Source organism: Hevea brasiliensis, chromosome 5, assembly GCF_030052815.1.
Source record: "Hevea brasiliensis isolate MT/VB/25A 57/8 chromosome 5, ASM3005281v1, whole genome shotgun sequence".
NCBI lineage: Eukaryota > Viridiplantae > Streptophyta > Magnoliopsida > Malpighiales > Euphorbiaceae > Hevea > Hevea brasiliensis.
This window is the reverse complement of record NC_079497.1, coordinates 12,307,620-12,379,708: the sequence shown is the minus strand read 5'-3', so window position 1 is coordinate 12,379,708 and position 72,089 is coordinate 12,307,620. Positions and strand designations below refer to the sequence as shown.

Genomic DNA, 72,089 nt, shown 5'->3' with positions numbered 1-72,089 from the left:
TAATTCTCAAATTAATTGTCAATCATAGAAAATGTCTCTTCTAATAAAATACCTAGAGGAATAGATATTTATCGTATATCAACTAGTACTAATACTCATAGGATTAGAAAACCCAAAATAAAAAACAATACTAATCAAATACTAATTAGGAATACTAAACCAATGCTGAGTAGGAATATTAAATAAACTCAAACTTCCTAGATAAAATAAAATACTACTTCGTAATTAAATTTCTTAAATAATAGAAATAAAAAATTCCCAATTTTACAGTGGAAAATTAATTAACATAATTGTTAAATTGAGTCTTCTTAGGCAACATCAACTTGAGAAGAGAAAAAGTAGATAGAAGGAATGGGCATGACAATATGATCAAAAGAATATAATATCATCAACACTCCCATCTACTTAATGTCTACATAAAAAAAAGATGAAAAATGAAATAAATGCTTTCCTAGACACTTGAGAATATAAATTTACACTTTTTCTACTCCCTCAAAATAATAAAATTGTTACAAAAGTTGAAGGTTCTAGGAAATCTAGCTGATAAAGTTTCTCAACTGGGATCAAATTTTCTGCACTAAAAAATAGGACATTTAAAGGAAGAGGAGAGCTAAGCCATTAAATGAAAGAAGAAGAAAAGGAATTTTCAAAGTCTTTTTATTAGTTTGCTGCTTCTCTATGATACCCAATTAAGATATTATATGTACATAAATATCCAACCCCATATATGAAGGCATCCTCTTTCCAAAACACATGAATCAAATCTTCACCACTAGCTAGCCCTATCACATGGAGTGCAACTTCTTCTTGCATAAATTGTGACAAAAAATGAACATCACAAAAGGCCAATCAGCTGACCACTTTAAAATATATATATATATATATATATATATATATATATATATATATATATATATATATATATATATATTCTTTTATGTTATGCTCAAATAATTATCATATCAAAGTCTATATCATAATAAGTCTGTCTCCAAAACATAATGAGTTTATATCACATTAGGATTTAAGAACCCAAATTCAATCATAATTAGGAATATAAAGCTAATTAAACTTCCTAAATATAATAAAATACTAAACCTACATATTGCTGAAAGAGTATATGGAAAATAATTAATGCCTTCAAACAGCAAATAAATTGTTAATTGACTTGATAACCATTGGCAAAAAATAAAAATGACAAAGCAAAGGTGATGATAGATCTTTCTATAGGTAATCTCATAGACTAGGGTAAATTATACAAAATCAAATGCATATCAAAATATTTACATACATAGAAGTGCAAAATGTCACCTCACATTTGGAAGCTTTTGTGCTTCTGCAGCATATGCTAAACTTAATTTCCCTTCATCACCATGCTGCAATAGTAAAAGAACGCAAATGTGAAATCCTAATTTTTTTTATACTAAATAATTTAGGCCTTGCATATTTATCAGATATTGTGGACACTCACCACCTGTGTAATCCTATAAAACTTTCAAATGAAACAGTTTATGATCCTGTCCATCTAGCCAAATTATCTACATCCTTAGACTACACCAGTGGTAGATTATGCCAACATTTGTTAATCGGAGTAAAAGATATTAGTGACTTACTTTATCAGTTAAGTCTACTGCCACAGTGTCACCATATCGTTGGTGAAGATCATGGAAATGGCGCTCCACAATTTTTGACTGAAGGAGAATAACCACATACATAGGCATAAATCGATAAATCTTGCAACAATTCAAGAGAAAACATATGCACTATGCTTTGGGATAGACACATACTGTTTGCTCATGATTAATAATTCTAAGACATGGTTTATAGCTCAAATCAACAATCTGTTCCCAAAGAAGAGGAATTGAACCTCGAACCTGAAAATTAGAAAAAGTACCTATTACACATCGAACAAAATCTGTGTTCCCTAATAATTTATAGGATGAAATGTAATAGTGGAAAAAAAGTGATAAGATGCAGTCAAAGAACAACAGATTTAGGGGATTATTTTCATTTAATTCTTAATTATAAAATTCATATTTTTCTTGTAAATTTTCTATTTTGAAAGTTTAGAATTCAGTACTTTTTTTTTTTTACACCTTATTCTATTTTGCACTGGTATACAGTTTTCTAAGTTTGGAATTCTAAACCCTAATAGGAGTGAAACTAGTTATTAAGGTTATAAATACCTATTTAACTAGTTGCGTTCTTAGGTTTTTTATAATGGAATTTAAACTACTTTCTTTGGAAGGCCTGTGTGCCCAGCTTCCTCTTTCCCCTTCTCTCTCTCTCTCTCTCTCTCTCTCTCTCTCTCTCTCTCTTTTCTTTTTCCTCTGCTATTGCTTATTCTTTTTCCTCTGCTGCTAAACTACCCCAGGTGATATTCAAAGCCACCAAATAGCAACAAATTCTTTTCTTTTGTCACTCTAATTAGCTCTAATTCAGTTTCCTCACCCTAAGCTCTTCTTCTTCTATAACTCTAAACAACAAAACTCATCAACTAATTGTGATTTTCCCACCTTAGGCATTTGTGGGCTAGTTCCTTAACCTGCTTTACATCAGATCACATGAAGAATAACCATACTCCAATCAGGGTTTGAACAAATGAGATCGCAAGTAATTTTAATCATTTCTTAACCTGAATCCAAATTCTATTGTATATAATAGAAATTTGGATAAAAATGGACTGACTGGGTTTACCTGAATGCCATAGAAATTTAATTATAAAACAAATGTGGCATGTCAAAAGAAAAATATTCATGTATCTTCATCCTTTATATTCACGAAATCATCTTTATTTATTTATTTAATTATTTATATATTTTTTTGCATAAAATAACTTGTCTCAGGAAAATTTTGAGAAAATAACTTATTTTCAATTGTTTGGTTGCAATATTGAAAATCAGTAAGAAATTATTTTCTAGCATTTGGAATACATTAAAAAACATTAATTGTTTTCAATCTATAAGAAATCTATATTTTTCTATTTATTGTTGAATATGAGAAAAAAAATAGTAAATTGTGGTTGTTCCAGGAGATCAGTGATGGTCAAGGATGAATTATTTTAGTCTGTAGATTAATGGATATAAGTTTATATGGTTTTCTCACATCTTCCTTCCTTTTTTAATGATAATGAGTTTGTCAAAGTTTGGAAAATTTTCCCCTTTTAAAAAAATAAAGTCATTTTCCTCGAAGATGATTCAATTTTCCCTTTGACCGAGAAAGCATTTTCTATTGATTAATTTTCCCAAGTGTCCCAAACACTGGAAAATTTCTGTCAAACATATGGAACCTTAGAAACAATGCATTTTGCAGGCTGATAAATCAACAAGCTTGTGATTTGTCAAGCATTCACCACCACAATCATATAAATTACTGTCTCTATAAATGTATTGATTCCATAATTTTGAGACAAAAGAAGTCAAATTCAGATCTTTAACTTCAAGAATGGACAGAATATATACCTGCAATAATGAGCACTTGAAACCTTCAAGCTCCAGCAATTGCTCAGTTTCAATAAAATTAGCAGTATCTCCTTCAAGGTTAGCTCCTCTTCTCCACATTCTTGTTCCTAGGCCACCATATTAACATATTTTGAACATTTATTGAACTGCTCACATATAGCCACATGAATAACTCAGAATCATAAACCCTATAAAATGGTACCTAGCCGTCGAGTACACCTTCTTGAAAGTAATGTAATAGTTGCAGTTTTATCTTTCAGATTTAGCTGTGCAGCTCCAAAACTTGAATCTTGGTTAAATGAAAACAGAAGAAAGAAACAATGGAATATAATCAATGTGATTCAGTGTTCTTACTTCCCTTAATGAATGTAATAAATGTCCAAAGAGAAACATAGTAAAAGTAAAAGGAGAACAGACAGGGTTAAATAATTAGAATAAGATATCAAAGATTTTAGGATATTTCCTTGCATCAAAGGAATGATGAACTCATCAAGCTGCAAAAAAAAAATAATAATAATAATCGCATCAGAAAAAGGAAAATGTTTTTGACAATCCTATTTGAAGATTTGACCAGGATATGCTTGCTTATTTTAGGGAAAACTGTCCTCTTATCTTTTCCTTCTGTGCAAACAAGAAAAGTATTTCCAAGGTATTTGCATGAGTTTTTTTTTTCCCTTAAATAAATAGAATATCTAACCTTACACTCAATTAACTCCTCCAAAAGATTTTTGTTCCAAACAAATCTAGGGTCAGCCTGAAATGCAGAAAAGTGGGAGGTCAACATTCAAAACAAGAATGAGTAACTTCAGATCATTGCCATAGAAGATGAATAAAAAATAAATTATCAAATGAATTTCCCATTGTTTCCTTCCCTGGACAAGAAGCCCAAGTAAGAATGAGCCAGTAACGAAGCAAGAGCAAAAAGAATTTAGCTCAAGCAGAAAAGTTTACTAGAGAAAATAGACATAAAAGTTGATTCATCAAATCCATATTTCACAAATATAGGCCAGATTTTCCTGTATTCTTTATTGAACAAAAAGCATGTCTTCTACAAGTGTGCAAAATAAAAACAACATTACTTAATATAACATTTATAAACTAATAATCAATTCAAAGAGAAAATTAGTTTCTTCATATATTGACTTGGCATAAACTACCATGAATCTTCCAAGACTAACACAAATTAAGCAAGTCATATCTGTTGAAAACTACAACGATTGCTACACCAGAAAGCTTTTGGCTATATTAAGCACAACAATCAAATATAAAAATTTTAAAAATTACACTTGTTAATTGTCTCATGCACCAGATATCATCTTCAGGTAATTATTTCTCAATAAAATTATTATAAAATTATTATGGGAACTAACCTGCTTCCAAATTGGTTTAGCCATCCATCCTTCTGCCAATTTACACCTTCTCTGTAAACTGAGGATCATGAAATGCATGTTTATAAACATAAGACTGGACATGACAGATTCAAATCTGAATACAATCACTGAAAATTTCCACAGAACACGACGAAGACAATATAATTAAAGAGCATGCTGCAGCTTGTATTAAAAGATGGAGGAAAGAATAGTGTACTTCAATGTTATATCTGTTTCATATGAATAATACAAGCCAGGAGTTGATTCCACTGTTTTCAACAAATTCAAGAAGAAAGCTTCATCTCTTTTCTGCCAAAAAAAAATATTAGGCAAAAATCATAAACCTGAAATCTCAGAAGCTGCTCATATGAACCTTTTTATAGATGAAAGAGAAGTAAAAGCCTACTTCTTGAGGGGTTGAAAATCTCAATGCCTCATTGCAGGATAGGAACTTCATAGACATTATCCTAAAAACCGGAGAACCAAGAAAGGCTCCAACTTCCTTCCGAGAAGTTATTACAAGTACGTAAGTACCTGCATCAATATATGAGGAATTTGATGCAAACATGAAAAGAGCTTACAAATTCACAAGTACTTAATGGAAAATTTTACTGTCCATTGATTTAATCACGTGCATAACCATCAATATATAAGAAGGTCATGTCCTCCACCAAAAAACAACATTCATTTACCTGAAGTTGCGCGATTGATTTTTAATTCAAGACGAGAAATTACCTGCAATCAGCCTAATTGTTCCAGCCACCCCATAGATCTTCGAGGTTTTGGACGGAGTTCCAGAAACACTGTCATCTGGTACAATAAACGAAACAAATAAGGTTTTTATCCTACATACCAAAAAGGGTAGGACAAAAATGGTCCTGATTTCTATTTTGGATTCTATGCATGACACTTGAAGATGAAGCCGCATAATGAAATGAACATCTGTCTTCTCAACAAATTCATCGTTTAGCTTCAATTCGACAATCTCTAAACAGAGGTCAAGACTCAAAACTCGAAAACTACACTTCAACTAAGCCAAGTAATCGCATCATTAAGCTCGCACGAACCAATCCCAGAATTCCAAAGCTCTTGCGATTTGAAGGAAAAATTGCATGAGGTAACAAAGACTCTTACCAGTGAGGGACTCAATATTGCCATCACGACGATCAATCGAGAAGCCTCGATTGGGATAGTCGACGGATTTGATCACGTACTTGTCCTGAAATTCTTGCAACTCCAAAAGGTCATAAAGCTTAAACCTACACGAAGAAGATGATGATGGTGAAGAAAAGCTGCTTTCCATAATCAGAGAAACGATGGGATGGGAATCCGATCAATGATTGTTTGACGAATTGAAGAATGACAAAATGGCGTGAAGAAATGAAGAAGGATCATGGGAAATGAAGATTGGTCAAGTTGTAACAGCTTTTCCGTTCAACGGATAGTCAGTTTGATCCTTTTCGAAGGTAAATGACATTGTTAACCCTAAACACTATTTATGATCATCGTTGTTATTGGTTTTCAGGCTGCATTTAATATGAGTTGGATTTTTTTTATTGGACGTAAGCTTAGTTTCGTGTGTATAGAAAATATTTTATATGAAAATTATTTTTGGAATAAGGTTTAAATTCGTTCTAGGATGTTTAATTTAATTTATTTTTATTTTTTAATTTAATTTAATTCATAAATTTTAATTTATACTTAAATTAGTTTAATTAATAAAAATATTATTTTTTAATATTAAAATATAATATAAAAATAATTTATTTAATATTTTAATTATACAAATTATATAATATAAAATTAATATTTTAATATCATTTTTAAAATATTTAATTATTTTGTTTAAATAATATTTAAAAATGGCTTTTGTTAATATTAAAATACTATTTTTATATTGTATAATTAGTTAATTAATTAATTTATATATCAAATAATTTATTTAAATAAATTATCTAATATTTAATTATTTTTTAATATTAAAATATTATTTTTCTATTGTATAATTAATTAAATAAAAATATTATTTTTATTATTCAATATTATTAATTGGAATAGTAATAATTTTTAAATTTAATTAATTATATGAAAATATAAAAATATTAGTTTAATTAATAATATTGAATAATAAAAATAATATTTTTATTTGTATTAATTAATTATACAATATAAAAATAATATTTTAATATTAAAAAAATAATTAAATAATTGCACTTTTTTGTTAATTGGACTAATTTGAGCATAAATCAAAACTTATAGATTAAATTAGATCAAAAGTTAAAAATGGGCTATAGATTAAATTAGATCAAAAGTTAAAAATGGGCTAAATTGAATCTCTTCAACAAGTACAGGAGACAATTTAAACCTTATTCCAATTATTTTTCATAAAATATTTTTATATTTTGTTTTATATGATGTAATATTAAAATAATAATATGTGTTTATTATATATATGTATAAAGGATAAATTTTAATAGTTGTCCTTCAATTTTAGGGGTTATAATATAATAGTTTCTGAATTTAAAAATATAATATAAAATTTATTAAATTTTAAAATTTTGCATATTAAAGTCTTTTTGACTTTTAATAATCTATTTATAAGTAACATATTAATGTAAACAATTCAAAATGATAATAATATCAACGATTGCTATTATTTTTTAAAAGACAAAGTTCTTCTAATCAACTGTTATACATCTAATGTCTCATTATCTCATACAGGTATTATTGTTTTTTGTTAATTTATAAAGAAAATTATAACTGATTTTATCATTATAACATAAAGAAAAGAGAATTATTTATGTCACTTTTACTCTAAATTACATAAATCGGCTATTAAAGATGTTATTGTGTAAAATTTTAAAGTTTAAGAGATTTTATATTATATTTTTAAGTTTGTCACTATCACATAAAAGATAAAAAATTATTCACATTACTGTTACTCTGAATTATATAAATCAACTATTGAGGATTGAAGGACATAAAATTCAAAAACAACTGTTAAAGTTTATTCTATGTATAAATGTATTTATATTTTAATAAGATTATTAAAAAATGACTTATTTTTTTTAAAAAAATTCTATTGACTTTTTTTAAGTACCCAATTAATAGAAAATGTAAAAAATATTTTTTAATAAAATATATTTTTTTATAAAATTTAAAGTAATTATTTTTTACAGCACAAACAAAACTCTCATCTTTTCTAAGCATGTGATAAAATGTGATTTTACTGAAAATTTAAACTTATTATGCTAATTTACATGTTAATTCAAATATTCTAATTTTGACAATTTAGGTCAAAATTTTGAAATTTACTGTGATATTATCAAGCTGATTAAATTGATTGGAATAATAATAGTTTATTTATTAAAAATGCAATTCTCTCACTCCTTCGTATTATTTTCCTCTCCTTACTCATTATCTATCGCATGGAAAGTCACCTTTGAAAGCTCAAGAGATATTGAATTTAGATTTTTCACCTATTATCACAAATTAACAGTTAATTTAATAATATATATATATATATATAATGTCCCATCACGAATATATCGAAAAACCTTAATGAAATCCAATAAAATTGTTTGTTGGCTGGAAGTTATAAAGATGAGAAGTTGAACACATGTCAATTGGATGATTTGATACTTGAAACCTCCAAACACGTGGTTCTCATTTTTCAGGCTAAATTTCACTCACCATTCCTTAATTTTGAGAATGATTTTATTAATGTCTCTCAATTTTATTTTATATTACAAAAATTCTTCAACTTTAATTTAACACAATTCCAAGTTCCTCAAAACACTTTTCAATAAAACCTCTAACTAGAAGCCTATGTGAACATGCTTAGATGGAATAAAAACGATAAAAAAAAAAAGAATTCTCTCTGCCAAACGACATTTTAATAATAAAAGAAATAATATTTCTTTCTCTCTCCTACGCCTCTCTTCTCTCTCCACCGCTAGAAGTCGATGCCTTTCTCGCTATCTCTCCCATGCCTCTCTTCCTCCCTATTCAGCTCCCACTCATCAAACTCTTCATAAGCAGATCCACTCTTATACCTCATTCATCTTCAAATCCATAAATAAGAAAAATAATAAAATCATACCTACACACCACGCCCAAACATGCCACCAGCAACTCCATTGCCATCAATAAAAACAAAATCTTCAACAAATGGAGAGAAACTATTAGGGATTCCTCACTCAATCCTCACCGTTGAATTCTTTTGTTTCATGCACAAAAATATGATGGCTAGACATTTTCATGTCCCCATGGTCACCACATCCACGATGGTCTCTTTTGACCATACATTGCTCCACAGAATGTTTGATTGTTAAATTTGGTATTTTTTTTTCTTTTTTTGTGTGATAATTTTGGAGAATTGATTTTTTATCATTAGGAATTGATGTGCAATAATTTTGGAGAATTAGAGTTTCATTGTTAGGAATTAATGTTTGGTAATTTTGGATTGGCGAAGAGAGAGAAAATATGGTAGGAGAGAGAGGTAGAGGACAAAGAGGGAAAGAAAGATTTTTTTTTTATTTATTATGCTAAAGCCATGTGTAACATCCTCACTTTAGCTAGTCCGTACAGTCTACTGTACCCGTGACCAATGTCGGTCCGGACAGCTAGAACGTCCGAAAAAATATTTAAACTAAAGTGAGGAATCATAATTAACTCAAATATTAATAAGAAAAATTTAGGAAAAATTTTAGAAATAAAATACAACCAAGTTAAATGAGCCGGTGCCCTAGCGATGGGTAACCTAGTGAGAAGTTACGGTTCTCGCAACTAGGAGCCCTAGACCAGGGAGAAAAATTATAAAATAATTTTTAGAACTCCAGAGAAGGGTCATTGAAGTTTCTATGGTATTAGAATGCCAAGAAAATGCTTAGAAAAATTTTTCAATCGGTACAGACAATTTTAGTCTGTTAAGCCAAACGGAGGGCATTTTGGTCATTTCGCTTTCAGAGGTGATTTTTGGCCGACTTGTCCAGTTAAGTAAATAATTATTATGACACAAAATATGAATAAATATTACTAAAAATTGAATTGAAATTTGGTAGAAAAGAAAAGAAAGAAAAAAAGTTAAATTGGGAATTATAATGTCATGCTTATGTAATTAAGAGTTTCCACCTAATCACCACTTAACAAATGACTTAAGAGATAAAAGGGACACAAAATAAGATAAAAACAAAGAAGAAAATTCCAGCAACCGTTTTTTTTCCAAACCAACGGGAATATTAGAGAAAGAGAAAGAGAAAGAGAAAGAGAAGAGAAACTCCATGGAAGCTTAGGAAAGCTTGAAATCACCCACTAAATTACCTTAAAATTCAACTTTGTCTTCACAAAAAATTATTCATACATCATGGGCAAGCTAAAGACAGTAAAAGGAAATAGAAAGGAGGAGCTTTGATAAGCTTGAAAGTTACTTCATTAAAGGTTAGTGACTAAACTCACTCATTCTCTTTTGATTCATGTTAAAGGAGTGGAGTGGAATGTAAATTTGCATGAAAATTAAAAATATACCATGTGTAAACTTTTCTTAAAATTCCAGCAGCCTTGGGCTTGGTAGGGTTTTGAAGATTTTCTTGAATTAAAATGGTACCCTAGCTGCCCTTAACACTAACCTATTGTTTAGGATGATGAAATGCAAGTTAAATGCATAATTTGAGATGTTAGGGTTAGGGTTAGGGTACAAAATGGAGACTTTGATCATATAATGATGAAAGTAAGTTTTAATGGTCAATTAGTGACTATTTGGTTATGTGTAAACAAGAAATGAGGTGGTTTGATTAGTGAAAATTGCAGTTAGTTTTGCTGCCTTGGTGACCTGCAGAATTGGACATGAGTCCAGCAGGTTTGGGCAGCAATAACTTGAATTATAGAGTCCAATTGGTGCAAAGCCAATTGGACATGAAACTAGACACATAATGGCATAACTTTGGTGAGGAAACTATGCCCAGAAATCCAAACTAAGTTGACCAAAAGTTTTCCCTAATCCGGGTGACCTGCAGTCTGCCTGGGCAAAATGACCAAATGAACAATATTTGGTCATTTGGCCACAACTCAGTGTAGAAATGTCCAATTGACCTGAAATTTTATCAGCAATAAGCTGAGATATAGACCAACAACTTTCATGAAGAAACCTAATCCAAATTATGACCAGAACATATTCAAAAAGTGAGTTACAGTCACTATTCCTAACACTGTAGATTTGGTTAGTCTAGAAATTCTGGAAAATTTTCAATCCGGCCAGTTGTGGTTTTTGAGCCATAACTTGAGCCACAAAACTCCAAATGGAGTGATTCAAAAAAGAAAATGCAACTAGACAAAATAAGAAATAACTTTCATGTTGATCATTTTGCCAAATTCTCACTGCAAAAATGATCAATAGAATAGTAAAAACAAAGCATGAAAACTGAAAATTCTGCCCAATTAACATTAAGCTTAGAAATGGTATTGGCAACCAATACCAACAAATTTTGAATGCAAAATGTGGTATGTTGAGAGTATTAAAACCAATGTACCTATTGTCTATGCAAAAGTCAACATTTTAGTTGACTATTGAAATGAATAGTAACATTCAAATTTGAAATTCAAAAATTGTGAAATTTAAAAGTGTAATATGCCCTAGTATACCTAACATGATTGGTTTGGATAGCTTAGCATGCCAATAGGGTTATGTTAGCAGTACTGCATATGGCTTCATGTCATTCTATGTTTTATGGCTTCCCATGCCATTCTGTGACATAATAGCCTTTGGCTATGTTATTTGAGTTTATATATTTGGGTTTTAACCCTGATAATTATTATAGCTTATTAGCTGTTCTGTTGCACACCGGGATACACAATGTGACCGATGGTGTGATCGTCCGAGGTATTTAGTACCCAGTACCAGTTTACCTGTTTATCCAATCCAGTCAACTAGTATGGTTTACTCGGGCAATGATAATAAACCTTACCAAATTTTAATTGAATAATACTACAAATAATATCAGAAATTAAATCTACTAAAAAATGTAAACATACATTCTGCATACTTATTTTTATTATATTTTATTTTATTTTATATTGTCACCACTAAGCAGAATTGCTTAGCACATCGCTTTTGCCACGCGCAGGTACTGGTGACCTAGCTGGTGAGCCCCGCAGACATCAGACCGGATGAGCCTTCAGATTTGCATCCTGAGTCTCGAGTCACCTCACACCTGCAGTGCATATGATAGGACATAGGATTTTGGGAGCATTTTGTATTTTGGCATTTTTGTATTAATTTGGATTGTAACTATAAACTCTTGTAATTATGTATTAATGTAAACATATGAAATTTCATATTATTGAAATTTTCTACATAATGTATGTTGATAAATGAAATGTTGAGAAATATTTATGAATATGCTTCAAGTGATGAAGCGAACAGAAAAGTTTTAAAAATAGTATTGTGATTTGAGATTGAGATTTTGAGATTGACTTGAAATGTGTATAATGGAGTTTGGATTTGAAAATTATATTGGAAGTGTTTTTAAACAGGTTCAGAAGAACTGTTTTTCCAATTTACAACCGGCACTCTGCCGGATTTTCTATAAAATTTACGAAAAAATTCAGATTTATCAAAAATTGAAAATAAATGAATTAAAAGGGATAAATTGTAATAGAAACATAAATTGGTGCTCCAGCACACTGAGTGGCTTAACTTGCTCGGCTACACTGTAAACGAGTAAAGGGTGTCACACCATGGTTCTTGTGTATATGCGGTAGTCGTCTTCTTCTTCTTGACAAAATTTCAAGCATTTCATCTTAATTTGAATGCTCTTTAAATTAGAAAAGCTCAGCTTTTACTAAGAAGCATTCAATCAAGAGATAGTATTATGAAGAAGCATTTGCTCTTTAAGATTCATATTTTTTCAAGCTAAAATGATTGAATTTTTGGATTTCTTTAGGTGTTAAATGTATTATGCTTATAATTTTTTGAAGTTTTTTTTTTGTGTTTTGATGAATTGGTTTGTGGAATTGTAATATAGGGCAATTTTTTGTTAATCAGTTTCAAATTATGATTTTTTTCTAAATTGTTAATAAATTTTAAGTTGAGGTTTTTTAGTATTTTGATAAACTTATTTGTGAATTGCGGTTTTGTTTCCTTGTTGATTTTGGTTCATCAAAGAGAGAGAGAGAGATGATAGGGAGAGGAACGAGAATGTTCATGGCAAAGAGAAAATTTTTTTATTGTTAAAATGTTAATGTAACGTGTTCATGTAAACTTCTAGTTGAAGATTTAATCAGAAAGTGGCCTGAAGGACTTTAATTATATTAAATTGAAGTTGAAGGATTTTTGTGATATAATTTGAAATTAAGGGATATTAATGAAATAACCCTCAAAATTGATGGATGGTAGGTAAAATTTAAGCCATTTGTTATGCACACCAATATTGCTTAATCAAATCTCCAACAATGGGGGAGTAGTTGTGACCATAGCGAGAGAGAAGAACACTGGTGACTATAGCGGAAGGGGACTAATTAAGAGAAAATGAGGATCTACTTTTAAGAATAAAAGGGGGTAGAAAAAGAAAATTAAATTAATTTTTTAAATTCATGTAATAAAAAATTATATAAATAAAGAAAAAGGTTTCCATTTTGAATAAATTTAAAATTTTAGGAGAACATTAATTATTTTCCATATATAAATTCAACCATACGCAATGGTAAATCAAATTGAATTATATAGTGAAAATTTTATATATAAAAATACAATTTCATAATTATAGATATTTATAAACATATAAATTTAATTAAATATGTTTTAGTCAATTCATAAGTTTTTCTATTATCCATATTTTAATTTTATATTTTAAATAATAATCATAGTTATGATATGCATAATAATATTTATATTTTAAATATTTATAGCAATATTAATATTTTCTCATGAGTGATAGGAACTACTTATAATTTTATGTATATATTAAATTTGACAAAATGTTTTTCTTTCTTATTACTCTCAAAATAATTTTCAATAAAAATTAAACATTTTCCTATTTAAATTGAAAACTATTACTAATATACTATAAATAAATTCTCAAAAATTATAAAAGAATTTCTCTTACCTAGCAAAATTTTCAATATATAATTTTAAATATCATATCATATTTTATAACTGTGATCTTTCTTTTTTTTTATAAATTTTTATTTTTCTTTATATACTATTTAATTTTTTTTAATTAGTAATCATGGTGTTGGTTTAAATTGAAAATTTTATTAAAATTAAAATTATGTAATTTTTACTTCTGGTTAGGTGTTCCTCATTAAATATTATTTAAATCATATAGTTGGTCAAATCATTTAGAAACTATATATTATTTGATTTACATTTTCAATGTATAATGCTAATTTAAATTTTGTAGAACTTATATAACTTATTTAGGAAAATAATTATTTTTATCATATTATAATAAAACTATTTGTTTATAATTAAAATTTTAATGATTTGTTACTTCAGTTAATAGCAGTTCAAAATTTTAATTTTAATTAATATTTATATTTATTTTTTGCCTGTCCACAAGTTCATCCCTTAACTTGATTCTAAAGAATCTAATGTTGGGTAATTTTTATTCAATTAAAAAATATTATTATCTTCTCTCTATATTCTCTCTCTATTATATCTCTTATAATACTATCTTTTCTAATTTGAGTATCGGAGAGTCTTTATCAAAAATACCCCGGTGGACCTTTAACTATTTTTTTTTTTTTTGGTAAGTCTTTGTAATTGAGACTATAGAAATAAGACTATTAGTGAAGCAACAAATTCAAGCTTCATCACTCACTTTTCAAATGATTTTAGAGCATTTTATTTTCTTTATCTAGAGGGAATCTCTTTTTTCCTTTCTTTAAGATTTTTTTTTTCTATAAACCCTAAACACTTGATTGAAGATCATCAATGACAAATCAGCCTGTAGATTCAACATAGGATTCTTCGAGTCTGTATTTTCTTTATTTAAAAGAAAATCCAACTTTATTCTAGTTTCTTCAATTCTCAATGACTCTAAAGCTCTGTTTGGTATTGAGTTTTAGAGTCTGAAATTGATTTTCTGAATAAAAATACTATTTTAGATACTATTAAAAAAAGTAATTTGAAAAAAATTATTTTATTATTTTAGTGTTCTTATGATTAAAACTGATCAAATTTAATTTTTAATTATTTTTTAACACTCTCTAATTAGTATATTTAACAAAGTAATTTTCTCAATAACAGTTTCAACAGCAATACTAAACAGGCCCTAAGTTTAGTCATGAGCACGAGCAAGGAGAATGGCTTTGGTTTAAAAAATAAGATCAAATTTTTTTAAATAAAATTAAATTTATAATAATCACACTCTAATAATTATCAAAATTATTATAATATATTGCTTTCCCAATATTTTATCTTATAATTTTTTTTAATCTTTTACCATGTACTTTGGGGTATTTTTCACGGTCTCCGTTTAGTATGGGATCTCAGCTTTAAACAAGTAATGGTGGAGTTTGATAGCACGGCAGCTTATCAAGCCATTCAAGGTTCTTTGGCTTCTTTGAACAATCATGGCTCTATTTTAGATTCTCTTGGAAGCTTGATTTCCGTCATGTTTATAGAGAGGCCAATGCTTGTGCGGATTTTGGCTCATGGTTGGCTTATCTCGCCTCTCTAGTCCTCTGTCTGGTCTTCCTTCTCTTCTTCAAGGGGATTGTTTGGGTATTTCATTTTCTCGTCTTGCGTCTGTTTAGATTGCTTCTTCCCTCTTGTACTTGAAAAAAAAAAAAGTTTATAATTTTATACTCTCTCTGTAATGGTTGAATTACTATTATTAATATGTAATAAATTATATAATATAATTTTTAATTTTTTTAATTATATATATATATTAAAAATATATAATATATTTAAAATTTTATAAAAAAAAATATAAGTGTAAATTAATGTTTGATTTGATTTAATTTTATATTTTATTTTATTTTATTTTTTAAAAAAAAAATTTAAAATTAAATTAAAATAATAAAATAAGTTTAATATAATTATGATAAGTTCAATATAATTCTTCAATTCGTTTCAAGGCTTCCAACCAATAATAGGACACAACTACTTCCTTTTAGTAATAAATCACAAATATTTTTTAATTTATTAAATTAAATCTAATTCTATTCACGTCAAAAAGGTTCACTATGAAAATAAAATACGCTCAATAAATTTTTTTTTTTATTTATAAAAATTAAACACACAACATTATTTAAATGATACAGAAATTATCACTAGTACCAACCCTATTGCTAGGGCCACCCTACTTCTTTGATCATTACAGTGATCGTTACTCCCTACCTTCATTCCTCGATTATCACTTTTTTTTGTCACCTTCTTAACTTGGAATATGTTTCGTTAGATATTATTAAATGCAATACAATATAATCAAATAAAAAATATATAAAATTAAAATTTTATTTCATTATATTACAATGCTTTTCGGTAAGTATCATGTTACAGCAAACAAACAACAAATCCCATTATACCAAACATACTTCGAATGCACTATTGATGTGAGACTTGAATTGTTAACAACTTCACTTCATGGATTCCACCAAGTTAATAATTCAGCTATCCTATCGAGTTCACACTAAAATCTATGAAATTTGCAAGAAACAAAAAATACCTTCCTATTATGGTCTAGTTTCAAGATTAGGAATGACAAATAAAAAGGTTCCCTCCCTAACCCATATATATAACAATATGAAAGATGTCGTCATGCATAATAAACACACGGCATTTTCTCCTCATATTTAGGACTCAATTTGAAGAAGGCTTACAATGTGCAAGACTAAGATCCAATACAAGCACATGATGAAAATATTATGAACTCCATTTTTCTTAATTTTCTCGTCACCCTATTTTGCTCTGCTACACCCAGTCAGAAGGTTTGGGTACGAAAAAATCAAGAACCTACTTTTTCAACAAACCAGCAAGCTCACCCTTTTCATCCATGGAAGTTAAGATATCACATCCTCCTATCAACTCCCCATTGACAAAAATTTGTGGGAACGTAGGCCAGTTGCTATACTTCTTCAATGTCTCCCTCAATCCATAATTATATTCTTCATCCAGCACGTCTACGCTTTCATAATCTATTCCTTGGCTTTCAAGAATGCCGATTACCCTTTGAGAGAATCCACACAATGGGGCACTTCGTGATCCCTTGATAAAGGCCACCACCCTGTTCTCCTTGACTAATTTCCCAATAAGCTCCTCCAGTGGAACTGTTAGCTGGACGTGACGGCCAGGTGTAAGTCGGAGATCAGGCTTCTTCTTTGGTGGTTGCCTGATCCACGTAGCATTCCCTGATTGATTGCCTGGTGGAACCTTTCCAGTGGTTTTTATATGTTCTTCCATCCATGATTTCCAAGCTTGAGTAAGTGACTCTCTATCAGGTTCATCTACTACCCCAAACTACAAGACAAATTTCAAGTTGTCATTAACAAATGAACAACATGCAAGTAAATCTGACAGGATTAAATGGAAGATGGATGGCAACTGGCTATCTCACAATCAAGTTTTACATCATAAGATGACAAGCTTAAACATTAAACTTAGCAGATAGCATTCACCCAAGCTCCTGCAAGAGAATCACATAATGATTGATTCCCCATTGGCCTAACAAATAAACCTGACTCGATGTTAAAAAAAAAAAAAAAAAAAAAAAACTGACTCTAATTTATGATGTATCCACTCCCACCATCTCCAATTTTAGTAGTCTAGCAAGCTTTTTTTATTGGGAGAGAATAAAGTTAAATGGGTCGAAATACATTATGGGATAGCAAAGGAATCATAACTCTCCCAGTGAAAATTTCCAATGCTAGAAGCGAAGTATCCAATTGTAAAAGCTGGTGTGATTTTCATTATGTATCACAATTACAAAAGATAAAACCTAAAATTCCCTACAAATTCAGTGCTCATAAGTAATGTCCAACTCAAGCTTGTTAAGCTAATCAAAACAGGGCGTTCAAAGGGGGATTTATGCTAATCAACAATAACATAATTCTTCCCTACTTGGGCTGCTATTTTATTCTCCCTTATTATTTGGATTTGGCAACCCAATAATCGGTGTTCTCTTATCTTTCAATCATATCTGTCAATCATCGAAGCTGGAAACCGATGTCGCTCCATTATCATATTAACATCAATAACTCAACTAAGCTTTTATTAGCTGTATTTTTGTTGTAATAATCGCAAGAGTCCATTGATATGACAGAAGTTTCATATTTCTAATCCTAATCACCAGAGGACCTAAGACAAATTATTAAAAAAATAATAATAATAAGCTACCTTAACGAAGGAGCAAAGGTCCGGCACCGACTTCAGGTGAGAGAAAACGCTAGCCCCAATGTTCCGGGAGATGCCAATGAATTGAAGATCATCGTTCTTATCATAAACGGCGTAAACACCCGATTTTGACGGCAATTTTTTAGAGAACTCATCAGCTGTTAAAGGTACCGCTACTAAATCCGTCTCGGCGAGGTTCTTGACGGCTGCAGCGATAATTAGGGAACAAGGTCTAATTGGGTTGTAGAGTTTTAAAGAAATGGAAGGAAAGGGGATGGAGGGCTTAGAGAGTGAATGGAATGAGAGGTTGGGGGTACTTTGAGGAGTATGCGAAGATAGTAAACGAGGAGAAAGAGAAGCTTGCACTGGAGAGAGGCTGACGGCGGCCATGGAAATGAATGAGAACTGAGAAGGCGAACCTGAGACTTTACTTGAGAACAGAGGTCACAGCAGACATGAACGGCGATGATATTTTGGTTAAAAAAAATAAAAAATATATATAAGTGGGCTTGGTTTGGTTTGACAACCTGGCCCAACTAGCTAGGGAAGAGGGCATTAGTGTGCTCCATCGAAATAAGGGTCTAGGCTTTTTACTGGTTATTTAAAAAAAAAAAAAAATTGAGTGCGAAGTATAAAATTTGAGGGATTTTAAGTAGACTACGGTTATTTTTAGGGGTGATAATTTTAAATACAATTTATAAATATAATGCAAATATAATATGAAAATATAAGATTTGAATTAAGTTTATTTATATTCATGTCGATTCATTTATGATACGGGTATAATCGTATCATATTACAGGTTAATCTGCTAACCTGATTTGACATGTTTATAACATGCAGTGATGGAGGTAAAAATTCTTTTGAGATGGTCTAATTAAAATATGTAATTTATAAAAATAACATATATGAAATAGATATAAGTTGATAAGAGAATTTTTAATAAGAAGTTAATAAGATATTATAAGTAAATTATAATTGTTATTATTTATTTTTTATTAATTGAAATCTAATTAATCATAATAACTTTTTTATCAATACTTACAAATATATATTTTTCAATGTAATTCATCAAACAATCATGTAGTAATTCATCTCCTATTCTATTGTGAAGTGAATTTTCATGTAACTAATAAGATTAATGATCAATTTTACTTTGACAATTCAATTTTATAATTAACAACATAAACATATAATTTTAACATCAATTTTATTTTTTATATTAAAATATAAATATAAGGAATATATAGTTAATCTCCTATCACATGCTTTGGTGCACAAATATAAACTTTATTTTTATTTTCTTAAAAAAAGAGACTTTATTTTCATAATTATACTTTTATTTGATTATAATTATAACATATGTTATACTTTTTCTCCTCATTAAAAAAATATATAATTAATGATGCAATTATAATGACAAGCAGTCAAGAATCTTATCCTCCTAAAAGGATAAGAACCTTTTTTTTTCTCCTTATAGATGATTATAGACAAAATAAGTAAAAAATAAAATAACCTATGATTAACTCTAGGCCAGAAAATAGGATGTTTAGTCCATTAACCATACATTAGTAGTGGAAAATAATAAGTATTAGCTTATCAAAGTCTAGGACAAAAAAAAAAATAATACTTTCATCTTAATTTAGTACAATTACTAATATACCCCTCAAAATAAAGAAATTCCAGAGGGGCTCAGTGCCCCCCTTAGCCCTGATGTGGCTCCGCCTATGATGACAAGGTTAATATTCCTGTCATGTGTTGACTCGTAACCCACTAACCTATTTGACTCACTATAACCCATGAACCTACTTATATAACGTATTAAATGGGTTAAATCGTGTCAAACCATTTTAAGTGGGTCATTTCGTGTTAAATGGATTGTATCATATTGAATACACCTAATACAATTTAATATTAATCGTGTCGTGTTATGTAACTCATATAATAGAAGGATCATATTCATATTTAAATTTTTGATACGATTTATTAATCGTGTCGTATTCGTATCGATCTTAATCGTGTTCGTGTCGCGTGTTGACACGACACGAATATGACTTGTCAACTTGAATTATCATCTCTTGTTATTTTATAGATTCTACGTAGATTATAGTTATTTATTTAAAAATAAAAAATTCAGGTACAAATGTCAAGAATAACCATAGTCATCATCTTGGCACATATATATTAGTAATCAATGTATGTGTAGATGTGCGTATATATTAACGAAGGATAATGGATAGGGGTGTATTTAGGTCGGATTAAAGAGTATATATTCAACCGAACCGATACTATCAGTTTACATTTTCTTCAAACCAATACCGAACTTTCAAAGGAATACACCGAGAGAAATCAGTTTTATCGGTTGAATGTTGGTTTCGGTGTGGGTTTTGGTGACCAGGAGGCAGGAGCAATCCTCTCGGTTGCTACTCTCTGATTATGATAACCCATTGTTAGTCTTGATACGAGCAAGCCTTTCATTACGCTTCTTTCACTGCCATTGGAAAGCGTCCTAAAATGACATTTTCTTATGCTTATGAAATAAAAAGAGAAGAAGAAAGCTTGTAATCCATGGCGTAAACAACTCCAAAAAACTTCAAAACACTTTTATTTTTATTCTTCTTCTCGAGAATAGAGTTGACAGCCTTTATTAATAGAGTTAACAAGCTTATCTTTGACAAAGAAGTGACAGGTTTACATACATGTATATATATATATACACATATGGGTTGAATCGGTTTTTTATGGTTTAAAAATGGAGTAAATTTTACCAATGGTATTTAAACTCAAGACAATGTAATAATATGTTACGTAAACTTTAATTTATAATACAAAATTGCCTTAATATTAATTTGAGTAATATAAAATTTCATCTTACCCATAATAATAAGCTTCCAAATTACAAAGTTGAGATGGCATTATTTAAAAAAATAAAATAAAATTACTTTTATACCCTCAAATAAAATTAACCCTATTTTTCATTCTCTCCTTCCACGTCACGCTAACCCTATTTTTCATTCTCTCTCCTTCATTGTCACGCTCTTTCTCTTTGTTTCCTCTGTCTCTCTCACCCAACCTCTCTCTTCTTCTATGAATTGCAACCTGAAGTAATGATGTCGTTGGTCTCTTCATCCATTCCTACTACTACTCCACTTAATTATACTCGAAAGAATATAAGTTTCATTATCTGGAATTTGTTGCAAGATCATTTTCTTAGGAATTTACAATGCTAAATTCATTTATGGGTTATGTTGATCATATTGTAAAATTAATTTTCTTTTTGAGTTACTTCTAAAGATTAGAAAATCTAGTTTATTCACCTTCAAATCCTTGAATTAAGTTCCTCTCTTCCTTGTCTTTTGTCTTTTATTTTACTTTTTTCAATGTTTCCATGATTTTTTTTATCAGTCTTCTTGATTCTCTTTCTTATATATTTCTTTTAAATATTTCTTTCTTCAGCTTCAAGTCCTGGAATTTACTCTTCCACTTTTTTACTAATATTATTACTTTTAAATTCACTTTCAATTGTCTAAATTTTTTTACTTTTCTTTGAGTTTTTGATTCAATCCTCACCTTTTTTATTTACTAGTGATTTTTTAAATGATTTTATTTTTGGGTTATTGTCTTAATTGGGTTCTGTCATGGAACTCATTGAGACCAATACACATTGAAATCAACTTTCATTCCCAAATTAAAACCAGGATAAAAAATTAAAACAAATATTATGGATATCCCAATAATTGAAATTACTTACAATTTTTAAAACAAAATAAAAAAAAAGAACTTATGAATCAATCCATTGTCGATTATCTGTGCATGAGAATGAAAGTTGATTTTGATATGTATTGGGCTAACTGAATTGTTTTCGGATAGAAGCATAAGGAGAAAAAGAGGAGTTGGGTGGGAGAGAGGGAGGAAAAAATAAGGAAGCAAAAAGAAGCACAAAGAGAAGATAAAAAAAAAGGTAGGGTTACTCGAGGATAAAAAGATACTTTTATTTTATTTTTTTTTTTTGAAAAAATAACACTTCAACTTTGTAACTGGAAATTGGTTATTACAGGAAAAAGGGAGTTTTATGTTACTTAAATTAAAATTCAGACGGTTTTATGCTAAAAATTAAAATTTAAGTATTGTTTTATTATATCACCTTAAATTTAGGTATCATGAATGAAATTTACCCTTTAAAAATATCTTAACCCATAACCCAATACGAAGTGTGGTTTCCAATAAATTAGAAACCACAGGTAAAATTTTAAAAGGCAAGACTGAGATATTTGGATTGATAAGAATTGGTTTAGCCGGATTGACGGGTTGAGCGGGTTTATTGAACACCCCTAACAGTGAGCGGAAGGGAAGAGGGGAAGAGATGGGTGGTGAAATATTTTTTATTTTAAATAAATAAAAAATATATATTTTTTTTTATAAATAAGTTACATAAATGCTGCTAAAAAAATATAAGAGGAGATGGAAAAATTATTTTTTTAATTACACTAAGTAATATAAATACTCAATTTTGATAATTGTATTAAATTTAAAATATTAATTTTTAACTAAATTAAGTTAAAATTAGTTAACTTAGGATAAATGACATAGTCATAAAGAAAAAGTTAAAAAATTTTATTTTTTTTATTATTAAAGTTATATCATGATAGTAATAAATTTTAATTTTTTTATTATTAAATTATATCATGATAGAAATAACGTATAAAATAATAATATTTTATTATATTAATAGTAATATAATAAAAAAAAATAAAATTCATGATACGTCAATAGCAACATATAAAAATATATATATTTTTGCTATATCACCCTACATTAGTACCCAAAATCTACAAATTCAGACTAAAGTTTCCCTAAATATATCTTTAAAAAACTTTTTCTTTCTTATAAACGCTAAAAAAATTATGAAATTTAAAAATCATTAAAACCTCATTAAAAAAAAAATTACTCTATCTTGGAGTGTAAGATTATTAACTCACTTTATATTATTTATATTTTTTTATAATTATATGAATATAAAAATAATTAAAAATTAAATTATATATTTATTCATAATTACATTATTATAAAATATTTTATTGACTTAATCCGTAGTAAATTAAATCTATCTAAGAATTTCTCAAAAAATTTAAGAAGAAAGTGTTTTAGCAAAGTTATTTCAGCGCTATTTCGATGTAACTATAAAAAAAAAAAAAAAAAAAAGGTTGTTTCAACCACTTTCCTCTATTATTTTCAAGATTTGAAGTTTGCTTCCGAGATTTAGATTGATTGCAAGTGATAGTAATGTTTTGATGATTTTTTTTTTAATATATATATATATATATATATATATATATATATATATATATATATATATAAACAAACCGATTCATAATCTTATTTGAAGCCATGCAATTGATGAGCTAATATTGATTTTATCTTTGAGTTTGATGTTTTGTGGTTGTACTTGAATGCTATAATTTCTGATAATTTTTATATTTCGTCTCTAAATTTTACTTTATTTTATTTTTATTTTTTAATTTTAAATTATTATTAAAAAATTTTTAAATTTTAATTTTATTTCATAATCTTTTTTAATATGCAATAACATGTTTTAAGATTAAAAAAATATTTAATTACAGTTTGACATTTACAAATATAATTTTAATACTTTCTGATAAAAAATAAATTCTCCTCTTTCTAAAAAAATAAATATTTGTGATGATATTGATATTTTTTTAATAAATTTAAATAATATTGAAATGATTGATATTTTTTAAGTATGAAAAAGAAATAAAATAAAAAAGTAATTTTTATTTTTTTTAATTTGAAAATCTATTATAATATATTAAAAGAATTTTTATGAAATAAAATTAAAATTATATAAATTTTTAATAATAAATTAAAATTAAAATATAATGTGAAATACAGGATAAAATTCAGAGATAGTACCCTATAATTTATTATATTTAGGCATTATCACCCATTAATAAATTAAAGGTTTATGTTAAAGAGACGAAAATCACAGGTTTCGGTGGGGATGGCCATCAGCACAAACGCAGCTTACAGCGTTACGTTGGCATTGTACTCTTTAGGCCAAAGTAATTGAAAGAAAAATAGACAATGGCACACAAACAGACAAATTATTTCGTTATGGGAGTTAATATATTGGACTATGAAGGGATGTGTACCTTTTTGGGAGGTACAAATGACCCCTACGTTTGAAGGTAACACATTTGTGAATAACGTGTGTTTTAATGCTAATTAAACACATTTCTTTTCTATAACATAGCTCCATTAGTTTTGTCAATAAGTGTTCGACCTTATTCATTCGATACTCTTATTTTTTAAGTGAGATTAAGTATTTTATTTTTATAAATAAAAATATATTTATTAAGAGTACTCTACTTTTTAGTAATTCGATATTCTTATTTCTTAGATTGACTCGACACGACACAAATAAAATTAGTCTTAATTCATTAAACTGAAAAATACATGTGTAATATAAAAAAAAATTCTGTTTTAAAAAAATAATTTATCTATATTCTTTTATCAATAAATTATTTTTAATTGCTTAGTATAATAATAAAATTAGTGAAAAAATAATTAATTTTATTATAAAAACTAAGTTAAAAAAAAGGAAAAAATAATTAAGACTCTCATTAGTCACTAATCTTGGTTAGAGGTGAACATTAAGTTAACTAAATTAAATTTTCAATTAATTAAATTATTAATCAACTTTAAAAATATTAATCAAATCAAATTGAAATCATGAGAAAATAAAAATTAACCGAAGTCGAAAAATATTCAATCAATTATAAGTATAACTGAATTAATCGAAAAAAAAAAATATATATTTTATATTTTTAATTAAATAATTATTAATAAAAATATATTTATAATCCTTTTTATTTGTAAAAAATAACAAATATGACCTAATAATATTAGAGAATAATTACTAATTAAATATTATTATAAAATTATAAAAATAATAATTATAAATAATATATTATTTAAAAAAATTAAAATTAATATATTAATTAATAAATATTCGATTGTTCAAGTTACTAAATCAAAGATAATCAAATCGATAACTGAAAATTTTTATAATTATTAAAAAAAATAATAACTCTCATTAAAATAACTGAATTTTATCGATATAAATCAATTATTCAGCTAAAATTAAATAATACCCAATTTTAATTTTGGTGACACAAAAGTCAAGTGGGTCCATAATAAATAATAATAATGATAATAGTCAAATAAATATTTAAAAAAATTACTTCCTAATCAGGAAATAAGGAGTCACTATTTTTCCTTACCTTACCTTTTGTTTCTATCAAAAGAAAAAAGTTATTTGCTAAGACATGAATAGATAATGAATAACGAAATAAGCTTTTGTAATTTTTTTTTAATTTTTATTTTCAAGACCTTTATAAATTTGAAAGTGGAATTCAATATCACATAGCTAAAGCTGATTGGTGAGTGGTATAATTATTTTAATGCCCAGCAGCTCCACGATTGGAACCTCAAGTCTACCTTTTCTTTCGGATAGGAACCTTGTACTTTGAGCTCACTTGATGTGAACATAATTAGGCTAAATCCCTTTTTCAAGCGACAGCGTCCTTCACACCTTCATATTACTCAATCTTTACAAAGATTTCGGATTGCCTTGGACTTATTCATCGATTGCTGTATTTTAAATTTCACCAACTTATCATTAATGATATGTGCCAATTCTTCCTGTTAGGTCCATTTCATTATAGAATATATTATCAGGTTTATTTTCAATGATCAAACCTCTTGACTTCTGAAACTGAACATAATTTTTTTTGGGTAAATTATATATATGATACTTCAACTCAAGAATTTATAATAATAAAGTATTTAAATTTTAATTTGTAATATACAACTCTCAAATATAAAATTTCTTGTGACCTTTAATGGCCAACTTATAGGTTATTTATATTGATGTGTTGTTTATAAAATTAAAAAATACATATTTTCATGGATTGGTAATTTCAGTTAAATAGATTATGGGATTTAATCGAAATTGAGAATAGAGAGAGAATAATTATTTTTTTTCTAAAAAGTTCCAAATTAATAAATAAAATATAATTTTTTAATTTAATAAGTATTACGTCAGCAAAAATAATTCAAAAACCGGTTGTTGAAAATCGTAGAAATTTTATGCTAATTAAATTAAAAATTAGAGAGTTTTGTATTATTTAAATTAAAAATCAGGACTTTTATGTTAAAAATTAAAGTTTAGATACCTTATTGTTATATACCATTAAGTTGAGGTGCTATCTATGTCATTTATCCTAATTTTTTCAGTGCTTTGATTTAGCTTCTATTGACTTTCTTGTGTAGGATGCTGTGTCTATATCAAACACATAATAACATTCACAGTGGGGCCAAAATATTTTTATTTTTTTATGTTTTTACGTTTTTTTTTTTTAATATTGCAGTTGGATTCGAGCTATTTCAACCCAACTTCTGTAACATTTACTAATATTAGAGTAATTTAAATCCTTCGGGATATTTGAATCTTTCAATTTGAAAAAGCAATAATACCATAACTGTTTGTATAGGGTATAATCATGTGGGATAACTAATTATCTGTTGCATTTATGATTCAACTGTCTACTAAAGTGCTACCTCTCATTGAATGGCTAATTTCTGCAATCCCAATTGGTGGGTTTCCCTTCACTGAGCAGGAAAAGTAATCAAATGTTTCAGGAATGAAGTTAACTAGAATTAAGCCCAAAACTGTCAACCTCAAAGCAAAGAGAGGTACTGATCACTCACTCTGCTCCAAAGTGAGGGCAAGTCCAATAGTATTCCTGTCTGTGTCTACCTTTAAAGAAAACAATACAAAAATTGTGCATGAAAAATTTATACAGTATTTGTACCCATTACCAAAAGTACTTTTGGGTATGAGAATTTGCAAGACTGATAGGATGTCAATTCTGAGTAGAACAGATTTACCAGGGAAAAAGATTTCCAAATGAAGAGAATATTCTCAACAATGGCCACAGAGCTATGAAAAATTTGATATATCTCTGCTGCTATACAGAGGATATACTGAGCTACATGGACCAGAAAAATAAAATGTTAATATCAAGCATGGAAAATGTTCTGTGAAATGATACCTGAACGGCTGAACAGAAGTCAAAAGGGAAGGAAGAAGTACGCAAAATTGCAAAAAAATTAACACTTGTGCAACAAGAAAACTTTTCCTACCTACTGAACAAATTATAAATAAATGGCATATATGATAGCTGTAGTTGGCACAGCGGCTAGGGAGAGATTTAGCTTCCATTAATTGAGAAGACAGAAGAAGTCCAAGATGTATGCTTTCCAACTTACTTCCTAACCTCCATTACATACTTTAAAAGACCCATATTGGCTTTAGCTTTACTCCTACTCAAACCAGCCATAAAAATAACCCCTTCATCATTCTGTTTGCTTGATCTAGTGATCATATGCTTTAATTATCCCACCGTTACGATAATTTCTTTCTTCGAGGCTCCAACAATGAGCTTAGCTCCCTCTCCATCTGCTACAATGAAGCCTCCAAGAGGAAAGCTACCCGTTTCTATCATCACTATCGTGATTTGTGGTTTTGCTTTTCTTGCTCTCTTGTATGCTGAGACTTCCAGGTCCTTTTTTAAGCTTAAATCCTGTCCAAGGAGACATGCTGCTAAAAAGTCAAGTAAGTGTATATATAGCTAAGTGTTTTTTTTCCCCTCCCATTTAATATTTAGAAAGTAATAAAAAAAATTTTCCATATTCTACGTACTGCGAATGCCATTGTCCAACAGAGGATAGAACTGCAGGGGATAATCTTAAAAGCTTCGAATTGGATGATAGATTCGAGTTCGACCCTGAAGAGTGCACTGTTAATACTGGAAAGTGGGTGTTTAACAAATCTCTGGAGCCTTTTTACACAGACAGAAGCTGTCCCTATTTAGATAGGCAAGTTTCTTGTGTCAAGAACGGACGGCGAGATTTCGATTACCGGCGCTGGGAATGGCAGCCTGACGACTGTACATTGCCAAGGTGGGAAACAGAAGTTAAACAATACATGAAACAGTGAAACAACAGAAATGTATTTTACAATTTAATCAATCTAACAGTTTTATGTGATGATTAATCCATGTGTGCAGATTTAATCCAGAACTTGCACTTAAGAAACTAAGGGGGAAGAGGCTGATGTTCGTAGGGGATTCACTACAAAGGGGTCAATGGCAATCATTAGTTTGTCTTGTGGAATGGCTCATACCTGAAGACAAGAAGTCCTTGAAAAGGGGTCGCTTTCTTTCTGTCTTCAGAGCCAAGGTATTTTCCAAGCAACTTGCAAGAGGATGAATAATTTCTAAGCTAACTTTAATGCCTTCTACCACTTTTGCCCACCATATTTTTTCAGGTTACTTTATTATTATAGGAAGTAAACCATATATTTTAAGACAATTAAGCTAGTATTCAGTAGTATTTGAGTATTTGTTCAAACTATCCTCCACTTTTCTAAATTTTCAATGAATATAAAAAAAGACTAATTGAATGAAAAAGGCCAAATTTTGTCGCTAGTTGATAATTATATCTGATAGTTATAATTTTGGATCTCACATCCCAGCCTTTCAAAATTGTATAGCAGTAAAAAATAGGAATAATTTTTCCAAATTAATTTTAAAATTTACCTATAATTATTTTAATATAAAAGGTTGAGATATATAATTTAAAATGAAAATGTTTGAATTAGTGAAAATGTTTGATAGACCAATAAAAAAGCATAATTTATGGAAAATGAATCTAAATTTTATTTTTATTTTTTCTTTTTTGTCAATGCTTCAGGAATATGATGCCACCATTGAATTCTATTGGGCTCCTTATCTTATTGAGTCCAATTCTGATCAACCCATCATAGGAGATCCAAAGAAAAGAATATTAAAAGTGGATTCAATTGAAAAGCACGCCAAAAACTGGAGAGGAGTTGATATTCTCGTGTTTAATTCTTATGTTTGGTGGATGAGTGGTCTTAGACTCAAAACACTGTGAGTTCCTTCGAACCTATTGAAGTTTTCTTTCTTCTTTTCTTTTATTTATTTATTTTTTTAATTTAACTCATTTAAATTATGCGCGTAACCGAATGCAGATGGGGTTCATTTGCAAATGGGGAAGAAGGTTATGAAGAATTGGATACACCAGTTGCTTACAAAATAGGTTTCAAGACATGGGCTAACTGGGTAGACTCAAATATTGATCCCAACAAGACTCGTATCTTCTTTACTACCATGTCACCTACGCACACCAGGTTTCTTTCTTTCTCAGTTTCTAACTATTGCCTGTCTCATAATCACGGGCGGTGGGGGCAAGGGGGGGCCTTGTGCCCCTGAAATTTTAAGAATTTTGGAGGACTTAATAGTAATTTAAAAAAAAAGTTTTTTTTATTTTTATATTAAATTTTGATGAGTATGAGAACTTAAGAATTTTAAAAATTTTAAGTGAGTTTAATAGTATTTTTATATATAAAAAAATCTAAATTCTTTATTAAAAAAAATGATATAATAAAATACAAATCTTTATACTAAAAAAAAATCCAAATTATTATTTTCACTTGATCTTATACTTTTCATCAATTTTATTTTATTATTTTCTTATCTAATAAATCTACTATTACTAATTTCTATTCTTTAAAATTTAAATTATCGTATAATATCATAAAAAAAATCTAATATAATTTACTCATATTTTTTAATCAATTTAAAACATTAGTAGCTTTTTTCTTATAATCTCATTACTATTTTGAATTTTTTCTTAGTAAAATGTTTTCATACTCAAGTTAGAAAAAAGAAGTTTTTTTTCATAATATTAAAAGTTAAATCATGTTATTTATTTTATTTAATCTATAATTTTAACTGAATTTACTTTTTATAATTTTTTAATAAAAATAGATTTGAGATAAGTTGGACAGATTTTTTAATATTAGGCCATCAATACATTTTAGTTTTAGTAATTCACAATATTAATTATTCATTACATTTTTGAACTTGTCACGACCCAACCTATGGGCCGGACCGGCACTAGGACCTGGGCCAGCTTAAAGCCCCCGAGGCCCGTAGTAAACATAACTATTCCTCAAATCCATAACCAGGCCCACAATTTAGGCCCAATATGCATATAAAATAATTTAAATCAAACTGTTATAATTTCATTTCGGGCCAACTTAGCCCTCAAATTTTCAGAAACTAAAATCAGGGGAGCCCCGCTCAACCCTGTTACCTCACTTACAAACTGTTTAAATACCATACAAATCTTCATTTATTAATCTTAAAAATTTAAATTAACACAACCTCTACCAAGGTCCACACTATTTCTAACACATGCGGAGTTCTAGATTTTAAATTTAGAAAAAGATAGTAAAACAATTAAATAATTGACGTTAAACCTGCGAGGAAGAAAACAGGTTGTTCTGTAAAATAACTCCTCCTGTGGCCTGGAAAAATATTGAACAGGAGTGAGCGTTCGACTCAGAGAGTAAAATATCAATTTTAACCATAATCTCTATAACTATCTGAAACTAATGCACCCTGTAGAGTGAAATGCAACATCAACATCATATTCACATCATAGCATCAAAAAGGTAATTTGGAGCACTCACACACCCTGTAGTATCAATCATAACATATGGGAGCTGATCCCCTATACAGCTCTCTTAAATCCAACCTGGTGCCAGCGAATTACTCAAGCTCGGACTTCCACTTAATAACCAAATCGAGGGTCCCAGCGAATTACTCAAGCCGTGACTACCCCTCGAAGGATCGGGTCCCAGCGAATTACTCAAGCCGTGACTACCCCGTCCTATCCATAGTCCATACCACATCACACGCACGCCAACGCACGCACACTGCTCCAAATTACCACAACAACATCATGGCACTTTAACAATTATCAATGCATCATAAATCGTGCCTAGAGTTTAACTACATAAATATATGCATATAAGTGATGCATGGGCATGCTGAACATATAATAATATCGAAATTACAATTAAAATTAATATTTTACTCACGATGCATAATCGACTATTGTGGCTGCTGGATGCAGGAAAATAGTTGATCTCGATCACCTAATAATTAAATTATAAATTTATTAGTACTAACTCAAAATAAAACTCTAAAGAGGCAATAGACAGCCTAATTCATGCCGGAAATCCGGCAGAGTTTCCCCTATATCTGGGACCTACCCAACCTGCAAAAAGGCTCAAATAACACTTCTAAATTCTCAATTTCCACAATCACATCTCATCAATATCACATGGCCCCTCCTGGGCCCTCCAAATCGGACAATACTCAAAATCTTAAAAATTACGTTTTAGTCCCTATAATTGACATTTTTCAAAAATCCACTCAAACAAGCTCTAAAAATTCTAAAATTTTGCCCCGCGGTCCTTAATAATATTATAAGGCTATTGCAAAATGAATTGTAATTTTCTAATCACCCATGAATATTTTATTCAAGAATTTTACTCGATTCCATAAGTTTCCAACAGCTAACATATTCCTAATTCAACCCAATTAAATATTCACATATTTAAACCTCCATCCTTAAGCTTCAACCAATTATATAAAATTTAATTATCTTAATTTCAATTAATCTTATATGCCCACATGCTAAAAATATAACTAAAATCCATCCATATTTCTCAAAAATATTCTACGATCACCCAAAAATTCAACTAACACCATAGAATATCTCCAAATAATTTTACTTTCATCATATATTTTTCTTAGAATTTTTCTCCAATTTTTTCTGTTAAGAAACACCGTATTTATGCTCCACAGAGAGAAATAATAAAAATTGTCTTACGAAGTTTATCTGTGTCTCAAAATTCCAAAAATTTATGAGGAAGCTTCGAAGTTGAACCATCTTCATAGCTCGCCGACCACCGCGCACCACCGCCAAGACGGTGACCGGTCGCCGGCGACATTTGCCGAATCTGATCATACCACCATGTTCCTCTCCTCTTCCTCAATCCATATGTGGTCTCGGATCGTTGATCCAACGGTCGGATCGTCGTAGATCTGACGAAAAAGCTTGAAAAATCCGAAACTTCTCTCCTCCATATCTCACTCATTCGACCTCCATTTGCTTCAAAATTAGTGTCAAAAGAAAGCTCTCGGAACAAGCTTTCCAACGCCACCGGAATCGCCTCGATCGGACGTCGGACGAAGCCGGAATCATACGGAAAGCCGCCATCAGGCGCGTTTTCTCTCTCCTCTCCTCTCTTGCCGCTTCGGTGGTCGCGGAGGGTCGCCGGCGTAGGGAGCTGCTTGGGACGTCGCCACGGCCACCGGAGAAAGGAAGAAGAATAAGAAAGGGAAGGAGAGGGAAAGAAGAGAAATGGGGTTTTCCTCCTCCCGATTTTTGAAACATTTTTTTTTTTTTAAAAGAAAAGTTATCGTGATGGGAAACCCACTGCCACACGCCAAAAATCCCATCAGCAATATTTTTTTTTTTTTTTTTTATATATGGGTTGTTACATTCTTCCCCCCTTAAGAAAAATTCGTCCTCGAATTTTTGAAGAAACAAGAGATATGGAAAAGAATATTATCGAAATAAGTGCAATCATTACTCCTCCAGCTATGCAGATATTGGTAAAACATTTATTCTTCGAACTCTTCGTATATTATATATGACATTCTACTGTTCTCTGATTCTACTATAATGTCCTATTTGTCATCATCTCTTTCTAGAGATGCTCTTATCTCTTGGCTATTCATTGACCATTCTTCTGACACTTCAGGTATTCATTATAACTCTATTACTCTCGACTTGATAGCTGATAACTTTAATTAACCTTGGCGCTTAACTCTCTTTTATTACGCTCTAACGTGTCTCTTGGTGACTTCAGTCATCATTCCTTTGTTTTTAATAATCTCTGTTTTCCCCAATGACATAACTTATGTTCCTTATTCCATGGTATCCTATGAGTAGCTTTCCTGTAGCACCTAATCTAGGCATCTTGTTCGAGATCTTTACTCTTCCTATGACTTCAGTGGTCAATACCTATAAATCTTCTCCTCCCATGATACTTCAAAATTTTTTTAATCTCTTTTGTGTCATTACTAAGGTACTTAGACCAACCTCTATCGATCTTATGTAACTAGTCAGGTACAGTCTCCTCCAAGGGCCAAGTGTATCATTTATCAATATTGGAAAGTAAACTGGGTCTCTCCTTCTAGGTAACAAAAGTGTTTATATTCTCTGACAACTCAACCCATGCGACTTATCAATTCTCACTCCTTCTCTGGAATATAAATATCTAGACTTCTTCCTATAGCTTCTTAGTATGTGGCCTACTTCTGACACATTAGCACTCATATCGAGGCTCTACTACTCCTTTAATCTATCATCTCAAAATAACTTGTTTTAAACGTCTCTTAGTGTGTTCCTAGCATACCTATTCCTCCTTATCCTCATCATTATAACTGGCTCTACCGAGCTTTCTTCCTGTCCTTTGGATCTTATCCACTTCCTTTTTCCTATTTCTAGTATTGTCGATATCTTTTCAACCTGTTATACTTATTCTTGAACCTTTGTTTTCTCTCATTCTTATACTTTATCCTTCAAGGATGTCCATCCCATCATCAACTTCAACTTTCATTTTATTTCTTAGTCTTATCTTGATTACTAGTTCTATTACTTCGAGAATTCTAACCTTACAATTTACTCCTACCGGCACATTCTTTACCCTTTGTAACACTTATAATTAACCATAGAAAATTCTTTTGGTATCCCCTTTTTCCAACTTAACTATCAGAACATTATTATTCTCTACCAGCCTCAGTAGGAAATTGCTCATCCTGGATGGATAGGAGCCCTTGAAACTATAAGTTCCATCTGAACTAACACGGCTGTGGGAAATGTGTGCCATGCCTTAATTCTAAACAAAATACTTCATGTGTTCATTCTCCTTAATATAATCACATATACTGCCTATAACTTTCCAAACTTCAGCCTCAACTTTTCCCATTAGAAACAATTTCATCTATTGAAACTCATCCATAAATAGTACTTCCTCTAGCTCATAATTTAAAACGATTGCAAACCTTGGTAGCTAACTCCATTTGACTCCTGTCACAATTCTGATCGTCCTTTCATACTTAACACTAGGTATGCACTTACTGTCATTCTCATATCTGGAAATTGTGTATGAATTGGTGCCTACCAAACTCTCAAATAACTAGGTCTCCTTGACTCTGTCTCCGTTCCTTATATAACCCTCTAGAACCAATAGCACAAACTAAACTTGAAAAGAAAGAAAAATATCCTCTTATATTCAACTACGCCCGATTGTCCATATAATAACGTTTAATCTATGTTTCTTGGTCTTTCTCTTCAAATTTCATCATCTCTTAGCACAATTGTGCTCTACCTATAAGATATCATCTGCATGAACACTTTACCGTACCATTGTCCTTCCTGACATAATATTTTATAATTTATTAACTTTACTTGTACTCGACCAATGATTCATATCTATCATCGTTTATATTGTGCCCTTAACTTTTGTTGATTCCTGAAAGATTTCTCTCACTAATAAATTCTTCCAACACTAATTCCACCCTTATCTATGGTCATTAATTTGATCCTTGAACTTTCTAGTAATTTATTACCATCCATACTTGTCACTTTTCATTCTACCCCTACTGTTGTTCTGTCGTTATTGCTTCACTGCAAAGTGATTCTGTTGATCACACTAAAAATGTTTGCCTGACATTCATAACGAACCTCTAACTACCTTCTCACTATCTCAAAAGTCTAACCTAAAACTTATGTGTCATTATCTATAATTCTTTCCACTCATCATACCTATTTGATCCCGTAGACTGACTTTTATTCAACTTACTATTTACTAACTTCTTTTTCTCTACCTAATTAGGTAGTCCGCAATACCATCGCACACCTTCTAGCATTTACTCATTATTATGTTATTCCATACCTCCATCACTATTCTCACTAATGTGGTCCCATTTTGGGTTTTCCATCCTTGTCATTCTCCTTGCCAAGAATAACACTGAGTCTACCCTATATCTTAACTTTATTCCGTTTATTACGCGCCCTTCAGATTGTCCTTTCATTCATTTCCTTTGTCTTACCCAAAATACAACTTGACTATTCTATCCCTGGTTTCATTCTTCTTCCTAACATGACAGTTGTACTTGCTGATTATATCTTTCAGAGTCTCTACCGCGTTATCACATATCTGTGCTACTCAGATTTGGTCCTTTGACCACTCTAGCTGGTATTCCCACTGGCATTTAGATTATATTGCATCTGCAATCAATTGTCCAAACTTTCGTTCTGTACTTTTTCTATCCATTGGCCTTCTATAATTTATCTTTGCTAATTTATTTCTCTTAACACTATTATAATTAGATTATACTATTATTTTGATCAATATGAAGTTAGAAAAGAACTCAGGAAATTGCGGTCATACCTTTATCGTATGATTTCTATTCTTATCCTTTAGCTTACATAATACCTTTACTACCTCGAGAACTGATTCTGCAGTAATTTTATTTATTTGTTATTATTATTATTATTATTATTATTATTATTATTATTATTATTATTATTATTATTATTATTTTCCATGTTTACTCAATTTGCCAAAACTTAAGATTCCGGGCACCCAAACCCGTCATCCAATTCAAAGGATTTACATCCATCGTGATCTGATTATATATGATTCCTATAATGAAACTTGTATCCTCTGCGGGATACCCGAGCCAACTACTCTCTACCACACTCTACAGTCCCATCTGGGGCACTATTTGGTTGGTCACCATCATTAGTAATAACTTTCGATCCCTTCTGAAAAGATAGGACTACACCCTAACTTGCTGCAACAAAGGTACTACATTTACCACCTTGCCCAAACCATGTCAAATTAATGACTCTCCTATCATATCATATCTCTGTGAATCATCAATTCATAGTTTTGACCGTCCCTAGGTAGTAGGGTTGCACTTTACACCTTGCTAATACACACAAGGTATCCTATTCTCACTAAGTTCTAAGCAAAACGTCTGTCATTCTGCAAAAATCATCCAAAATTCCATACCGAAGACTAGATGGTCTCACTCTATAGGTGTCACTTTTACTTTGCAACTAGTCCTAATCCTCTGGTCTGATGGCAACTCTTAATTCAACTTTATCTGATTCTAGGTTAACCTAGTCATTGACTCTAGTTACCACCTAACTGTAACATTTCGATATTCTAGCTCTAGACTCTTAACCGGGAGTTCCCAACTCCTCTGCGGATATAGAACTGCTCGGTATTGCTGTACCAAAGCAGAGGCCATCAAGAAACACCCCCATTATGGAGCACCACGGGAATGCACGCAGCTCTACACAATAATCTCATGTCGATCAGATGTCTGCGACTACGAGCGGACATTGAGAACATTGTATAGTTACTACGATACGTCTGACGGACTAGGTCTCCTAATCTCTTATCTCTCTTGAATATTCTATTATCACAAACTTATTCTAACTGGGTCATCCATTGATCGCCAAGATGGTATCCTCATCCTTATCTAGGCAGTGTACTTTCAAGACTCACCTTTATGTACTCGTGCCTTGCGAAATGGGCACACCATTTAAACCCATCTTGACAAAAATATAACATTTCTTGGAGTACGATCCTCATGATAGATCTCACATGTCTACTAACTCTATTTCACATTTACGTGTACTCCACGAAAATCAAGACACTAAGCGAGGTAATCTTATATTTCCGAGGTATAACGTAGAATCTAGAAACAAGGAATTACAGGAAAAGACAAGCAGAATCCTATACTCGCATGTAACATCCTAACAAGACTCCTTTTACACTCCTAATTATATTATTTCCCATGAATCTAGAGCCTAAGCTCTGATACCAACTTTGTCACGACCCAACCTATGGGCGGACTGGACTAGGACACAGGCGACTTAAAGCCCAGGGGCGTAAGCCTAACTATTCCTCAAATCCATAACCGTGCCCACAATTTAGGCCCAATATGCATATAAAATAATTTAAATCAAAAGTTATAATTTCATTTCGGGCCAAATTAGCCCTCAAATTTTCAGAAACTAAAATCAGGGGAGCCCCGCTCAACCCTGTTACCTCACTTACAAACTGTTTAAATACCATACAAATCTTCATTTATTAATCTTAAAAATTTAAATTAACACAACCTCTACCAAGGTCCACACTATTTCTAACACATGCGGAGTTCTAGATTATAAATTTAGAAAAGATAGTAAAACAATTAAATAATTGACGTTAAACCTGCGAGGAAGAAAACAGGTTGCTCTGTAAAATAACTACTCCTGTGGCTGGAAAAATATTGAGCAGAGTGAGCGTTCGACTCAGAGAGTAAAATATCAATTTTAACCATAATCTCTATAACTATCTGAAACTAATGCACCCTGTAGAGTGAAATGCAACATCAACATCATATTCACATCATAGCATCAAAAAGGTAATTTGGAGCACTCACACACCCTGTAGTATCAATCATAACATATGGGAGCTGATCCCCTATACAGCTCTCTTAAATCCAACATGGTGCCAATTACTCAAGCTCGGACTTCCACTTAATAACCAAATCGAGGGTCCCAATAATTACTCAAGCCGTGACTACCCCTCGAAGGATCGGGTCCCAATTACTCAAGCGTGACTACCCCGCCCTATCCATAGTCCACACCACATCACACGCACGCCAACGCGCACTGCGCTCCAAATTACCACAACAACATCATGGCACTTTAACAATTATCAATGCAACATAAATCGTGTCTAGAGTTTAACTACATAAATATATGCATATAAGTGATGCATGGGCATGCTGAACATATAATAATATCGAAATTACAATTAAAATTAATATTTTACTCACAAGATAATCGTCGACTATTGTGGTCTTGGATGCGTAAAAATAGTTGATCTCGATCACCTAATAATTAAATTATAAATTTATTAGTACTAACTCAAAATAAAACTCTAAAGAGGCAATAGACAATTAATTCATGCCAAATCCGTGAGTTTCTCCTATATCCTGACCTACCCAACCTGCAAAACGGCTCAAATAACACTTCTAAATTCTCAATTTCCACAATCACATCTCATCAATATCACATGGCCCCTCCAAATCAGACAATACTCAAAATCTTAAAAATTACGTTTTTGTCCCTATAATTGACATTTTTCAAAAATCCACTCAAACAAGCTCTAAAAATTCTAAAATTTTGCCCATGATCCTTAATAATATTATAAGGCTATTGCAAAATGAATTGTAATTTTCTAATCACCCATGAATATTTTATTCAAGAATTTTACTCGATTCCATAAGTTTCCAACAGCTAACATATTCCTAATTCAACCCAATTAAATATTCACATATTTAAACCTCCATCCTCAAGCTTCAACCAATTATATAAAATTTAATTATCTTAATTTCAATTAATCTTATATGCCCACATGCTAAAAATATAACTAAAATCCATCCATATTTCTCAAAAATATTCTACGATCACCCAAAAATTCAACTAACACCATAGAATATCTCCAAATAATTTTACTTTCATCATATATTTTTCTTAGAATTTTTCTCCAATTTTTCCTGTTTAAGAAACACTGTATTTATGCTCCACAGACAGAGAAATAATAAAAATTGTCTTACCCGAAGTTTATCTGTGTCTCAAAAATTCCAAAAATTTATGAGGAAGCTTCTGGAAGTTGAACCATCTTCATAGCTCGCCGGACCACCGCCGGCACCACCGCGCACGGTGGCCGGCCGCCGGTCGCCGGCGACATTTGCCGAATCTGATCATACCACCATGTTCCTCTCCTCTTCCTCAATCCATATGTGGTCTCGGATCGTCGATCCAACGGTCGGATCGTCGTAGATCTGACGAAAAAGCTTGAAAAATCCGAAACTTCTCTCCTCCATATCTCACTCATCCGACCTCCATTTGCTTCAAAATTGGTGTCAAAAGAAAGCTCTCGGAACAAGCTTTCCAACGCCACCGGAATCGCCTCGATCGGACGTCGGACGAAGCCGGAATCGCGCCGGAAAGCCGCTGCCCACTGTGCGCGCGTTTTCTCTCTCCTCTCCCTCTCTTGCCGCCGTTTCTGGTGGTCCTGGTGGTCGCCGGAGGGTCGCCGGCCGGTGGGGAGCTGCTTGGGACGTCGCCGGCCGGTCACCGGAGAAAGGAAGAAGAAGAAGAAAGGGAAGGAGAGGGAAAGAAGAGAAATGGTGGGGGGGGGGGTTTCCTCCTCCCGATTTTTGAAACATTTTTTTTTTTGTTTTTAAAAGAAAAGTTGGCTGTGACAGTGGGAAACCCACTGCCACACGCCAAAAATCCCATCAGCAATATTTTTTTTTTTTTTTTTATATGGGTTGTTACAGAACTAATAGTAATTTTATTTAATTTTTAGCAAATTAATTTTTTTTAAATTAAAGCGTTTATTTTTATTATTATATCTGTTAAATGTTTTTGTCTTATAATCATGAGATGATTATCATCATTAATTAATTAATCTCTTCAATCAATACCTAAGTAAGTAATTTATTAATAAATTATATATTTTAATTGAGCCCCCTAAACCAAAATTCTTGCTCCCTCACTGTTCATAATACATGAAATTCTTGCTAACGACTCCGAATATAATTTGCTGCACAGAAGCGCTGACTGGAACAACACCAAGGGGATAAAATGCTTCAATGAAACAAAGCCAGTAACGAAGAAGAGATACTGGGGAAGTGGGTCTGATAAGAGAATGATGAGTGTGGTGGCTAGTATAATAGGGAAGATGAAAGTTCCAGTTACTGTCCTCAATATAACACAGTTATCAGAATACCGTATCGATGCTCATACATCAGTGTACACTGAGACAGGAGGGAAAATGTTGACAGATAAACAAAAGGCCGATCCATTGCACCACGCAGATTGCATACATTGGTGCTTGCCAGGAGTTCCTGATACTTGGAATCAAATATTTCTTGCTTATTTGTAGCTGCAACTCAAAAGAAAATGAAAGGAATCCATGTGTTCCTTTTGATCAAGTGTATACATCATACAGCTTGCCGTTTGAGCTTTCCCTTGTGTCAAAAAAAAATTCTTTTGATTGAGTGACAAATCTGTTAAACTGAATTAGAGCAAAACAAATTCTTTTTAGTTATTTTTTTCTATATTTCTTTGAGTAATTTAGCTAACATGCAATATAGATTTAAATACATTCTTACATTCATACAAATATGTGAGACTCATTTATTTAATAGATGGGTCGTACATCCTGTATTGAATTTATGTTAGATTAAATTTAGACAAAAAAAATCTTAGATCTAATGTGCAATTGAAAAAGCATGCTTAGACCATTTAATAACTGCACATGGCAGTTAATTAAGTTTGTCTTTTTTATTTATCCAATATATATATATATGCACTAAGTGTATCTAATAATCTCTCTGATTTTTATCATTTTTTATTTGATTGATTTTTACATCAATACATAAAAATTAATTTCTAATTTTATATAAATGAAGAGAAAATTTTTGAGTTCACTCGATGTATATGTATCTTCACTCATAAAGTGCATAATATTAAATCATGTTAGGAGATATGATTTAAATTGTCAGTCACTATTAAATAACACTAACTTAACGAACACATACCACGCTTACTATATGTCGCTACATTAGCGTCACATATTCACTGTATCAATGTTATTTAATGGTAGCTAATAATTTGAACTACATTTACTAACAAATAAAATCTCAAGGGTGTTCTTACATTGTGCCCGTGATAATTGGTATTAGAGCAACTGTCACAAACCTAGTGTAAAAACACTCTTGGAACTGTGTAGCACTTGGTTTGAACTCTTTTAAGACAAATCAACCAAGAAAATCTCATAATGATTTGTTCAACAGGATGAGTTTATCAGCATGGATTGTCAAGTCAATTAGGAAAAAAATCACAAATATCGTACATGAGCAACATCTCATGCAAAATAAATAACGAGGCACAAATATATCAAGAACGAGTTACTTCTTTTATTTACTTGTCACAATCAATATAATTAGATTGGTTGTCCTTACATCACTTGTAGGCAGTAAAAAAACCTACAAGGATTAAAGGGACAGAAACTTACCATGCCAGTGGCTAGCTATACTTGTTGCTCCATGGTTGTCAACTAGTCACTTCATCCTAAAAAGTATTAGGAAGCGTTAGGAACACAATAAAATATCAAATTGATAAAAATTAAATCATAATCTCTCATATATCAAAGCATAAAATCACAAGGTTTTTTCTTTCCCTATATAATTTATCTCTTAAAATTTATCAAAAATTATCATTGGTTCCATTGTCTTTATATTCTTTCTTTTCTTTTTTTTTTTGTCTTTTTTTAAAAATTTTCAACGATTTCTTTCAAAAAATAATACAATAATAGAGAATAAATTTCATTAAAAATAAAAATAAAAATAAAAATACTATCAATAATTCACGTTAAATTAAAAATTAAACTAATAAAATTAATAAATATTTAAAAATTCATAAAATAAAAACAATATTTTTAAAAAACTTCTTTGAAATATATTTTTTAAAAAATAAAAGTTTACTTATTAATTTTATCAAATTCTAAGTAGTAAATGATGATAACGTGTATATAGCATAGAAATAATTTTAAATTGAATTGATATGATTTGTTAATTTAAAATAGTAAATTGACTCTAATTTATGTATTTAAGTTTAATTAATTATAATTATCAATTTAAGGGGGGCAAATTCAGCATTGTTCCTCTCATTGAGCCCATTTTTGGCCCATGGGCTGGTTCTGAGCCTTAAATTGCCCCAACCCTGGAGCGCCTCCGTATAAGATCTAGGGTGGCTTGTTCTGCACTAAAATTTCCCAATTTCGGGTAGATTCCGGAACAGACAGTCGTGTCATCTGTTCGCAGGTAGAAGTACCACACGCGATTTTCCTAATCTCTTTCGATTTATGAATTAAGTATATTCTAGCGTTTCAATTTTGCTGTGTAATTTATGGATACCCTAAATTTAATCATCACTAGGGTTGCTTTATAGATTTCTTTCTCTCTCTTGTGAACCGATTTGTAGGGTTCTGTGTTTGATTCATGTAAGGGTGTAAAGAATTTACAAGTAAATTATAAAGATTCTATTTTCATTTGTACAGGGTCGTTCTTAGTAGTGATTTATATCTACTTGGTTTCTGTGTAATTCAACTGTTTGATAGAGGTGATAATAATCGAATAAAAGGGCTATGGCGGGTGGAAATTTCATGCACAGAGTAATATCTTATGTCGTTAATGAGCTTGTCGTCAATGGTCTAGCTAACAGGTATTGTCGCTTCCATCTCCTTCCCATATTTCTTCATTCTCTTTCATGTTTGCTATCTATTTATTGTTTTTGGGACACAGTTCTCTCTCTCTCTCTCTCTCTCTCTCTCTCTCTCAATGTGTTTTGGATAGGCTTATATTGATGTGGACCTGGGATCCATATAGTCGACCCTTAACTAGTTTGGGATTAAGGCTTCTTTCTCTGACCACTGGGGATTTATAAGTTCCTCATTGGTTCGTTCATTTGAAGCTAAAGTGCCTCATGTCTTCGTATTGTGTTGACTGTGGTGTACCATGTGATGCACTATGGTATTTTGAGGCTTGAGAAGATTTTTACTTCAGGAGCACTTTTCTTTTGGCACTTTTATTACTTTTTTTTTTTTTTAATATGTTTGGTATGATACTTTGGCTGGATTTGTTAAGATGTTGATTAAAGCTTCTTTTTAAGCTCAGTAGAACCAATCATTTCATTTTATTAAACTGAAGTTTTGTTATTTTGTTATCTTCTCCCTCCCTTCCTCTTTTCTTTCTTTGTGGGACAATGGAAAAAGATCGGAAATGATAAGCATTTGTGCTATAACTTTTATCTTGCCAATATGATATCTTAATTTCTGATTCACTCTGGTAGATTTGTTACTTAGGCTATTATCTTCTCTTATTCTATTAATACTAATCTCCCACTTCATTATTTTAATTGTTGGAAGATTGATATATTATTGTACTTGATTTGTGATGTCAAACAATTTTTTTAAGCTTCAATGACTTGTCAACTTGGTCATTTGAAGCTTTTCTTTTAGGTTGCTGGGACTAGCCAGTTCTGAAACAGTTTGCTCCCTGAAGCGAAAAATTCTCAAAGCTTCCAAGTCATTTTGCCTGCAGTGTTAAATGCTTTGCAGTGCATGGTTGGATGTTTGAGAAAATTTTGCCATAAGCCGAGCCTTTTTGTTTTTTAATATTCTAATATATTTCCCCGGCTCCTTACTTTGGCCTTCCAAGGAATGGAACTAATTTGATTTTTGTACTCAGTTGTTTGTTATATTAGCATGTTTCTTCTTTGAAGTGTTACTAAGGAGAATTCATCAAGGCTTATTCTCAATTGAATAGCTATAAATTATTGAGTGGTCATTTATCTGTTGTTTGAGATCTAAATTTTTAATAATTATAGGAGGTAGTCGATCTAATGATATGCTTGGGTGAATGCTACTTGAATGTGGATCTATGTTTACTTCACAGCTGATATGGCCATATCAGTTAACATCTTCAGGGGCTCAGGCTTTGTCTTTTCAACCTCATTCTGGTTAATGAATTTTGGTTCACCAATATAGATGGATAATAATGCGTAGCATATCTAACAGAATTAGTTGGTTAATGCTTTTTCTATAGCTATTGCCTATTGGCTAACCCGTTCCTAAACAGATTGCTGAGGCTAACAATGAGGAAGTTTGAGAAATTCTCCATAAACAGCACATTATATTTGTATAATATCTCAGCATATTTTCTTTCTCCCACTTATTTCAACTTAATTGAACCATTATTATTCCTTTTTGAATTGATCTATGGACTGAGGTAATATCGATTTGTTGTCTTCTGTTAGTCAAGATGATCAATATCATGTTGGTGGACATTTGTTTTTCTTCCTTGAACTGCATATAATCTGCCCCTTTCAGGTGTTCCATTTTGAACTTACAAACTTAAAATTAATGCTTAATAATCAAAATGAACCCTTTGGATTGTTGGTTTTATATGTGTAGATTGATGTTATTTGTATTATGTAGTTTATATGCACGGTGAATGCTGGTACCTAATCAATAGATCTGTATCTGTTTTCTTCACTGCCTTTTACAACTGCCAATGATTACTCCATAGGCTTGAAAAGATTGCTGATATGATCGCCTAATTTAAAATCTGAGGAGGTTGAGGCCCCTTCCTTCTCTCTCTCTCTCTCTCTCTCTCTCTCTTTTCTTCCTCATCTTTCCCTTATTTGCTATGAACAGCAAGTTCAATGGAGGATACGCTGCGGTGTTTAATTTCTTAGTAACACTCTAGTGACACTAAGCCAAGATATGGGTAGTTGTCTACTTCTGCGTCTCCTATAATTGATAGTTGGCATGCTTGCTTTTTTTTAATGTTTGAAATCAAATAACCTTTAGATGAGGAGATGCCATTGACTTTCATGAACCTTTATTCTTTATTTTCTGGTGGCAGTCCTGCATTTCAGAGGTTTGCAGTGAGAACATCTAGGAAGATCGAGGATATTTCAAACATTGGTATGTATGCTTACATATATGCAATTTGGAGTTGCATTTCAAGTCACAGATGTTCTTTTAAACTGATGTTGCATTGTAATGCCCTGTTAATGCAGCTGAGAAAAAAAGGCAAGAACTTGCTGAGCAGATGAAAGATTTCTCCAAGAACATGGAGGTGAGTTGCTGTTATATGGGGTTTGTTTGGCATTACTATTAAGAAAAAACATTTTTTAAAAAATATATTAATTAAGGTCTGTTTAGCATCCTATTGGAGCTATCATCTAAAATGGTGCTTTTTCTAAAAGCACTTTTTGGCTCCTAAACCACAATGCCAAATGAGCATTTAGAGTATTAGAGTAATAAAAGTTGATTTAAAATTAAGGTTTGACATGTTTTAGTTACAAGAATATCAAAACAACAGAACAGTTTTTTTTTTCCAAACTTTTTTTTTTCCCAATGGCATCTTACATGTTCCAATTCTTGAAAAGCAACATAGTAGTTTTATTTATGATAGTGGAAATGTTTTGGTTTGCTGCTCTAATTGCATGTGATATTTTCTGCAGTCCTTCAAGAACCAGAGGTGATCGGTTGGTCATTATATTTGATAACATATGTTCCCTACTATAATGGCAGCTGGAAACTAGAAGAGTTTGTAATTAAGAAATTGCACGGACAATGATAGTTGTTAACTTGATGAATTTATAAAATAAAAATTTTTACTTTGAGGTTTTATAATTCTCTATATGGCCTTGGCAATATGAAGTTATAACTTCTTGTTGTGTTGGGATGCTGAAGGCTTCTGTTAGCTATCGTTGATTTTTACTCGAAACAAGAGCAGTTTAAAGTTTAAACAATAATTAATTTACCGCTTGGGGAATCTTTACAAGGTACTAAGGATCAGGCTAATGCCTCATGCATGTACTCGGCCATTTATCCGTAGGTTAAACAATATGCTGAAGAGACCAATATACCTAACTCCTCGGCCCTAATTTAATTACTAATTAATTAATTTTGACAAATTTTATGGTAATCAACTGTTTTTTTTTTTTTTTTTAAACTCTTTTCTTGCATTTTTAGAGTCGGTGAGAACCCGTGTGAGCATGTGCAGCAAAGTGGATACCCAAAGAATAAAGCAAATTATCAACGAAGCCGACTGAATTACATATGTGCAGCTACATCACAGAACTCAACATTGTGGAGGCAGTGTGTATGGTACGAAAGGGTGTAGCCATTTGCTAGGTAAGGCAAAGTGGAAGTAAAAGCGGGCAACGTTAGTGTGTTCTGCTATTTTAGTGGCAAATAGAGAGTGGCTTTGGCGGTGGGTGAGACAAGGAAAGAAGAAAAAGGAGGAAGAGTAGCATGAAACTGAGATGAGGTTAAGACTTGGGAGTCCGAGTCTGGCTCCAGAGCGTTATGAAATTGAGACTCTCAAGTCTTTAAGAAAAGCGACGTGGCGCGAATAAATAAAGAAACAAATAAATAAAGCCACCAACTCTAGGCCAAAAAGCAATATTCTTATATTGGAGTTCGGTTAAATTTTGAAAAAACCTTTCAATAAAAACTGAATCAGTTAAATTGAAAATTTTAAAAACGAAAATCTAATTGAATCAAAATTTTAAATAAATTAAAATTTTATATTTAATAAATTTAATAAACCAAATTATACTCATCATACTTTGAAAATATGCAATCGCGTGGACAACAAGAATTTTGTATAATTCAATCAGGCCATATGGCTCATGGGACGGTAACGAAAATTGAAAGAAAACTCTTTCGATAGGATTTAATATTCGAATACGGAAACGCAGTGTAAGTTTGCTCGATTTTTCAATGTGTCTGCTCTTTCGAGAAGTGCCAATAGTTTCTGCAACGCCCCCGATTATCTCTTTCTCCTCGGTCAATGCAATTCTTCTGTGCCATAGCCACATCCACCACTACCACTGATGCTGCAGAATTGAAATCTTCCTCTCTTTCGCTCAGTTCGTTTTCTCTTCACTTCTTTCTCTTTCTATTTTCATTATGATTAATGTTTTCCTTCCATTTCTCTAATAGGCCAATTGAACTAAAAATGTCAAACGTTTAGGTAAATTCATGTTTATATCCATAATTATTAATTTTGTATAAAATAGTTAAATTTTTAAGATTTGTCACAAGGGTTAAATTGAATTTAAAAAAAAATGATAAATTATAATATAATAACTAAAATTATGTTTGATTAATAAAATAGTCAATTGATTAAACTTTATATTTTAAAAAAAGATCAAATGGTGGAATAATATTTGTGTGTATTGCTCATTTTATTCAAAATTTTTATTTGATACTCTCTCTCTCTCAGAAAATGGACAAAACCTAATACACAAAGCTTTGCCACCTACAAAACCCAGCTCCATCAACGCCAAACTCAGTTCCAATCTCATACATTATCTACCAAAAAAAATATATTAGACTTTTTCCTTTTCTTGATAGGTATACATATTTTATTACTCTAGAATTTTTATGTGATGTGTGTGAGAGAGTGGAAATGAGGGAGAGAGAGAGAACGATGGTTTGGATTGATTCTGCCATTTGGCTTTCTTTTTAAATATAAAATTTAGTTGGATGAACTATTTTGTTAATAAAATAAAATTTCAAATATTATATTATAATTTACCGATGACTTTTCAAATTTAAAGTGTGTTTAGTAGAAAGTTAAAAAATCAAGGTTAATATAACAACTCAATTTTTCTAATAAATATATTTTTATTTTTCTTTTACTGAGTTAATAATCTATTGATATTTTATTTATGGATTTAAATTAATATTTTCATAATGGTAATTTTTGTTAAATGGGTATCATTTTTTTTTCATTTATTATTATTATTATTATTATTATTATTATTATTATTATTATTATTATTATTATTATTATTATTATTATTATTATCATCATCATTGTTGTTTTAATTGAAAACTAAAATTTCAAAGAATTAAAAATTTGGACCTAAGTGAATAACTTATGAAACTTTAGAGAGTAGCTATGTAATTAAAAACAAAAAACCCAAAAATTAAAACGCATTTGCCCCCCCTCCCCCCCCCCCCCCCCCTTTTCTCTCCTGCGTCACTCCCTCCCCCTCACTTTCTCCCTCTCATTTTCCTGCCAACCGGCCAGCACTAGGGTCACGCGAGGCACTAGTGGGACTCCCCCACCTCAGGACGATGTCAGGCAGCGGCAGCCCACGACAGCAGGCGGCAGGGAGGAAGTGAGAGAAAAAGAAGAGAGAGAGAGAGAGAGAGAGAGAGAGATTCAGGCCGTTTTCCGATCGATTCCGGCCACCAATGCCTGCGATCCAAGCTTCCCTCAACTCCAGCCATGCCCAGAATGATAAAGTTTCTGGAGAGAAACGAAGAGAGAGAAAGTGACAACAATGGCTTTCCGGCCATTTTCCAAGCGATTCGACCGTCGGATCAAAAATCTGAGACCACCGATGGACTCAGGACGGCAAAATCTTCGAGATAGAACCAGTCTCGATCCAATCAGACACCGTTTGAAAAATGAGATCATTGGATGGTCCAGATCGCTTGGTGAGAATTTCGAGCTTTTTCAACTCTAAAAAATTTATAAATAATTTTATGATAATTATTGAAAAATTTTGGGCATCATATAAGTGCAATCGAATCGATAATAGTTCACCTGGCCGTGGAGTTTCGAGTTCAGCAGACCAGTGCCGACGGCGATCCGGAACCTTGTCAATAGTACAGTCGATTCTAGTATTTTTAGACATTCTGGACACGTTCCAAGTGTCAAATTTAGCATAGATAAACTCGAACTCCAAGTTATTCTTTTTTTTTTTTTTGCTTAATATAGGGTTGAGGACCAATTCATAAAATATTCATGGAAAATTAGAAAATTATAATTTTTTTTTCCAATAGCTTTATAATATTGTTAAGGACCGCAGGACAAGTTTATAGAATTTTCAAAATTAGTTTGAATGGTTTTTTTTTTTGGAAAATATCAGTTTTAAGCCTTATAAATGAATTGTTCGATTTCGTAAGTTTAGACTGGATTGGCGGGCTCAGGAGGGGCCATATGATATTGTTGAGATGTGGTTTTGAGATTTGAAATATTAGAAGTGTTATCTGAGCTACTTTGCAGGTTGGGTAGGTCCTAGATATAAGGAAAATTCTATCGGATTTTTGGTACGACTTAGGATGTCTTTGATTCTTTTTAAGCTTGTATTGAGTCAATATATTAAATAATTGTAATGAAATTGTCAGGTGAGCCGAGACAGCCTTCCTCCTCCGCCTAGTCACCATAGTGAACTCGGTTCACGTCTGTGAGTAAAATATTAATTTTAATTATAATTTCAATATTATTATATGTTCAGACATGCCCATGCATCACTTATAAATATATATCTATATAGTTAAACACTAGGCACATTTTATATTACATTCTTAATTGATGAAATGCTATGGATGTTATTTTATGGTAATTTGGAGCAGTGTGCGTGTGTTGGCGTGTGTGTGGTGTGTGGCATTGGATATGGACAGGACAGGTAAACGCGGATGGAGCTTAACTCGCTGTGACCCGATCCTTTTATGGATAAGTCGGGGTAGGCACGACTTGAGATGATCTCGCTGGCCCCCGCATTTGGTCTATTAAGTGAAAGTCTGGCTTGAGAAGTATCCACTGGTAGAGGTTGGATTAAGAGAGCTGTATAGAAGATCAACTCCTATATATGTGCTGTTTGAATATTATATGGGTGTGTGAGAACTCTAAATTACCTTTTTGTTGTTCATGATGTGATTTGTATGAAAACTATGAAAGTGTTATATTTCACTCTTTAGGATACATTAGCCTTAGATAGCTATAGAAATTGTACTTGAAATCAGTATTTTACTTTTTGAGTCGAACGCTCACTCCTGTTCAGCTTATTTTTTCAGGATACAGGAGATTTCTTATTGAGTTCTAACCTGCCTCTCTCTTTGCAAGTTATTAAGTTCTAACCTGCCTCTCTTTTCGCAAGTTATCTATTAATATCTGTTATGTTTTGTATAATTTTACTAACTTCTACAACTCCGTATGTGTTAGAAGTATTTTATTTGAATTGAGTCTGTAATATAATGTCATGTTGGATCTGTAAATTTATTAGATGCATGTATGATTGGATTGGATGAGGGAGCTGAGCTCCCATTTGATTTTATGACATGATGAGTATGTGAAGGGTGAGCTGAGCTCCCTAAAATGATATATATTGTGTTTACAGGTTGAGTGAGTCAAAAACTTTCCGTTGGGTGGTTCCTGTTAAGGCCGGACTCTGTCCGGTTGTTTTCTTGAAATTGGGCTCAATATGGGCGTTGAGATTAGGTTAAGAAATAGCTAGACTTACTACGGGCCTAGGAGGCTTTAGGTTGGCCCAAGTCCTAGTGCCGGTCCGGCCCATAGGTTGGGTTGTGACAGTTAAATACTACTTTGTGAGTTTTAACCTTTAAAGAGGCTAATTTTTAATCTAAGCCCTATGAAGGCATAAATATTAATGAGATAAAAAATTAATTTAGTATCTTTAAGTATCCAAATAACATTAATAAAGGGTTAAAAGTTACAAGGTTAACAATTATCCCTTATTAATCTCATATCAAACACCTCCTCAATTTAACTCCTTTGACTGTAATTGTGATAAATTTTAAAGTTTTGACTATTTTATATAAATTAAAAGTTGTGGATATAAATATGAATTGACCTAGACGTTTAGCATTTTTAGTCTAATTGCTCTCTTTAAAAATTCGTTTAATTAGGTTTCGGATGAGGATGAAAGAGGGATAAATAAGAATAAAGAGTGGAAAGTGAGTTATGTATTCTGTTAAAGTGGAAGGGTGAATTAATGGAGGTAAGAATAAATAAGGATACCCTCCTTTACCCCTCAAATCTTAATTTTTCTTAAGAAATGGGAGTTATGTAACGGTCGAGCGCCAACCACTAGAGAAATTGTCCGCTTTGGCCATAAGCCTCACGATTTTGTCCCATAGGTGGAATAGAGAACTTCCCAGGAGGTCACCCATCCTAGGATTTCTCTCAAGCGAGCACGCTTAACCCTGTAGTTTTTCCAACTCTCCAGGCCATTTCACCAAAACGAGCCTTTAGTGATTAGTTCTCTCATTTTATATATCATTACTTTTTGAACCCAATACCATCTCTGTGCTTTGCCGATGTGAGATTTGCCTTAGGGACTTTTCTCCTCCCCTTACGGGACTCAGCGTCGTCGTAGAGGTTTGCCCCACCATCGCCCAAGAGAACACGCGAGCGGCTCTGATACCAATTGTAATGGTCGGACTCCAACCACTAGAGGAATTGTCCGCTTTGGCCATAAGTCTCACGGTTTTGTCCCATAAGTGGAATTAAGAACTTCCCAAGAGGTTACCCATCCTAGGATTTCTCTCAAGCGAGTACGCTTAACCCTGGAGTTCTTCCAACTCTCCAGGCCATTCCACCAAAAGGCGCCTCTAGTGATTAGTTCCCTCATTTTATATATTATTACTTTTTGAACCCAAGACCATCTCCGTGCTTTGCCGATGTGGGATTTACCTAAGGGATCTCTTAAATTTATTTATAATTATTTAATAATTATAATGGCAAACTTGTAAATATTATTAGATGACACTTTTGTGATATTATGGCCTATGGCCATTTTGCTATGCTTGATACACTTGACCTTGTGCCCGATGCTTATTATGACTTGTTAACACTCTGTAACCGATGGTGTGACAGCCTAAGGTACTAGGTACCCAGTGTCAGTTTACCCATTTATCCAGTTCAGTCACTAGTATAAGTTACTTGGGCAACCAGAAATAAATCTTAATAATTTATAACCAAATAATAAATATAAAAAGTGCTAAAATTAATAATATTATGAATAATTGCCAAAAACTCAGTCTGCATATAATAATACCATAAATTTGGCATATTTATTTATTTTAGTTTATTTTTTATTTTATATTGGCACCACTAAGCTGTATTGCTTAGCGCGTAGCTGTTTGCTATGCGTAAGTACTGGAGACACGGATAGAGAGCCCAGCAGACCTCAGACTGGGTGAGCATTTGGATCTGCATTTAGTCCAGAGTCACCTTCATTACATTGCATCTTTGGTAGGACCCTTAGGCTTCTTTTGTATTTTGTATTTTGCATTTTATAATAGACATTAGTTTTTGTTTTGTACATTATAAACTCATATAATTATATGTCACTGTAATTATCTGTAAATTTTGTTGATTAATAAAATTTGAGTATTTTTCCATGAAATTAAGTTTAATTATGATATGCGTGAAATTGAGTTTTGAAAATGTTGATAATTGTTGAGACCTTGTTGATGTTTATTAGAGTTGAGAATGTGATGAACATATTGGGAGTGCTTTTAACAGGTTCCGAAAAACTATTTTTCAATTTATAGCTGGCACTCTACCGGATTTTTTTGTAAAATTTGCGGAAATTTGAATTAATCAAAATTTCAATAAATGACAAATATTATAAACTTCACTCAAATGCCTTTTAATCAACAAATTAAGAACCATAAATTGGAATAAGATAAGATATGGTGCTCCGGCGGCACACTGTGTGGCATGCCTTGCTCGGTTACATTGTAGACGGGTAAGGGGTGTCACAAGTTAAGAGTTATAACTATTTTTTATTTCTATACTCTTAAATTTACCTATTCTTCACATCTTTCCAAATATATATATATATATATATATATATATATATTCCTCCTTACCTTTTCATTAATTCACCTCTTTCCGAACATAGAATTTTTTTATTATAACCATTTTTATCCTTCCATTACTTACCATTTCCTCATCCATTCAAAGAGACTCTAACCCTTACTTCAATTACTTATCAGGTATATGGTCTTGATTCTCCAACCAAACCATGTTCAATTTCTCTTAGCATATTGATCGAACTATGCCTGCTCTTTGATAGCATGATCAAGTGCATGCCGCCCTTCTCAAAATTCTATTGAGCAACTAAAAATTCCTCACTTCCTGCAATAAATGAGATGCCCACTTTATCATACCCAGTTTCACAGAAAGTTGATCAAGTAAAAAAATAAGATATTAGAACACAAGAGTACCATTATAATTATATATAATCACAGTAAAGAATGGACTATGAGCAATGCCTCGCTATTTGCTAGTCCACTTCTTCAGGGATAATGGCCTTGCCAAGATAAACCTGTTGCATCTACTCTCTCCATATCTGCAGAAGGCATGCATCAAATTGTGAATAATGGTGTCACCAAAGTTTCCACTGTTCTTATCACACGGTATATTGACTCAAGCATTTGCACATTGTTGAGATTAAAAAAAAAAATTTGAAGTCAGAGAAGGAAGGGGAGAGAGAGAGAGAGAGAGAGAGAGAGAGAGAGAGAGAGAGAGAGAGAAATGCAGAATGACAATTTTTATCGAAGCATTGTTAGGGATTATCTCACACACTAGACTCTAAAATGGCATGGCACGCCAAATGTGAAAGCATTTACATGAGAAAAGATAAACTCCAAACAAGCCAAATCATAAAAATGTTCGAAAAAGGTCAGTACTGAGTCACGAAATTCCACTCGGATGTGAGGCACATTTGTCCTGTGAATGTCATTTCCATCTGGCTCTCTCTTGTAGTACTCTTTCCCAATCCTGTGTGACTGAAACACAAAATTCAAAAGCCTATGTTGCAAACCAAGTCATAAAAACGTCTATTATCCAAGCCACCTCAATAAAGTAGAGGAATGCAAGTAACATAGTGATTGTCAGATGCATTCAATTCAGTCAAGACTCAGTTATCTTGTGATAATTACTGCAAGATAATTCACTTTCTCAAGAGAAGTTCTAATCATTGAGTTCCTGATTCCCCACTCCAGAAATCGGTCCATTTTTTAAGGTAAAAGCAGAAAATTATTTTTCTAATGCATTTTCATCATACTATTGTAGGAATGGGCACCATGTTTATTTAGATGTGCAGTACTGGGCCAGAAGGATTCATCAATTCTGCCCCCCACCCCCATCTTCATTATTATTGCCAAATAAGTGGGGTCAAACGCATACCCCCCATTTTCCAAATTCCCTCATCTTCAATCAAGCTAGGACAATGTACATAATTTCAGAGCATGTGAGAAACCTGATTGATATACTGAATTCCAGGCTATCTCACATAGATCACATGAAAACATATTGAGTAAAACTTGGATGGTTGGAGAACATGCTAAATCATGAGAGTAAAGAACTTTCCCAATTCCATAATGAGGAACAAGAGATTACAACAGTTGTAAGACAGATTAAAGTGATGAAAATATGTTGGCCAATACTTTTCCCAACAAAGCAATATGAATATCACTTAACTACGATGATTTGGTGTTTGTACAATGATTTGGTGTTTGCTTTATGGACATGGACAAACTACAAAGGAGGGACACAAAACAAACTTCCAAACAGATGTTGCACTATCGATTCTTGTTATAACAAGTTTATTTCTTAATCTAAATTTCCACTCGTATTGTGCGAGATCAAAAGCTGTCTTGACAATGTAAGCCTCGAGCAAAAAACATAAATTTTAATAAATCTGGTTACAAATAAAATGAGAAAAGCAGTTTGCACAGTGTTGGGTATATTGTGGGGCAGTGAGTAAAGTTAGCAACGAGTAGGACATTCATAAAAATTATCTTACTTAAATCTGAACCCGTTTAATATTTTTAAATTTGAACCCATTATAAATTCAATTTATTGTCAACTACCCGAACCCATTCCAAACTCGATTATTATTATTTGAAAAATGCTCGAACCCATTTAATTTTATATAATTTAATTAATAATCTAAATAAAAATTTATTTTTATTGATAATTTATATTTTAAAAATTTAATAATTTCATAAAATATTTGAATTCTATTTTATTTAAAATAAAAATATAAAATTATAAATATTATTATAAAAAATATATTTTTATATTTAATTAAATATTTATATAAATGGATTCAAGTAACGGATATTCAGTATGTAATACTCAAATTCAAAATCCGATTGTATACTATACAAATTTGTTCTATTAGGATATAATCAAGTTAGTTACCTGTAAAAATTTAATCCGTTGCCATCCCTGATAGTAAGGGCAAGCATCCACCACTGACTATCTTATTTATACACTCGTATTTGCCCCAACTAATTTTTGGTTTGTTCCAATTGAATTTTTAAATTTGCTTACAAATATTGATTACCTTGAAATTTAATTTTAAAATAACATATATTTGGTATTCAGTTTATATTTTAATTTTTTAAAATTCAAATATTTATTTTCTTTTTTTTATATATTTTACTTATTTCAAAGGTCATAAAATTTTTATTTTTTTTATCATTTGATTGGTATTTATGAACTAATATAAAAAATAATACAAATAATTTATCAAAATTAAATGATATTTATGTCGGTTACTATTAATTAATTAATTTATTAATACTTGAACATGAATTCATTTCTCACTTCTATTGAATATTTAGTATATTAAGTCTTATTAAAATATATATCTATTTCACCTGCTAATATTGGTAATTTAATTATTCTCTATTTTTTAAATTTTTTTTAATTATTTATTATGTTATGTTTTTTAAATCTGTTATTGATGCTGTTTTTGTGGATTTTTCCTGTGGGTTTAAACCTACAAGATAAGAGAGAAAACACCGAGTAGGCAACCACTTCGATATTTAAGTCAGTATGGGTACTGAGTAGAATATAGAATTAACTAAAGAGAACAACGTACCTAAATGTGGAGGCTTAAGCCCCTTGTATAGGCATCGAGAAGACTCCTATTTAGAGTAAGATTTAATATTTGAGATAGGATTCCTATGTTGAAAGAAGTCTAATGAGAGTGTATTCATAATCAGTAATAAGGTGGGAAAATTATCCTTAGTGGATAATATTTATATTGGATCAGGACTTGGATATTTTAGGGTGGTACTGTATTATTAGTCCCTCTTGAGTACGAATTTTTAGGTTTGTTGTCTAATAATGTGTTAAATGACAGAGATCTAACCATGTCATAAAGCTTTCTGAGATTTTTAGAAAAATCATTTGTCATGACCCGATTTCACCGGTTGGACTGGCACTAGAACTTGAGTCAACATAAGGCCCTAAAGCCCATAGTAAGCCCAACTAATCTCTAACCCATCCATGAAGCCCATATTTGAGCCCAATTTCAAGAAATCAATCGAACAGAGTCCGGCCATAACATAGACTATTCAATGGGGAGTTCTTAACTTACCTGACCTGTATCAAAATAAATCTATTTGGAGAGCTCAACTCACCTTTATAATCATTCACAATCAATATAAAATTAAATGGGTGTCTAACTCCCTCATCCAACATAGCCATCCATCCACATATTATACATACATAGATTAATAAGTTACAACCCAAATTAATTAATCTTACAGTCCCAAGCTAAATAAAATGGTTCTACACATGCAGAGATCTAGAATTCAAATTTAACAATATGAAGTATGAAAATAGTAACTAATGGACCTGTGAGGAAGAAAGCAGTTTAAACACAAGAATAAACTCTCCTGTAACCTAAAAAAATCGGGTGAATAGGACTGAGCATTCAACTCATAAAGTAAGATATTGATTTTACTTACAATTTCTATAACTATCTAAGTCTAATGCATCCCTAAGAATGAATGTAACACCTTCACGCAATTCAAACAGGTCAAGTTATAATCACATCAAAAGCAATCTGGAGTACTCACACACCCGTGTGTCACATTCATACTCACACATATATATATAGGAGTTGATTCCCTATACAACTCTCTTAGTTCCAACCTCTACCAGTGAGGTCAACTCAAAGCCGAACTTTCTCTCAATGTCCAAATGCGGGAATCAGCGAGATCAACTCAAAGCCGTGCCCGCCTTGACTTATCCATAATAAGGATAGGGTCTCAGCAAGTCAAGCTCCCTACTCATATCTATATACATACTACATACACACCAACTCACACACATAGCTCCAGATAGTCATAAAACAATAATCACGATAATATCATCAAGAACAAATGCAATATAAGACGTGCCTAATTTTTACTACATACATATATGTATAAGTAATGTATGAGTATGTCTTGAATATATAATAATATTAAAATTATAAATAAAATCAATATCTACTCATAGTACTTCACAAGCCACTGTGGTTGGGAGGAGGAGGAAGGCTGGCCCGACTTACCTAAACAATTACATTACAAACTGATTAATATTTACTTAAAACAAAACTTTGAAAGAGTCAAAGATAGCTTAAGTTTTATTGAAAATTCGACAGAATTTTCCCTATACTTAGAACCTACCCAACCTGTAAAGTAGCTCAAATCACACTTCTAAAATTACAAGTCTCAAATTCATAACTCAACAATATCATCTGGTCCCTCCTGGGCCCTCCAACTAGTTAAAACTCACATACTATACATAAAATAATTATTTAAAAATTTAGGGTGTTACATTCTTTCTCCCTTACGAAAAATTCGTTCTCGAATTTTACACAAGGCAAAACAATGACACAGAGTCATATATCAAATAAATATGGGTACTTGCTGTGCATATTTCGCTCTTACTCCCAAGTGCATTTCTCCACAGATTGAGTCTTCCACAGGACTTTAACCATAGGAATCTATCTTAATCGATGTTGTCTTAACTGATAGTCTACTATGGCTATTGGTTGCTCCTCAAAGGTCAAATTCTCATTTAACTTCATTGTGTCTGGTTGCAGCATATGAGAAGGATCGGGAACATACTTCTTAAGTATAGAAATGTGAAATACTGAGTAGACATGTAACATCCTCCCGGTAGCAACTCCGTACATTCTACTATTCCGGTGTCGGTCCGGACAGCTAGAACGTTCGGAAAAATATTTAAACTTAAGTGAGAAACCATAAATAACTCAAATATTGACAAGAAAAATTTAGTAAAAATTTTAGAAATAAAATACAACCAAGTTAAACTAGCGAGGGTAACGGAAGTTGCGGTTCGAGCCCTAGACAGGGAAAAATTCATAAAATAATTTTTGGGACTCCAAAGAAGGGTCATTGAGGTTTCTATGGCATTAGAATGCCAAGAAAATAATTAGAAAAACTTTTCAATCGGTACAGACAATTTTGGCCCGTTGAGCCAAACGGAGGGCATTTTGGTCATTTCGCCTTCAGAGGTGATTTTTGGCCGACTTGTCTAGTTAAGTAAATAATTATTATGATCTAAAATATGAATAAATATTAGTAAAAATTTAATTAGAAATGAGTTAAAGAAAGAAGAAAGAAAAATCAAATAAAAAGGCATTAATGACATAAGCTTGATGTAATTAGAACCCCTTGGCCAATCAAATTAAAGGAAGACATTTATAATACCTAAATGGGCAGAAAAAGAAGACCATTTTAGAGAATTTTCTGCAGCTACTCTTCTTCCCCAATAAAACGTTTCCTGCTTCTCTTTTCCCTTCTCCATTTTCATGCTTACAAAGCTTGAATCCACACCCTTTCTCACCTCAAAACCCTAAGTTATCTTCACTAAAATTAATCCACACACCCTAAGGAAGCTTTTGGCAGCCAAGAAGAGGAAAGAAAGTGAAGGTTTAACAAGTTGGGAATTTTATCAAATAAGGTTAGTGCATATTAACTTCCTAATCTTGTTTACTTATTGAAATTTAGTTGGAATATGAATAAATAATTAAGAAATTGAAGAAAATCATGTGTGAAATTGAGAAGCAAATTTTGGCCAGCACTTACAGGATGAGGAATTGATGAGTTTTATTGGGCTAAAACCTAAATACAAGCTTAGATAATGACATATGAATGATTGATGACCTTAATTGGGATGTGTTGCATGATTCATGGATTGGAAGCTAGGGTTTTGGGAGTGAAAATTTTGATTTGGCTTATGAAATGGTTAAAGAACATTCTAATGGTCAATTAGTGACCATTTGAGGTATGTTGACCATAATTTGAGGTGCATTAGAGTGTTACAAACTGAAATGGTAGGTCGCCTTGTGAGTGCACTTGAATAGCCATAACTTTGGCTGTGTAAGTCCAATTGGTGTTTGGCCAATTGGACATGAAATTAGGCTTATAATGGCACATTTTTTCTGAAGAAACCATGCCCAAAAGACCAAAGCAAGTGGACCAAAAGTTGGCCCCATTCCGGATACGAAATGACCAAATGAACAGTAACTGTTCATTTGGCCATAACTCACTGTAGAATGGTCAAATTGACCTGAAATTTTTACAGAAACAAGTTAAGACATAGACAAACAACTTTCATGAAGAAATCTACCCCAAATTATGACCAGAACCTAATCAAATCATTGAGCAAAGTGAAGTTTACTGTACTGAGATTTCCAGAATTTTCATTTGAGCAGCAATGTTTGGAGGACTATAACTCTCTCTAGAAAACTCGGATTTAGGCGATTCTTGAACCGATGGAAACCTAGGGCATGGTAGAACATTTCATATGAAGAAAGTTAGACCAAATTATGAACTTAACTTGATCAAATTACTGACCAAATTTGGATCAAAATCTGCCAGAACCCAAAATCTCAACATGAACAGTGCACATGAACAGTAAACTTATTTTGGCCATAACTTGAGCTACAAAACTCCAAATGGAGTGATTCAAAAAAATAAATTCAACTAGACAAAATAAGGAACAACTTTCATGTTTACCATTTCCTCAAATTTCCACTGTAACAGTCCCTAATGGAATAGAAAAGTTATGGTACAAATTCTGAAATTTCTGCCCCTTAGTGCTAAGCTTGGAAATGGATTTGGTGACTTATTCCAACAAGTTTTAAATGTAAAATGTGGTATGTTTGAAGTGCCAAAGTCGATGTACCTACTTTCTATGCAAAAGTCAACATTTTTGTTGACCAATGAGGTGAATAGTGACACCAAAACTTGAAATTCAAAATTTGAAATTAGAAATGCATCTAGGGGACTTTAAATTGCAATTGGCAATTAATACTAGTAAATGTAAAACTCAAAATGTGGGATCTTGGTGTAATTAGAATTAATATATCCATTAAGTATAAAAAGGTCAACATTTTGGTTGACTAGTATGGTGAATAGTAATCAAAATGATTAGTGAATTAAGATGAAGACCTAGAACCAATTCTAAGCTTAAATGCTTAGAATTGTATGACAAATATGGACTATGCATCCTAATCAAAATTGTTAAAAAGAAATTTAGGCCATAAATTTGAAATCCATGAAATATTCATGGATTACTTGAAACATGAAAAATAAGTCACCTAATTGATGTGAATAGATAGTTAGGGCATATATGCCCATCACAAATGGAATTCATAAAATATTAGTAACTCAACTTGAAATATAAAATTTGTAATTACATAAGTAGATTCTTGAATGTATAAATGAGAAAGGAAAAATGTTTTGAATACAATGGTACATGTGAACCATTGTTTAGAATTGTGATCAATATGAATAGCATAATGAATGGATAAATAAACCATATTAATGTATGAATGAGACATTAGTTCTCATTATTGTAAAGAGGAGAAGTATTTTGAGTACAATGGTATAAAAGAATAATTGATGTGAATTGTGATCATATAAATGATCAAATGAATGTATGAATTATGATTGAAATTTATCATGAAATAATGAAGTCATAAAGCACAATATATTAACATTTTAAAGTATTAAATGCCCTAGTATTCCTAACAAGATTGGTTTGGATAGTTTGGCATGCCAATAGGGTATTGTTTTAGCAGTACTGCGAAAGGCTTTATGCCCGTATTCATGGCTTTTATGCCCGTATTCATGGCTTTTATGCCCGATTATGTGATATCATGGCTTTTTAGCCATGTGGTAGGCGTTCTGCGTCCCATGGTATGACGGAGGCACAATGTCTGTCCACAACCCGACTTCATCATCCACCCAATCCCCGATAGGTTACATGGGCATGGAAAAGTATAACTGTGGTTGCACTGATTATTAAAGAAAATACGAAAATTAAGTATCAGGAATGATTACAAAAATACAAAGAAGCTCAAGATCATGAAGAAAATAATTAACGAAATGCATGAAGAAGTTAATATGATAAAACATGATTAGCCCTCGACTAAACAATAAGTTAGTAATTATTCATTTCTTATGAACATAATAGCAAGGAAATTATTATTTTTATTTGTATATTATATTTTCTTGTATTATTGCACCACTAAGCAGAAATGCTTAGCGCGATGGAATTGCTTCCTCGCGCAGGTATTGAAGGTAAAACCAGTAGATTGTCGACTGAGATTTTTGGAGTTCAGAGTTCAAGATTGTCACCTCCTCAGCAATGCATTTAGATAGGGCTCATTTTATACATGTTATGTATATTGTTCATTCCTAGCACATTGTAAATTATTTGTATATCTTGTACAAAATAAACTCATGTAATTAACCTATGAATTATGGAAGCTATTCAAAGTAAGTATTTTAGTATGTGAATTGAATTTGAGTTATAATGAGATTATACTTGTGAATATTGAGATATTGAAAATCTAATGAGATTTCTGAGAAATCTGGATACTGTATTGAGATACATTATGTTTGAAAATTTTTGAGACTATTAAGTTTGAGAAATTGAGTATATATTGTAATTGTCTTTTAGTCCAAATTACACACTTTGTCGGATTATCGTTAAAATTTTTGAAATTTCCAATTTAGTTAGATTTTGATAAAAGTAAAAATAGCCTAAATCTTCAATAAAGTTTTGAATAAATAAATCAAGGATGAAATCGAGATAAAATAGAGTGCTCAGTGGCATAACTTGCTCTGTCACATTTAGGCGACTCAATTGGTAAGAGGCGAAGCAAATCAGTGAGGTGATATGGGTTCGAATCCTAGCTCTGCAGGCGAAGGATTGAACTCCACCAAAGCGACCTTGTGAGTCGCACCGCCTCTAAGATGGCCACCCAGAGAGGGGCTTGAGCTGGGGCCCGCTAAGTCGGGATGTGACAAGACATGAGAAAAGTTTGGTGGCAACTCCAATCGATAAGCAACTAAGAGGCGAAGCAAACCCGTGAGGTGATAAGGGTTCGAATCCTAGCTCTGCAGGGCGAAGGGATTGAACTCCACCAAAGCGGACAGTACCTTGAGTCGTCGCGCCCCCGGGGGGGGGTACGGCAAGATGGCCACCAGAGAGGGGGCTTGAGTCGGGATGTGACAAGACATGAGAAAAGTTTGGTGGCAACTCCAATCGATAAGCAACTGCTCCCACTCTGTCTGTGATCTCAAAAGGTCTTATGTAACGAGGTGTCAATTTGCCTTTCTTTTCAAATCTCATAACCCCTTTCATAGGAGAAAATTTAAAAACACATAATCACCCACTATAAATTCTACATCTTTCTTCCTTGGATCTGCATAAAGCTGTCTTTAAACGTTTCCTGATTAAAGGAACCATCTCTGAAGTGTATTACACCAGATCTAAATCATGTACTTTCGCCTTTGTAACTTTTATCAAACATAGAGAAGACCTACACTTCCTGCCATATAATACCTCATAGGGTGTCATTCCAATACTAGAATGATAGTTGTTATTATAAACAAACTCTATTAATGGTAGTTGATCATTTCATTGACCTCCAAAATCCATGACATACATGCGAAGCATATCCACCAATGTCTAAATTGTTCTTTAAGACTGCCTATCTGTCTGAGGGTGGAAGGCTATACTAACGTTCAATTGTGTGCCAAGTGCTTCCGGGAGTTTCCTCCAAAATTAAGAAGTGAACTAGAGCCCCCTTTGTCAGATATTATGGAAGCAGAGAACTCCATGCAATCTGACTATTTCACGAATATACACCCTTGGATACTGGGCTATTGAATAAGTGGTCCATACCAGTAAAAAGTGAGCCGACTTGATTAGATGATCCATTATCACCCTAATAGAATCATATCCCTGTGTGGTATGAGGCAACTCAGTCACAAAGTCTATAGTAATCATTTCCTACTTTTACTCTGGAATGGGAATCTCCTACAACTTTCCTGATGGCCTATGATGTTCAAACTTTACCTTCTAATAAATTAAGCACTCGGACACAAAATCTGCTATGTCTCTCTTCATGCCATTTCACCGATACCTATCTTTCACATTATGATACATCTTAGTGGAGCTTCGGTGGACATTGGAGGGTGCATGTTATGCCTCCTGCATAATCTTGTGTCTAAAGTTGTCTACATCTAGCACACATATCCTAGAGCCTTGCATAAGAGCACCATCTATATCAAACCCAAATTCTCACTTTTCTCCCTATTCTACCCTTTTTACAATTCTCATTAATTGTGGGTCTCTATGTTGAGCAACTCTAATCCTATCCCACAGGTTTGCCCTTACTTCTAAAAAGTGCCAACAGTGTACCTCATCTGATATATCCAAGATCAGATCCTAATCCATCAACTCATATATCTCTTGAACCAACGATTTCCTTTTTGCTGATATATGCGCCAAGCTGCCAAAAAATTTTTTACTCAAGGCATCTGCCACTACATTCGCCTTACCTAAGTGGTATAGAATGGTGCAATCATAATCTCTTAAAAGTTTCATCCATCTCCTCTATCTTAGGTTTAAATCTCTCTGTTGAAAGATGTACTTTAAACTTTTATGGTCGGTGTATATCTTGCACACCTCACTATACAGATAGTGCCTTCAGATCTTTAATGCAAAGACTATAGCTGTCATCTCTAGATCATGAGTGGGGTAGTTCTGTTCATGCCTCTTTAACTGCCTTAAAGCATAAACCTCCATTTTATAGTGCTGTATTAAGACACTCTCCAACCCAACTCTGAAAGTATCATAGTATACTGTATATCCTTCTCCACTTACAAGCAATGTCAACACGAGGACTGTAATTAAGCATTCCTTAAGCTTTTGGAAGCTTTCCTCATACTCGTCTGATCAGAAGAATGGGATATTCTTTTGAGTTAACCTGGTCAGAAAAGCTGTTATTCTGGAGAAATTCTACACAAAACGCCTCAATAGCCTGCTAGGCCTAGAAAACTCTACATTTCAATGACTGTTGTAGGCCTAAGCCAATCAGTTACTACTTAAATTTTCTTAGGATCCTCCTGAATACCTTTACTAGAGACCATATGTCCCAAGAATGAGATACTCTCCAGCCATAACTCATATTTTGAAAATTTTTTATACAGCTGATGCTCCCTTAAGGTCTGCAGTACCATCCTTAGGTGCCAAACATGCTTTTTCTCAATGTAGGAATATACCAAAATGTCATTTATGAATATAATGACAAAGTGATCCAGAAGCGCCTAAATGTCCTATTCATCAAATCCATAAAAGTTGTTGATGCATTAGTGAGTCCAAAAGATATCACCAAGAACTCATAATAACCATACTTTGTCCTAAATGCTATTTTCGATTCATCCTCATTTTAGATCCTCAACTAGTGATAACCCGACCTTAGGTCTATTTTTGAGAAAAATCTAGCCCATTACAACTGATCAGATATTTATTCTTAATAGTCACTTTATTCAGTTGTCTATAATTAATACACAACCTCAAAGATCCATCATTCTTTCTCACAAACAGAATAGTAGCACCCAAGGTGAAGTACTTGGCTGGATGAAACCCTTGTCCAATAGCTCTTGCAGTTGCTCCTTCAGCTCCTTTAACTCTGCTGGTGCGATCCTGTAAGGTGGCATAGAAATGGGGTTTGTACCTGATATAGTATTTATGTAGAATTTAAACTCCCTATCAGGTGGCATCCCAGGAAGCTCCTTAAGAAAAACATCCATAAATTACCTAACAATAGATACATTTTCCACACAAGTACCTTCAACAAATGTGTCCCTCACTAGTGCCACATAACCTTGACAACTGCGCCTTAATATCTTTCTAGCACTTATGGTTGACACTAGATTGTATCGAGTTACACTCCTATCATCATCAAAGCTAAACTCTTCCACTCTAGGAATATAGAAATATACATTTTTATTATTTGTTAATCCTAACTTGATTGCTAACTCCATTACTTTCAAAATTCTAACCCTGCGATTGTTTTCTACTAGCACATCCATCATATAGTATCATAGTATAGTATTAACCTACTACTCATTTTATGGAACACATGCCATTCACCATGGATGATTCTTCCTGTATCTCCTTCTTAACATGACTATCAAAACATTATCCTTCCCTACTATCCTTTATAGAGAATTGCTCTTCATGGTTAGATAGGTATTCTTGAACCTATAATTTGTACCTAAACTATCATGGTAGTGAGAAATGAGTGTTGTACCACAATCCCAGATAAAATACTTTATGCATTCATTTTTCTTGATATAGCTACATTTATTGCCTACAGCTTTCCAGACTTCAATATCAAATTTACCCATATCTCTTGATCCTCCCCTTTAATTTTCATTATCTCTTCACAATTATTGTGCTCTACCTACAGGATTTCACTGCACCAACTCCTTATTGTACTACTGCTCTGTCTGGCATATAATATCATAATTTACTATATCTATTTACACTCCATTTGTATTTCATACCTAGCATTCACACCCTTCTAGAACTATCTCTAATCTTACCTACATTTATCACATTGATCTTTGTACTTCTTAGTAACTTGTAAGTAACATCTATACCTGTCCTATCCTTTATTATTGTTTGGTTACCTATTAATGAACTATCACTCATGTTTCCTTACAAAGTTATCCGGTTAGTCACATTGAAAACATCTACCTAACCTCCGATAACAGATTGTATGACTATGTCTCGCCATTCTGAATTCTAACATCAAATCTTTATGTTATTATCCCTTGTTTTTATCTCTCATCATGCATAATTGAATCCATTAGGTTGAGTTTTATTCAACTTACTACCTACTGGCTTCACTTCTTTGTCTGATAAGACAGTTTGAGTTACCGTTGCACACCTTCAGGTTACTACCTACTTTAGTTGCACATCTCACCTAACTTTTTTCATACTATTAACAATCTCAAAGGTCATTGTCCCATTGCCCCTTATTCTACCTTAGGGCAGAAAATAAAAAAAAAAAAAATCTATTTTAGATCCTACGACTTTGAGCTCCATGTTCTGGCTTGTAACACTATATTAACTATGACTTGCTCTGACTTCTGAACTTCTGGGTCCTATACCATGATAGTTCTCCCTAATGTCATCCTTTTCTAAGCTTTCCATATCCTTACTCTTCTGTTTACTTCGTTTATCTTCTCTAGAACCACATTTACCTCCTCTGTATCTTAACTCTACTCTTTCTAATCTTATCCTAATTTGGGCTTTTCAATTTGTTCTTTAGCCGACTCTTTTTTTCTTACCTAAAATTGAACTTTGACTATTTTATTCTTTATATCTATTCTCTTTTTTGACCTGATTGCCATACCAAAAACTTATACCTTTTTACTATCTCTATCAATCATTTACACCTTGGTGTTATTCAAAATTGGTCCTCAGACCACTCTAGCTAGCACTTCCACTAGCATTCATGTTATTTCTCTTGCTACATCTAAACCAACTATTTTATCTTTCCCTTCTGCACTTCTTCTATATGTATATATATTCTATGATTTATCTATGCTAACTTTTGTCCTCATCCTTTCCTTTAATAGAGTACTCTTGGCTTGGGCAATAAGAAGCTAAGGAGAAACTCAGGGAATAGTAGCCATGCATTCACTATGTGATCTCTATTTCTATCTTTTAAACTACATACTACCTTCTACTATCTCGAGGAGGGGATCTATAAGGATTCTATTTTCCCGTATCCACTCACTTAGCCAAAACTTAAGATATTAGGTACCCAACCCGTCATTCAAATCAAAGGCTTTACATCCATCATGATCTGATCACTTATGGCTTCTACAATGGAACTTGTATCCTTTCCAGGATACCTGCAACTCTCTACCACACTCTATAGTCCCATTTGGGACACTATTTTGTAGGTCACCATCAATAGTAGTAACCTTCTGTCTCTCTTGAAAAGATAAGACCATACCCTACATCATAACTGACTGCAAAAGAAGTACTGCATCTGTCACCTTGCCACAACCATGTCAGGCTGTCTGCTCTCTTATCATACTGCAAACTCCTTAAATCGTCATTTCACAAGCTATGAACACCATTCATAGCATCCGATCTCCTTTTAAGGGGAGCAAAGTCGTACTCTTATTGCCACACAAAGAAGATACTATTTTCATTAAACTTTAGGCAAAATGACTATTATAATGCCAAAACTGTTCAAGACCCCATATTAGAGACCAGATGATCTCACTTTGTAGGTGCTACCTTTACTTGCGGCTATACTGAAACCTCTAATCTTATGATAACTCCTGATATAACTCTAGCTCATGCTAAGATAATTGAGTCACTGACTTTAGCTACCACCCAATAATGACCTTTGATATTCTAACTCAAGGGTTTTAAACCCCTAACTAGGAGTTTCCAATTCCTCTGCAGATATAGAACTCTGTTTTAGCATATCCATATCAAACCATAGGTTACTTGCAAACAGTCTCATTATGGAACACCATGGGGAAGCACGCAGCTCAACACAATAATCCCATGTCAGTACTGTAATTTACAGCTTACAATATAAACATCGAAAATATTGCATAGTTATTACAGTACATCCCAATAGACTAGGTTTTCCAATCTCTTATCCCTCTTAAACCCACTGGTACCATAAAGTTACTCTGATAGGTTTATCCACTGATGACTGCTAGCAGCAGTACGCACACCCTATCTAGGGCAACTATATGGCCACAACTCACCTTTATGTTCTCATGCCTTGTACTAGATAGGTATGCCACTTAGCCCTATATTGGGAGAAACATAGAATCCCTTAGAGCATGCAGCCCAATGGTAGACCTCAATATGTCTACTAACTCTATTTCACATCTCTATATACTTCATGAAAACCAAAACACTAACTGAAGTACTCTTATATTACCTGAGAAATAATGTAGAATCTGGAAACAAGGAATTACAGAATAAGACAAAATAAGAACCTATACTCCACATGTGACTTCCTAACAAGACCCTTTTTAAATCCCTAGACATGCACTTCCCATGAATATAGAGCCTAAGCTTTGATACCAATATTGTCACCACCCGATCTCACAGGCCAGACTGGCACTAGGACTTGAGTCAGCATAAGGCTCCCGAAGTCCGTAGTAAGCTCAACCAATCTCTAACCCATCCATGAAGCCCATATTTTTTAGCCCAATTTCAAGAAATCAACTGGACAGAGTCCGGCCATGACATGGACTATCCAACGGAGAGTTCTTAACTCACCCAACTTGTATCAAAATAAATCCATTTGGGGAGCTCAGCTCACCCTTATAATCATCCACAATCAATATAAAATCAAATGGGAGTCTAACTCCCTCATCCAACGTAGCCATCCTTCCATATATTACACATACATAGATTAATAAGTTACAACTCAAATTAAGTAATCTTATAGTCCCAAGCTAAATAAAATAGTTTTATACATGTGGAGATCTATAATTCAAATTTAACAATACAAGTATAAAAATAATAACTAATAGACCTACGAGGAAGAAAGCAAGTTAAACACAAGAATAAACTCTCCTGTGACCTAAAAAAATAGGGTGAACAAAACTAAGTATTTGACTCATAGAGTAAAATATTGATTTTACTTATAATTTTTATAACTACCTAAGTCTAGTGCATCCCTAAGAATGAATGCAACACCTTCACACAATTCAAACAGGTCAAGTCATAATCACATCAAAAGTAATTTGGAGCACTCACACACCCGTGTGTCACATCCATACTCACACATATATATATAAATGCTGATCTCCTATACAACTTTCTTAGTTCCAACCTCTACCAGCGAGATCAACTCAAAGCTAGATTTCTCTTAATATTCAAATGCAGGTGCCAGAGAGATTAACTCAAATTTGTGCCTAACCTAACTTATTCATAATAAGGATCGGGTCTCAGCGAGTCAAGCTCTAGTTGCATCTACTCGTCCTACTCATATCCATATACACACTACATACACACCAACTCACACACACAGTTCCAGATCATTATAAAACAATAATCATGGCAATATCACCAAGAACAAATGCAATATAAAACGTAACTAATTTTTACTATATACATATATGTATAAGTGATGCATGAGCGCGTCTTGAATATATAATAATATTGAAATTATAAATAAAATCAATATCTACTCACCGTACTTCACAAGTCACTGTGGCTGGGCGGATGAGGAAGGTTGGCCTAGCTCACCTAAACAATTACATTAAAAAATGATCGATATTTACTTCAAACAAAACTTTGAAAGTGTCAAAGACAAGCGCTTAGGTTTTACCAAAACTTTGATAGAATTTCCTGTATACTTAGGACCTACCTAACCGGCAAAGTAGCTCAAATCATACTTCTAAAATTATAAGTCTCAAATTCACAGCTCAACAACATCATCTGGCCCCTCCTGAGCCCTCCAACTAGTTAAAACTCACATACTACACTTCAAATAATTATTTAAAAATTCAGGGTGTTACACCATTACTTTAAAATTTTGAGTGAATCATCACCTAATATATTTTTTTTAGTGTATTATTACCTTAATGAGTGGCTAATTATTGTCTTGAAAATATTAGATTGGTGGACTATTACCTTTAAGGTAGGGCATTCTAATGCCTTGATGTGGTGGACTTTTATCATTGTTAAGTGGCTTGTCTAGCGCCTTAATGGCTAACTTATGCCTTAGGTGGCTTGTTGACGCCTTTTTGGATGGATTTATGCCTTGGATGGCTTATCGACACCTTTGTGGTAAACTTATATTTTTAGGTGGCTTGTTAACACTTTTACAGTGAACTTATGCGTTGAATGACTTGTCAATACCTCTTTGGGCTGACTTTATGCTTTGGGTGGCTTGTTAATGCCTTTTAGTGAACTTATACTTAGATGGCTTTATCAATGCCTTATGGGTGGACGTATGTCATTGATGGCTCATCGATGCCTTTGGATATGTGCCTTTGATGGCTTGTTGACGCCTCATGAGTAGATGTATACCTTTAATAGTTTATCGATGCCTCATGGTAGACGTGTGCCATTAATGGCTTATTGAATCCTCATGGGTGGACGTGTGTCATTGATGGCTTATCAATGCCTTATGGGTGGACGTGTGCCTTTGCTGGGACGTGTGCCTTTGCTGGCTTGTCAAAGCCTCATGGGCAGACATGTGCCTATTATTAGTTTGTCAATGCCTTTTAGGCAGATGTGTGCCCTTTGTTGGCTTGTCAATGCCTTTTAGGCAGACGTGTACTTTTGATTGGCTTGTCGACGCCTTTTAGGAGGATGTGTGCCCTTGATTGGCTTGTAATGCCTTTTAGGCGGATGTGTACCTTTGATTTCTTTATAGGCGAATAAATGCCTTAAGTTATTTGCAGGTAGATAGATGTCTTGATTCTTTACCACTGTTGGATCATTGGTGGACATTGCGCCCTTAGAGATTTTTCTGCAAAAATAATACTTGTGCAAACTTTATTGCAAATAATAAATAATATAATACATTAAGTATGTATTTCATATTTTAAGTATGTCTAAGTATTGATCTTGACCAATAATAAAAGGCCTTCATATTTGGAAGCAACACACTATACATGTATTGAAATTTTTATGCATGTATGTGCATATAAATTTATTTAATTTCAATAAAAAGTTAAAGCTTTTATCTTTATTTAAGATCAATAGTGATATTGAAACAAAGAAATTTGAAGCTATAAACTCTGAAAAGAGTGTATATATCCCACAACTAATTATTTATCATTTATGATAATATTGGACTAAGTAGTTTAATGCAATTAAATTTGTACAATTGCTCTTAATTGGCATAAAATTTTACATTTTTAATTTAAGTCTTAATTGCAATAGAATTAAATTTGTAATTTTATTTGCTTTGAAATAAAATTAAAAATAAAATTATGCACTTATAAAGGGAGAGTCATTCTCATGGTGACACACTTATAAATAATATGTCACGCAATAAATTGAAGAAACCTATTATTTTAGACATTTATTTCGTCAAATATCAATGGCTCTTTTTGTAATTAGAGCAACACTAGATACCAACTCATTAAGTGCCATGCAGTACATCATGATGGCATGTAAATGTTCTGGGAAAAAGAGCCATATAAGAAAAAAAATAACAATGGCATTTTTGTAGTTTTAAGCAAAATATAATAGTATTCTTTTTTAATGACTAACGACTGCACTATGTACATATATCAAATTTTATACTCATGGCATGCCTTGTAAATAAGAGCAAAATAAAACAATACTTCCACTTGGAAGTAAACAATCGATGCTGGGATCAAATACATCCCTAGCAATGCTTTCTCTTACTTTGAATAGATTTATGACCAAACCATCCCGGGATCAAAACCCAAACAATTTTGGATAAGCTTTAAAATATTTTATTTAGATATTATTTGAAAAAAAAAAGATAGAGGAAAAAATAGACTAATGAACCCTAAAATATTTTCAAGGAATTCCAGAGTATTCATAATAGACTTTCTAGCTGAGTTGTCGCAAATCACAAGCCGTCTACTTTATTTGACTTTGATCTCTTTCAAAGAATGGTTCTTTCTTCCATATAAATTAATGACAAAAATTATGAGGGAGAGACATAGATTTTTGTGTCGATTATTCTCACTGACAAGAGAGAAAACACCGAGAGACAGCCTCTCTGATGTTTAAGTCAGTATGGGTATTGAGTAGAATATAGAATTGACTAAGAAGAACAGTGTACTTAAATATGGAAACTTTATCTCCTTATATAGACATCAGGAATACTCCTATTTAGAGTAGGATTTAATATTTGAGATAGGATTCCTATCTTGAAAGAAATCTAATGAGAATAGGATTCACAATCCCTAATAAGGTGGGATAATTATCCTTAGTAGATAATATTCATATTAGATTAAGACTTGGATATTTTAGGGTGGTATTGTATCAATTATGTTTATGTTCATAACGATAAACTGTCTTTCAAAGCCTTTCTGTTCATGTGCATAATTATAGATTATACATAGTTTGAAAATTAAATGAATAGAACAAAGAGATATGCTATTAACTGTTCAATTTTTCAATAATTTAGATAGTTAAATGAATGTTGTTTTAAAAAAAATGCAAAATATTGTATAAGAAAACAATGAAGATTTGGAATTTGACTCGTCTTGAATCGACAACTATCTTAGATTTGCTC

At 32.1% G+C, this 72,089-nt stretch overlaps 4 protein-coding genes and 1 long non-coding RNA gene across 10 annotated transcripts in view; 2 read left to right on the top strand and 3 right to left on the bottom strand.

The window, feature by feature from the left end:
• The window catches only part of LOC110665426 (phosphoinositide phosphatase SAC8), a 10,012-nt gene extending 3,699 nt beyond the window's left edge, over nt 1-6,313 (bottom strand). Inside the window, exons 1-12 of one of the 3 annotated variants that reach the window (XR_009148841.1) lie at nt 5,966-6,313; nt 5,567-5,641; nt 5,238-5,365; nt 5,049-5,140; nt 4,832-4,889; nt 4,159-4,215; nt 3,924-3,955; nt 3,664-3,746; nt 3,462-3,568; nt 1,788-1,874; nt 1,614-1,691; nt 1,312-1,376 (exon numbers count right to left, since the gene is read on the bottom strand). Coding sequence is in view for 2 of the 3 variants with exons in the window: in XM_058147010.1 (XP_058002993.1) it covers nt 1,312-1,376; nt 1,614-1,691; nt 1,788-1,874; nt 3,462-3,568; nt 3,664-3,746; nt 3,924-3,955; nt 4,159-4,215; nt 4,832-4,889; nt 5,049-5,140; nt 5,238-5,365; nt 5,567-5,641; nt 5,966-6,134 (1,031 nt within the window). In the remaining variant the exon portion in view is untranslated. The remainder of the gene's footprint in view (nt 1-1,311; nt 1,377-1,613; nt 1,692-1,787; nt 1,875-3,461; nt 3,569-3,663; nt 3,747-3,923; nt 3,956-4,158; nt 4,216-4,831; nt 4,890-5,048; nt 5,141-5,237; nt 5,366-5,566; nt 5,642-5,965) is intronic. The other 2 variants (XM_058147010.1, XM_058147009.1) reach the window with 2 other exon arrangements.
• Nucleotides 6,314-16,596: 10,283 nt separating this feature from the next.
• Nucleotides 16,597-18,645, bottom strand: LOC110665437 (bifunctional monothiol glutaredoxin-S16, chloroplastic). The gene is made up of 2 exons (XM_021825558.2): nt 18,171-18,645; nt 16,597-17,294 (listed from the first exon to the last, which is right to left on the bottom strand). The coding sequence occupies exons 1-2, from the start codon at nt 18,555-18,557 to the stop codon at nt 16,791-16,793; spliced, it is 891 nt and encodes a 296-aa protein (XP_021681250.2). The 5' UTR covers nt 18,558-18,645; the 3' UTR covers nt 16,597-16,790.
• Nucleotides 18,646-27,168: 8,523 nt separating this feature from the next.
• LOC131179906 (uncharacterized) lies at nt 27,169-28,088 on the bottom strand. Its single transcript, XR_009148840.1, has 2 exons — nt 27,952-28,088; nt 27,169-27,832 (listed from the first exon to the last, which is right to left on the bottom strand). It is a non-coding gene; the product is annotated as an uncharacterized LOC131179906 (long non-coding RNA).
• LOC110665443 (protein trichome birefringence-like 3) lies at nt 27,687-40,398 on the top strand. 2 transcript variants are annotated; one of them, XM_058147007.1, is made up of 6 exons: nt 27,687-27,864; nt 27,989-28,211; nt 28,319-28,490; nt 29,004-29,203; nt 29,305-29,463; nt 39,888-40,398. In XM_058147007.1, the coding sequence occupies exons 1-6, from the start codon at nt 27,687-27,689 to the stop codon at nt 40,219-40,221; spliced, it is 1,266 nt and encodes a 421-aa protein (XP_058002990.1). In that variant the 3' UTR covers nt 40,222-40,398. The 2 variants fall into 2 exon arrangements, with proteins under 2 accessions (XP_058002990.1, XP_058002991.1); XM_058147008.1 differs by having other exon boundaries at nt 27,974-28,211.
• Nucleotides 40,399-42,014: 1,616 nt separating this feature from the next.
• Nucleotides 42,015-45,543, top strand: LOC110639192 (uncharacterized). Of its 3 annotated transcripts, XM_021790032.2 has the most exons (5): nt 42,016-42,163; nt 42,400-42,563; nt 44,768-44,829; nt 44,925-44,983; nt 45,372-45,543. In XM_021790032.2, the coding sequence occupies exons 2-5, from the start codon at nt 42,487-42,489 to the stop codon at nt 45,390-45,392; spliced, it is 219 nt and encodes a 72-aa protein (XP_021645724.1). In that variant the 5' UTR covers nt 42,016-42,163; nt 42,400-42,486; the 3' UTR covers nt 45,393-45,543. The 3 variants fall into 3 exon arrangements, with proteins under 3 accessions (XP_058002988.1, XP_021645724.1, XP_058002989.1); XM_058147005.1 differs by having other exon boundaries at nt 42,015-42,163; nt 44,925-45,543; XM_058147006.1 differs by having other exon boundaries at nt 42,084-42,167; nt 42,401-42,563; nt 44,925-45,543.
• The last annotated feature ends 26,546 nt before the right edge of the window (nt 45,544-72,089 follow it).

Coding starts and splice junctions, on each gene's coding strand:
- LOC110665437 (XM_021825558.2), bottom strand. CDS start 18,557: ATGGCCGCCGTCAGCCTCTCTCCAGTGCAAGCTTCTCTTTCTCCTCGT. Junction 17,295..18,170: donor ACCTTTGCTCCTTCGTTAAG/GTAGCTTATTAT, acceptor TTTGTCTTGTAG/TTTGGGGTAGTAGATGAACC.
- LOC110665443 (XM_058147008.1), top strand. CDS start 27,687: ATGAGCTTAGCTCCCTCTCCATCTGCTACAATGAAGCCTCCAAGAGGA. Junction 28,212..28,318: donor GACGACTGTACATTGCCAAG/GTGGGAAACAGA, acceptor CCATGTGTGCAG/ATTTAATCCAGAACTTGCAC. Junction 29,204..29,304: donor GGTCTTAGACTCAAAACACT/GTGAGTTCCTTC, acceptor AACCGAATGCAG/ATGGGGTTCATTTGCAAATG.
- LOC110639192 (XM_058147005.1), top strand. CDS start 42,487: ATGGCGGGTGGAAATTTCATGCACAGAGTAATATCTTATGTCGTTAAT. Junction 42,564..44,767: donor GTCAATGGTCTAGCTAACAG/GTATTGTCGCTT, acceptor TTCTGGTGGCAG/TCCTGCATTTCAGAGGTTTG. Junction 44,830..44,924: donor CGAGGATATTTCAAACATTG/GTATGTATGCTT, acceptor CTGTTAATGCAG/CTGAGAAAAAAAGGCAAGAA.